Source organism: Silurus aristotelis (assembly GCF_946808225.1).
Source record: "Silurus aristotelis genome assembly, chromosome: 5".
Taxonomy (NCBI): domain Eukaryota; kingdom Metazoa; phylum Chordata; class Actinopteri; order Siluriformes; family Siluridae; genus Silurus; species Silurus aristotelis.
Genome location: NC_139578.1, coordinates 4,471,369 through 4,543,457, shown reverse-complemented (window position 1 = coordinate 4,543,457; position 72,089 = coordinate 4,471,369). Strand labels below are relative to the sequence as shown.

Genomic DNA, 72,089 nt, shown 5'->3' with positions numbered 1-72,089 from the left:
CTCTTCTCTTCTCTTCTCTTCTCTTCTCTTCTCTTCTCTTCTCTTCTCTTCTCTTCTCTTCTCTTCTCCAATATGAGGCTGAAAGGATGTTTCAGTAAGAAGCACCAATCTGTCAGTAACACTGGTGACTCTGGATGCTGTGGGCTGGAGCTTCATGAACCTTTATCATGTTGGCAGATTATAATGCTGACATTTACCCTGAGATAAGAGCATTCACCATGTTCACTGTTGTATTCATGTGTCTGTGGCTTTTACTGGGTGAGTTATGACTTTTAATCATTTTAAAAGTGTTCAATTAATGATTAGTGAGTGTGTGGTGTTAAAAACAGCAGAATGTGGGTGTGACATATGGAGTTATTGTTGCTTATGTTAATGTTAATATCATTATGTTCTCTTCTCTATGACAGGTGACTCCAGGGCAGATTCAATAGAGCCGCTTTTCCCTCATAAAGTTGTAGATGAAGGAGAAAATGTTACTCTGTCCTGCATATATAAACCAAGCATTGCTACAGGGAACTACCTTCACTGGTACAGACAACATCCAAATTCAATACCCAAGTTCCTACTTTATATTTCTCAAACAAAAGATCTAAGTTTAAACAAACCCCCAAGAATGAGTGCTGAAATTGATGATGGTGATAAAAAACAAGTGGATCTGATCATCTCCTCTGCTGCTGTATCAGACTCTGATCTATACTACTGTGCTCTGCAGCCCACAGTGACAGGAAATCCAGCTGCACTGTACAAAAAACTCTACACAGTTTAGTTATTCTGCTAAACTACCTGATTGCTTTTCAATTCATATTTTACAGGATGTGTTTTGCTTGAATTTCAGTCTCTATGTGCTGCCATTTCAATCTAATCTGCACAGGGCCTTCAAAGTCAGTACTGCTGGCCTTTTTACCTTAATCTCTAAAAGAAAAAGCTATGTTTCTTTAACCGCTCAGATTTCAGCTAGCTGGCCCAGAATAGCGTCAGCATTTTTCTGTCCTCTGATTGGTTGGTCAAAGGGAACCTGATACAGCCAAGTTCGACTGGCAAAACAGGTCTGTAGAGCGCTGCACGCATTCATATATTAGAGATAGATTTTTTTATGCCTACGAAGAAAGAGAAATTCATTTGGTCTCAAACATATTTAAAAATCAATTTTCAAGAAAAGCTAGACATTGTGAGGAGACATCCAAAATCAGTCAGCCAACCCCAAAGCTAGCTAGCTTGTCTCAACCCAGGAAAGGGTTTGTTCACCACTTGAGAAGTGAGAAGATTGTATTTTATTTACATTTTAATGGTTTTGTCATGTTATTAGACTGATATATTGTTGTGATATATACACTCACCAGCCACTTTATTAGGTACACCTTAATAGTACCGGGTTGGACCCCCTTTTGCCTTCAGAACTGCCTTAATCCTCCATGGCATAGATTCAAGAAGGTACTGGAAACAATCCTCAGAGATTTTGGTCCATATTGACATGATAGCATCACACAGTTACTGCAGATTTGTCGGCTGCACATCCATGATGCGAATCTCCTGTTCCGCCACATCCCAAAGGTGCTCTATTGAATTGATATATGGTGACTGTGGAGGACTACAGTGAACTTATTGTCCTGGTTAAGAAACCAGTATGAGATGATTCGCGCTTTATGACATGGCGCGTTATCCTGCTGGAAGTAGCCATCAGAAGATGGGTACACTGTGGTCATAAAGGGATGGACATGGTCAGCAACAATACTCAGGTAGGCTGTGGCGTTGACACAATGCTCAATTGGTACTAATGGGCCCAAAGTGTGCCAACAAAATATCCCCCACACCATTACACCACCACCACCAGCCTGAATTGTTGATACAAGACAGGATGGATCCATGATTTCATGTTGTTGATGCCAAATTCTGACCCTACCCTCCGAATGTCGCAGCAAAAATCGAGACTCATTAGATCAGGCAACGTTTTTCCTATCTTTTATTGTCCAATTTTGGTGAGCCTGTGCAAATTGTAGCTTCAGTTTCCTGTTCTTAGCTATCAGGAGTGGCACTCGGTGTGGTCTTCTGCTGCTGTAGCCCATCCGCCTCAAGGTTCGACATGTTGTGCGTTCAGAGATGCTCTTCTGCATACCTCGGTTGTAACAAGTATTAATTTGAGTTAATGTTGCCTTTCTATCAGCTCGAACCAGTCTGGCCTTTTTCCTCTGACCTCTGGCATCAACAAGGCATTTGCACCCACAGAACTGCCGCTCACTGGATATTTTTTCTTTTTCGGACCATTCTCTGTAAACCCCAGAGATGGTTGTGCGTGAAAATCCTAGTCGATCAGCAGTTTCTGAAATACTCAGACCAGCCCGTCTGGCACCAACAACCATGCCCCGTTCAAAGTCACTTAAATCACCTCTCTTTCCCATTCTGACGCTCGGTTTGAACTGCAGCAGATCGTTTCGACCATGTCTACATGCCTAAATGCATTGAGTTGCTGCCATGTGATTGGCTGATTAAAAATCTGCTAACAAACAGTTGGACAGGTGTACCTTATAAAGTGGCTGGTGAGTGTATATCCTATATGAAGTGAATATTTATGTTATGTTTTTCTCCTTGGTGAACACAAGATGGCGCAGTCATGTATCTTATTGTGGGAAAAGTACTAGAGTTCCACACAACCCTGCTCACATTCTCTGATGATGAATCCTCATTTTTACAATAAAACCTCTGTGATATAAACTACAGCTGTTCTTCTATCATACACACTGCACTAATATTATCATAAGAATAAATACTCATTAATACTCATCTGTCATTACTTTAACAAAGTACCTGCTGTGTCGGAAACACTGCTCATCTGTAACAAACACTGCATTGACTTCTCTTCTCTTCTCTTCTCTTCTCTTCTCTTCTCTTCTCTTCTCTTCTCTTCTCTTCTCTTCTCTTCGAGTCCTGTAAATTAGAGACACCACTGAAAAAAAACACGTAAAATATTACAAATGTAATTACTTAAAATGTCTTAGATTTTATATATTACATTTATACAATATATGTGCATTTTATAATGTAATTAATTTATTATATATATATATATATATATATATATATATATATATATATATATATATATATATATATGTGTATATACATACATTTAATTATTACGTTCATTTCAGTTTGTGTTTGCTCAAAAGTGCTCAGGACAGTTTCCACATGTGATGCTGAATATAAATCCAGGACGTCAGTAACATTGGTGACTCTGTCATGTGATGCTGTGGGGTGGAGCTTTATTAAACTTTATGAGATTATAGATTCAGAAAACTGAAAGACCTCAGAATATTTTCATTCAGCTAAAACCATTCATCATGTTCGGTGTTATATTCATGTGCTTATGGCTTTCACTTGGTGAGTTAAAATTTTGTATTTTATTAATATTACATTTTGAAAGTGAATGTGATTATTAGTCTCTGTAGTGAATGTGGGTTTGATTATGTAATTCTGGTTTTGTGTAAAGGTTTAAAACATTATGTTCTCTTCTCTATGACAGGTGACTCCATGGCAGATTCAATAGAGTCACTTTTCACTCATAAAGCTGTAGATGAAGGTGATAATGTTACTCTGTCCTGCAGATACACAACCAGCTCTTCAGGAAACCTTTTCTGGTACAGACAACATCTAAAATCTAAACCTGAGATCCTTCTTAATGTTATGCAAAATGGGGATCTAATTTCCACAACACCAAGAATGGATGCTAAAGTTGATGATAAGAACAAACAAGTGGATCTGATCATCTCCTCTGCTGCTGTATCAGACTCTGATCTATACTACTGTGCTCTGGCGCCCACAGTGACAGGAAATCCAGCTGCTCTGTACAAAAACCTCTACACAGTTTCTGCTATAAGGAAAGTAGTCATTTACATGTTATCAGGAAGGAGACATTTCATTTTCTTGTAATTGATAAGTTTATTCTTTTGGAACTTGTCTTCATCTAACAGCCTGAAGGTCTCTGAAAAGTAGAAATGTGACAAGAAATTTATTTATAAATATCGAATATGTTTTTACTGACTTTTGGTTATACGTTTTACTGTATTTCGCTTTCATTGTTCTTTGAGTAGCCTTAAATGACAATAAGTATTTTAAAGCCACCAACTTCCTGAATGTTCCTTTCCATCCTTCTACCAGACTCTTCACTCCACCACTATAGCAGACAGTATCAGAACATCTGGCACACCACTGCCAGAATTTTTTATGGCTTCTTCCTCCAGACAGCTTCCCAAATCCTCCACCACCACATCATTTATATACATTATGAACACTACATTCATCATCCCAGAAGATAAACATTTCTTACATTTCAGGTATGTTTTAATATTAAATTAATTTGCCTTAATATCCATCTTTATATTGTAATCCATTTGGAAATCAGCAATCATCTTTTTATCATCTTTTTCATCATCCACCCTGTTGACACGAGTCCAATACCTCCCATACTGAGTAGACCGAGGGTTGGTCCAAGAACTCCAGAGGCGGTTTAGGCACGCCTGGGAAATGAAGTTCCCCGCGGAGCTGTGGTCGACTAAGGCGGAGACAGAGCGTAAGAAGGGGTTGTCAGGGATACGGTGAGCTTGAATAGATACGAAATGTCGGAGGGAAAGTCAACAGTACTCACCATCCGTCGAGGAGGACGTGCTGGGCATTGGGCGATTTTGTGTCCAAGGTCTCCACAATATAGGCAAGCTCTAGACGCCAGCCGGCGTTCTCGCTCCTGGGGAGATAATCTGTGGGAGCCTAGTTGCATGGGTTTGGGCTCTGGGGCCATTGATGCAGAGACTTGGGTGGTTTCTGCCTCTGGAGTGTGGCAGGCAGTCAAGCGTTGGGAGATGCGGATTGATCTTTGTATGAATGGCTCCAATCCCAGGGTGTCGTCATATGGCGCCATCGCCATTTGAAGCTCCTGATTCAAACCTCTCCGATACGTCCCAAACAGTGCTGCCTCATTCCAACCGCTAGGGGCCGCCAGCGTACGGAAACGGAGGCTGTAATCTACAACACTGTCTGCCCCCTGGTGGAGTTCAAGGAGCTGGTCGGCCGTGGAAGTTACACCAGTGCTCGTACAGAAGACTTCTGTGAAGCGAGTTGTGAATGCGGCAAATGACGTAATAGCCGGGCTCTCCGCGCTCCAGAGCGCTCTTGCCCAAGCCAATGCACGTCCAGCGAGCAGAGAGATCAGAAATGCGACCCGGGCTCGCTCAGAGGGAAATAGCTGGGGTTGCATTTCAATGTATAGAGATACCTGAAACAGGAAGCCACGACACTCGGCCGTGTTTCCGGAAAACACGGCCGGAAGAGCCATTGGGCTACCGAGCAGTGGTGCAGCTTGGCTGGAGGCGGCCGACACGAAAGCATCCCAGAGAGCGTCGGTGAGCTCCCTCACGGGATAATCAGATTCCTTAGGCTGGGAATCCATAGCAAGGTAACGCTGTTTTAGTTTTCTTTATTCCCAGTCTGTATTGGTCTGTTGTTCGGTCAGGCTGGAAGAACGAGCAGAAGCCGAAGCTCAACAGAACAGAGGTGCGTTCAAGGAGGAAGGGAACGTACAGAAACCAAACCAGCTATAAACATGGGATCACAGGATACACCAGCAAAGGGTAGTTCATATGATAAATCCACAGGGTAGCTCCTCAACGAGATAAATCCATAGAGTGAATCTTCAACGAGATCGTCCATAAGCATGGTAGTCATAAGGTCCAGTGATGTTCTCCAGACTAATTGGTAGAACAAACAAAGAGTGAGTGGAAGTGTGTGCTTATGTAATGTGTGAGCTGATGAGTGTCAGGTGTGTGTGATTAGTAGGATAGGGACCTGCTAGGAGGAATGTGGTGTTCAAGTGAAGGTGGGGCTGGTGGATCCCTGACAATATGTTATAGCTGAGATCCCAAATAAATCACTAAAATACACAACTAAAATATTTCATAGTGTAATTGTTAGTTTATGTTTAATAGGCAAAAAAAAATTTCACCTGTTTTCAATTTGTGTTTGATCTGTCAGTAACACTGGTGCTATTTAATACTGTGAGGTGGAGCTTCATGAACATTTATGATGTTCATATATTAGAGTACAGAAAGACAGAAAGAATATTTTCATTCAGCTAAAACCATTCATCATGTTCACTGTTATATTCATGTGTCTGTGGCTTTCACTAGGTGAGTTACACACTGACTTTTTGTTACTCAGAAATGTTAATAGTGATTTATCGGTGAATGTGTAAATCAGACTTTTGACAGGTTTTGGCTTTATTATGTAAAAGTTTAAAAGCTTATTTTGTTCTCTTCTCTTCTCTATGACAGGTGACTCCATGGCAGATTCAATAGAGCCACTTTTCACTCATAAAGCAGTAGATGAAGGTAATAATGTTACTCTGTCCTGCAAATACAAAACAACTGATTCAAACCCCGGCGTTTTCGTTAGCTCAAGTGGTCTCATCTCCAAGAAAAATACATTGAATAAAACCTTATTATATCTTTACATTCTCTTTTATTATGTTTTTATAATTTCTCATTCAAAAACACGTAACAAAAACAACTGGGGTGGCATTTTGGGGGCTGGAACGGATTAATGGCATTTCAATTAATTTCAATGGGGAAATCTGCTTTGAAATACGAGCAAGGTTACGGAACGAATTAAACTCGTATGATAAGGTACCACTGTACTGTGCTCTGAGGTCTACAGTGACAGGAAATCCAACTGCACTGTACAAAAACCTCTACACATTTTAGTTATTCTGCTAAACAACCTGGTTGCTTTTCAACCCTTATTTTACTCAGACGACACTCTATAAATCTGTATAGAATGTGTAATTTTATTAAAAGCAAAGTCAGTCAGCAAATCCAATTACATTTGCTGTACACAGTTTTTACTGTATAAAGGCGCAAGGTCTTATAGTTCTGCGAGCACTCCTACTGACACTCGATTACAGACACAAACATCCAGAGACTCTACTGAACTTACTATCAGAGGTCTAAAGCTCTCAGATTCTGCTCTCTATCACTGCGCTCTAAGAGTAGGAGCACAGTAATACAGAGTCTCTGAAAGCCTTTACAAAAACCTAACAATGGAATAGGAAGCTTCTAAAGCCACAACAGATTAAAGGTGTTCATTTTATCAAATTTCAGTTAACCACAGACACAAACAACATTTGTAGCAACAGATGCAGCTGGAAGAAAGATAAAAGAATAATAAAGGAGTAACTCTACAATTTTCATCACAACAGTCTACAAATATATTTACATCTTAAATGCTCCAAAATATATTTAATGACATTTCCAGATCTATTGTGTCCGGTGTTACTGCTCTAAACTGTGTGGAATTAAATTTATTTAGACTAGTAATTATTCCAGCACTGCTCGACTGGTCCCATCATCTCTCAGGGTAAGTGGTAGATGTACATCAAGACTCTTTTCTGTTCTGGCAAAGAAGTTGTGGAATGAACTTTTCCTAGATGTTCAAACAGCTGAGTCACTGTGTGTCTTCAAATGACAGGTGAAGACCTACAGTACCTCTTCAGTGACAGGAAATCCAGCTGCACTGTACAAAAACCCTGACACAGTTTTGTTAAAGTATATTAAAGCAAGTTCTGACAAATATTTGGAGAGGTTTAAATACCCTTTTTAGGTATTCTCTCTCTCTCATGTTTATAAAGAGAATATATTGTAGGTACATGCTGCATGTTAAGAAACAACATTAATTCTTTAGTAAATACTCTACATTAGTCATTTAAGTGGAAATGCCTGTCCCAGGATCTCCAGAGTGTGAGGTGTAAATACACACTGGATGAGATATCAGTCCTTTGCAAAACTTAATGCACAAACCCTTTCACACTCTCATTCACACTTCAATTTATAATAGCAAATTTTCTATAGTCATGTTTTTTAGAAACCCACACAGACACGGGGTGAAAACACAGAACTGCACACAAACTGACAGTTACTTCAGCAACAAACACACACACACACACACACACACACACACACAAACACACACACACCATCATTAACCTGGAGAGATTCCTGCTGAAGTGCACCTCATCCTCAAATCCCTCTTTCTCATGAAAACATCCCTGAGAGCTGCCTATCATGTAATGCTGACTGAGAAATCAGAGCTAGAATTGTGTTCAGGGCTGAAGTGTGATTTCTTTTCACTGTGAATGTCACACTTTCATCACATTGTTGCATGTGTGGTAAGTTGGAGGAAATATTATCAATATTAGACTGTGGTTTTAAGCTGCTCCTAGTAGATGGATTCCTGACTTTAAATTGCTCCTGGGTTTGAATACGTTAGCAATGTGTTTATGACTTGTAGGTGGAAGTAAATATTTATTATTAGTTGTTTGTATGTTTGCTTTTTTGCGTTGTTTTCGTTTATAATTTAGAGATTTATTCAGAAAGTTTATGATGTGTGTTAAGTTTCTGAACAAATCTCTAAAATAACTGAATTATCTACATTTTACATTTAGTTTAATTATTTGATAAAAAAAATAAATAAAGAAGGAGTCACATGCTACACTTATCACCCACATCTGTTTCCTATTTCACCTAATTAGTGTTGTCTGGATGTTCTCATCTGCTTGTTTTTATCCTTCCTGGACAGTCATTGTTTTCCTTAAGTTTGTGGATTTCATGTCTATGTTTTATGTAAATAACTGTTTGTTGTGTTTTCTCAAATGATTCGATTTTCTCCATGAAGCAAAATTTCATGTGTTTGTTATGATCTTTATTTAGGATATTATGGTTATTATTATATGATATTATATGATATTAACCTATTATGGTTTATATATTGTTGATGGAAAAATAATTTTACATCAGCACTTCCTGGGTGTGGTCTTCTAGAGACGTGTTTCCTCATGTGTAAAGTTCAGCACATACAGCACTATTATACAGAATCCTCACAGAGCTGTGTTCAGAAATGACTCAACTCTACACCTTACTGTACATAGTGAGATACACAACACTGATTCTCACTGTAGTTACAGGTACTTCACTTTCACATTCAATTCTCTTTTTAATGTATTGTATTATTTTCATGTTTGCATTAATATTTTTTATTTTTATTTCTATGAATGTACACAAATATATAAAAAATACACAATTCTCAAATGTGATTATTATTTATTTTTCACAGTGGGCAGTTTTGCAGATAAAATTTGGCCAGTGGACAAAAATGCCAATGTTTTTGGAAAAGAAACAGACACATGAGCTCATGTGAACATGATGAAACAGTTCATATGAGTCAAGCAACATTAACATATTGTTTTACTGGTACAAACAATCTCCTCACAGCGCACAACAGTTTTTACTCATTGTAGATTAGATTCAGACTCAACCAGAGACTCTACTGAACTTACTATCAGAGGTCTAAAGCTCTCAGATTCTGCTCTCTATCACTGCGCTCTTAGAGACGTAGCACAGTAATACAGAGTCAGTGAAAGACTGTACAAAAACCTAACAATGGTTTATATGAAGTGAATAAAACCACAGATTAAAGATAATCCTTTTACCAGTGTATCAGTCAATCACAGATAAGAACAAATGTTGTTGTATAATGCAGCTGGAAGAAACAGAAAATAAAAAGCACACTTCAAAAAAAGTTCACTTCAAAACACACTAAATTGTTCATGATTCAAAAGTATTATATTGTATTTTGAATTAGAATAAATCTTTCCTGTCAGTTTTCTTCATGAATCCTCATAATTGTTATGCATCAGTTGATCAATCACTAAAGCATGTTACACATGTTCACACAAATGCATGTTACTTTATGGATTTTAGTTAATGCAGTCTATTTTGTATGTAGTCTTTTTGTTGATTATTAATAAATCCCAGTGTAGAGTCTGGTGGTGTGCCAGAGGCGAGAGTTGACTTTATGTAATGGCTATTTTTCAGGGTAAATAATTAGGGTTAGAAATAAATGTTAATATGATAGAATTTGTATCACAAACTGAAATACAATTAAAAAAATAAAAATAAAATAGAGACATCACTTGTACCAAAATTCACCGTAGACGAATGCAAGGAGTCGATTCTCAAATGATTCATTTAGATAAAGGAGCAATAGGAGTATTTTAAACTCCATTTTTTTTTTTTTTTTTTTTTTTTTTGTCTTCTGTATTTTTCGGGGTTAAAAAAAATCAATATAATAAATAAAAAAGGTTGCAAAATCGATTCGATCCAAATAAGTCATAAAATTAGTTTTCATGGTACAGTTTCCCACTTTCACACTCTTTTATTGTAAATAAAAAATGGCTTTATGAGATTTGTAAATTAGTGCATACTGGTAGTATTTACATTTTACACAGTGTCGCAAATTGTTTGGAGTCGGGGTTGTATTCTATCAAGGTCTCAAATGCTTCATTAATATCAAGCAACATGATTAATGAGGCACAGCCCTGATCAGAGACCAATACCAGTTTATTTACCACTTTAACCAGCGCCGTCTCTGTGCTTTGATGCAGTGTAAATCCTGACTGATACATTTCATGATTATTATTCTTATGTAGTCATGAGCAAAACTACTGTGATTATTTATTATGTTAAATGTAATTAGACACCTCTAAGTTCCTGTAAAACTGATACGAAATGATATTTAATAAATTCACTGAACACAAATGATATTCAGGTTCAGACATTGATGATTTGACAATAATTGTTGTAGATTTATGAGTGTAGGATACAGATTTATGTTGTTTAGATTTAAGAAATAAAAGTACAGAGAAAGTCAAACATGATTGTAGCCATTTTATTGCATCATTACATACTCGGTGCTGTATGTTAACTGCAATACGATTCTAAATTTAAATCAAGGCAAACATTCTGGACACGTTCAGCACTTGTAGAGAATGTTGATCCTCTTAATGTCGATAGTGGAAAGCTCTTGTCTCTGTCCAATCATCACAGAAGGATTAGGAATAGGGGTGATGGTGTCCAGACCATTCATGGAGAAAGCTGTGTTTCCATAGTGCATCACAGAGGAGTAGTCGTACGGCGTGTTGAGGTTGTTGGTGTTCTTCAAATCAAAATTAGACTTTGTTGTTGGGTCGATGTTTTGTAAAAATGAATATATTCACCCATTCATTAATACATTTTCAGTAGCCACATGCAGTGATTCAGACCTAGTAGCAGTTTAGAGTGGCTACAGTATAGTCCGACTACTGGCCTGTGATTGCAGAGAAACATATAAAATGTATTATAAAATAACCCTTGCTCAAAAGAGATACATTTACACATTTAAATTGAGAAATTTCCCCACTGTGGGATGAATAAAGGTATATCTTATCTTCAAATGTAGATATATTATTAGATTTTTATATGTTGATATTTTTATGTTATACCTGCTTTGTGAAGATATCAATTGCTAAAAGCTCCTGTCAGGGATCCCCCTGCCACGCCTCCCTCGGCCGCTGTCAGGGATTCACCCTGCCACGCCCCCCTCGGTAGCTGTCACGCTGCCTCGTTATCCCCATCGCCATGATTACCGACAGCTGTGGCTCGTTATGGACTAGACTATATAAACTCACGTTCTCGAGTCACAGGCTGTTGGTTCTTGAACGTCATGCTGGTGATTTCCTGTGGCTGCTTTCCCTGCTGGTTCTTTCACTGAACTCCATTCCCGTGAGGACTGTTCGATGTCGTAGAAGTTTACTTTCGTTTTTCGGACTCTAGTTTTGTTGAGGATTTCTCGTCCCGAGCGGATACTTTTGGTTTGTGGACATTTGCCTGATTTGCATTTTGTGTTTGGGAAAATAAAGGGACGATGATTGAGTTATTTCCGCTTCCGCGTCATGGTCGTCAGCCTGACAGCTCCTCACAAATGAAAGTGATACATTAAATTGAAGAAGGCTACAGTAAAATCCCAATCCAGTGAGAAAAACGAGGGATGTCTTTGGAGCCCAGACTTCATGCAGTTATGACTGCAAAGGATTTGGATTCTTGTAATTAAAATGGCAATTGAATTTATAATTATTGTAGTTTGACCACACATCTGTTTGTGGAGTAAATATTTATTAGTAAACCTGAATGTGTTACAGTCTTTCTTCTGGGGAAACACCAGATGGTGCTGTCAGGTATCTTATTGTAGGCCAAATTCTCATGCAACCCTGTTCACATCCTCCAGAATGCTGTTGTCTTTGATCATGAATTGCTTTATATTCTTTGGAGTATTGTATCCTGCATGGACAAGCACATGATGCATTAAATAAATATAAATACAATAAATAAATAATAATTATTTTGTAACGGAGGTGTTTAAATCTTAACACTACAAATTTTACTGGCATAGAGAATTTTCATGTTTAAATGACAACCAACAATTATGGAATAAGACACAATACTTATTTCCCTTCTGGGGTACAGAACCAGTGCTTCCTGGTGACAATGAAACATTATCAGCGGTGTGAGCTGCAGGAAGGTGGAGCTCCACAGGCTCCTACACTAAACAGAGTCACTGAACAACTGTACAAAAACATAAATCAAAGAAAATGACAGATTTTCTTCACCACCTTTTTATCAGTTAAATCCTACCTGTCTTAAATGGAGAGCAATCCAGGTTAATGCTAGTAAATAATGGCGTGCCACAAGGTTCAGTTCTAGGACCCCTTCTTTTCACAATATACATGCTTCCATCTGGAAATATTATTAGAAGGCATGGAATTAGCTTCCATTGTTATGCTGATGATACCCAGCTATATATCTCATCAAAACCAGGCGATACAGCTCAATTAGCTTGGATAACTGAGTGTGTTAAAGAAATAAGAGATTGGATGACTTATAACTTTCTTCTATTAAATTCTTATAAGATGGAGATTTTGCTAATCGGCCCAAAAACCAGTACAAAGAAGCTCCAGCATTTCAACCTGCATTCAGACGGATGTTCTGTAACTACTAGTTCAACGGTTAAAGACCTGGGAGTTACTTTAGACAGCAACTTGTCTTTCAAAATCTTATCAACCAAGTTACAAAAACAGCCTTCTTTCACCTTAGAAATATTTCTAAGCTAAGAAACATGTCTATATCTGATGCAGAGAAACTCGTCCATGCGTTCATGACCTCCAGACTGGACTATTGTAATGCATTACTAGGTGGATGTCCTGCAAAATGAATAAAAAAGCTTTAGTTAGTTTAGAATGCGGCAGCCAGAGTTCTCACAAGGTCAAGAAAATATAATATAACCCAAATTTTATCGTCCCTACACTGGCTACCTGTTAAGTTTCGAATCGACTACAAACTACTACTAGCTCCGATGTATCTATCCAGTCTTCTAACACGCTACAATCGGTCACGCTCCCTGGGATCTCAAAACTCTGGACTTCTAGTAGTTCCTAGAATAGCAAAGTCAACTAAAGGTGGTAGAGCATTTTCATATTTCAATTCAATTCAATTCATTTTTATTTGTATAGCGCTTTTAACAATGAACATTGTCTCAAAGCAGCTTTACACAGATAATGCGGTGATTAAAAATGAATATGTTCTATATGAGTAAGTTTGTCCCTGATGAGCAAGCCGGTGGCGACTGGCGACTGTGGCAAGGAAAAACTCCCCGAGATGGCATAAGGAAGAAACCTTGAGAGGAACCAGACTCAAGAGGGAACCCATCCTCATCTGGGTTACACCGAATGTCCATTTGTGGCGGGTATACAATGTTGCGGGGTGCAGTGATGATGATCAAAAGCGAAGTGTATTTCTGAGTCAGTGTAGGAGACTGTTGACATCAGTGTAGGAGACTGTTGACATCCAATCCAGGCAGGCCTGGATGAAGTGGGAAGATCCACGGGGGGGAGAGGGGCAGGAACAGTGGTCACTGGAGCCTCAGGAGCATGTTTAACTCGACCGAGAGAGAGAGAGAGAGAGAGAGAGAGAGAGAGAGAGAGAGAGAGAGAGAGAGAGAGAGAGGTGAAGAGGGTGATATTAAGCTACTAAACTCTGAAACAGTCTTCCTGACAGTGTTCGTGGCTCAGACACACTCTCCCAGTTTAAGTGCAGATCTTTTTCCAGTATCTTTTTAGCAAAGCATACACATAACATACGTCTCACATCATAACCTTGTGCTGCAGAACATCTGATCACATGCACATTATCAACTTGTTAATATCATAAACAGCAGCTACGCTAATTTCTCTCCACTGCTTCTCTTTCTCTATCCATTCCGAGGCATCCTAAGGTTTGGCCAGCTCCAGTCACGCGCCACCTCATGAAGATTATGGACCTTTAAAGAAGTAGATGCCGAACTCGCAAACATCACGGACCATCTAGGGAAGTACCATTGGCAATTGGATCCCACTACATGTGTGGAGTTTTGACATTGGACCTCCTGGAGTATTTAAAGGCTCTGGCATGGAGAAGCTGGTGTTGGATCTGTGATGATCACAAATGTTGAGCTATTTTATGAGTTGCTCAGTAGCTCCTAGTTTTATACCCATAAAGACTGTATAAGACTGTAGAAAGAACATTACTTATCACACACACTCCAGTACTTATGTTAGATCTCACTCTCCAGTGTTCTGTATTGTTGAAAGATTTATGATCAAACTCTTGATGTCACCCAAATGAGGATGGGTTCCCCTTTTGAGTCTGGTTCCTCTCAAGGTTTCTTCCTCATAACATCTAAGGGAGTTTTTCCTTGCCACAGTCGCCACGTTGCTCATCAGGGATAAATGCACACCATTCACCTTAACTCTTGATTTCTGTAAAGCTGCTTTGAGACAATGTCTGTTGTGAAAAGCGCTATAGAAATAAACTTGACTTGACTTGACTCTAAGTTCCTGTTAAACTGATACCAAATGATATTCAATAAATTCACTGAACACAAATTATATTCAGGTTCAGACATTGATGATTTGACAATAATTGTTGTAGATTTATGAGTGTAGGATACAGATTTCTGTTGTTTAGATTTAAGAAATCAAGGTAAATAGTAACCCAAACATGATTGTAGCCATTTTATTGCATTATTACATACTTGGTTACCACAGTAAGTGATGTCATTACTGTGTACTGTATGTTTAACTGCTATACGATACTAAAGTAAATTTAAATCAAAGCAAACATTCTGGACACCTTCAGCACTTGTAGAGAACATTGATCCTCTTAATGTCGATAGTGGAAAGCTCTTGTCTCTGTCCAATCATCACAGAAGGATTAGGAATAGGGGTGATGGTGTCCAGACCATTCATGGAGAAAGCTGTGTTTCCATAGTGCATCACAGAGGAGTAGTCGTACGGCGTGTTGAGGTTGTTGGTGTTCTTCAAATCAAAATTAGACTTTGTTGTTGGGTCGATGTTTTGCCAGTTGATGGTAACATATTTATCACGGTCGCTTCGAACGTGCTCGTGGTAGAAACCGAGTGCGTGGTTCAGCTCATGCTCGATGACGCCATGGTAAACACAGCCAAACCTGCTGAGAGAGACGACCTGAGAACCGCCTGTTTTGCCCACATCAGAGTAGCAGCTGAGAGGAAAGAGAGCAGATGTGAAGAACTGACTATGACACTAATGTCAACATACAAACGAGAATTTATAAAGTATAAAGAACGTCAGTCATAAAAAGCATGTATAGGGAATGTTAAACAAGTTAATGGAGCTCACCCATCATTGTTCTTGATTTTGATGTAGTCAGTTTCATTTGTTCTGGGAACAAAACGAATGCAGGTTTTGTTGTGGAAACTCGCCATGGCATTGGCAATTACAGTTGTATCAGAAGAAGCTGTGAAGAAAATGGCCAATACATTAATAAGAAATAAGTCAAGATGTGATGTAACTGAGTAATGTCAATTAAACGATATATTACTTACAGAAATCTGAGCTCAATGTGTAAGGAACCTTCACCAAGCCATTTGAAGACTTTTTCCAAAAACAGTTGTTGTTGTAGAGGCAGACCAGAGCGTTCCTGCTTCTTTTTGCGAGTATGTCTCCCTCCAGCAGCAGTTCACTGGATCCTTCATACAGAGAATCAAAAAGGGATAACCTGCTGATGATTTAGAATCAAATACAGTTCTTTGACGATAAATTTTTGCCCACTGTCACTGATGCGCACAACATTGAATAAAAAAAAAAAATATCTTAGAGCAGGTTGTATTCACAAATGTACATAGCAGTAATGATACTGGTCAAATGTGGTTGAGATCAACAAATTATCAGACCTTTGTTGATGTTGAGAATCCTAGTTGTAATGTCCTCCCCGTCAGGTTGGGTAAGATAGAGCGCTTGCGAGAAGCCTAGCAGCAGGGCTAGAATGGAGAGAGAAGCTCTGGACTCCATGATGCTTCAGTGTGTAGAGATGATCTGGATGCTCCTTCACCGTTGCTGGATGACTGCATACTGCCATACCTGACGTTTTATACACAAGGACACATAGCAAAACAACATGGTGTAGATTTTTAGGAATTAAGGGAAGGCATAAGAGTTCATTGTCTAGTGTGTGGAACTAAAGGGTGGACCCTCTGAAGGACTTACTTTAATACTGTACTGAAGCTGTGCTGGATTCAGGAGATTGTTTAGAGATTCTGTACTAATGGACGGAGTGTAGCTCTCAATGTTTGATTATTGGTCTATGTTTCAGTGTCAATACCAAGAGAGTGACTTGTGTATATTTAGGATTTACTGTTTACGTCAAGATAAACAACCTGGAAATCTTACAACATGTTTTTGGACTAATTCTCCATTCTAACAAGGAGAGAAATGTATCCTCTATTGATAAGGAGGAAACGCAATTTAAATGCATCTGTTGTCTTTTACTATACAGAAGCAGGACCTGCACATTATATTTATTTAAATATCCATTTAATTGATCAGGTAGATTCAGTTGGAGTTGATGCTTTAGCTATAATGGAATCTGTAGAGTTACTGGCCATATTCAGCTCTTCTGTCTTGTGAACTATTCATGATGTGAAGCTTTACCCTTTTCCTTCCTCAACTCATTTATTTTCCCTTAACAAATATAGTAACACATCTCTTTTTTCTTACAGATGCTTCTCTGATGTTGGCAGAACAGTTCTGGTGGTCAGTCTCAGCAGATGTGGTTGTGGTTACTATGTTATTGTACCATGGTAAGATTGGATATTGATTCCGGAAAAAAAAAAAGGAGGATTTTCAGGCTGTTTATCATGAGTTGAACATTAAGCCCTTTAAATATACAAACCACTCCCTAAAAAGAGCAACAACTTTAGCTGACTTTAGCTCTGCTGGCCTATACACTATCAGAACCACTGACATTTACAACCTAAATTCTAATATTCGTTCCATAAAATTTTCTTTTATTCCCAACAGTTTATTCTTTTCATTCCTGTTTCTCTTGGCTGCACTGCTTCCAGTACGTGTATGTGGATGTTAGATTCTTTGTCCAATCAGATTTCAGCCTTTATGTGCTGCCATGCGAATCTAATCTGCCCAGGGCCTTCACAATCAGTACTGCTGGCCTTTTTACCTTAGTCTCTATTATTAATAAATCTATTTCATTAACCAATCAGATTTCAAATTCACTCTACAGGGCCAGCTATATGGCCCAGAATAGCATCAGCATTTTTCCATCTTCTGATTAGTTTGTGTAGTGTCTTAAACGTATAGTATCTTAAATGTGTAATATCTAAAAGCCTTAACTCATACAATTCTACAAATGGTGAAAGTCCTGAAACGGCCAAAGTTAATTACTGAACCATCTGGCCAGATGTTTTCCTTTAAGCCAAATGTATGAAAGGCCCATAGTGCTTATCTTATGAGCCGTGACTGAGAAAATGAAACGGATGGTCGTCTTTAAATCAGTATAAGCCGAAGTATAGAATATGATCCAGGATGCACATCCTCTTGGGAAAAGACCTCTGACCCGTTCTCACTGTATGTTAAGATGAATGGTCTGGGAAAGTTAGCGCTGGTACATTTGAGATATATTAAATCTGGACAAAGACAGGTTTCTCTTTAAGATAAACATTATTGCACAGTAGGCTCATATACATCTGTTATGCATTAAGAGGCGGACCCAGAGAATGATCAGAATATATAATGAGTGTGCAGCCATGGATCGGGAGTCAGACTTTGAATCAGAGCGTGCTGACTCCAGGCTTGACCGGAAGGCCTGTAAAGATGCTATATTTCTGTGCTGAATAAAAATCATTATTTACACGAAATAACTGCGTCTACGGAGATTCCTTCCAACCGACAGCTACACTCCATCAAGACGACGAAATACACAACATTTGTCAGAGCGAAACTGTTACAGCCAAATTCCACTGGTAAAACACATCTGTAGTGCTCTGCACACATTAATACATCTGAGTGAGACTTTTCTTTGCCTTCAGAGGAAGAGAAATTAATTTAGTCTCGGACATACTTAAAAATCAATTTTTAAGAAAAGCTAGATATCATGAGGAGAGGTCGACCAACCCCAAAGCTAGCTAGCTTATCTCAGCCCGGGAAAGGGTTTGTTGACTGCTTCCAGACCAGTGCCTATAAGTGGTACCACTGGACTACAGCCTCTGAGGAGCGGTGCAAATTATGAGTATGCATCTCTGGTGAGTAGGGGCTGCGGTTGTAGTGTAGAGGTGTGGAGCTTGCTTTAGGAAAAATGGTATTCACCATCAATATGCGAAATGCCTCTCTCTCTGTAATGGCATGCGTTGTTATAATTGTGTTTTTGTGTAGTATTGATGGTTTCTATACTTGCGACGTGATAGTCGTGGTATTAAGAGGTGGATTAAGTAGGGTAAGTAACAATGATTATTCAATTCATCTGGATACTCAGAACTTATGGATACAAAATCAAACTATGTATATTCTCTATATCAAGATCAATATGGATTATAATTGCAGAGTTGGGATTTTTTTGCTTTGAAGGCATTTTATATGTTGTGGCTCAAGATATTATTTGTTTTTAATGGTTGTTCAAAGACAGGACTGCTATAGTATGTCACATCAATTTGGACAACATTGACCCAGCAATTTATTATTATTTAAACTTAAAGAGCAAGCAGCTGACATCGGCATCTTGAGGATAAACTCACTCTCCAACTGCTGAACTTGTTCTTAATGTTTGGCTTGATAAATCTTTCTGTAACATTGTATTACTACTACTATTTTTTCCCATCACTTCATGGTTTGACGGATCATTTTTATTCCCCTGTAGTCACTGCAGTTCTGCACATCTCCCTTAATCTTAAAAATTGAAAAAATACCAGCACACTCATTCTCCATTGCTCAGGCATCCTCTCAACATCCAAAATTTTGTTGAACAATTTGGTTAAAAACCTCACTGCAATCTCTTCTAAACATTTTCATGTTTCTACTGGTATGTCATCTGGTCCAACCGACTTTCTTCTCTTCATCCTCTTACTAGCTTCTTTTACTTTCTCCTTAGTAATCCTATCCACTTCCTGCTTCACCATCTCCACAAATTTCCAACCTTCTCTCTCTCTAATTTTCCTCATTTATCTGCTCAAAATACTCCCTCCATCTTCTCAACACACTCTCCTCACTAGTCAACACATTTCCATCTCCACCCTTTATTGCAACTTGCAGCACATCCTTCCCAGCTCGGTCCCTCTGCCTGGTCAATCTGTATAAATCCTTTTCTCCTTTTTCGTGTCCAACTTCTCATACAGCTGCTCATAAGCCTTTTTTTTTGGCTTGTGCTCCTGCCTACTTTTCTCATCTCTCTGTCGATCCTAATTCTGTTCTGCCAACCTCTTTCTCCTTATGCTTTCCTGCACTTCCTCATTCCACCACCACGTCTCTTTGTCTTCCTTTCTATTTCCAGATGTCACACCAAGTACCTTTGTAGCTGTCTCCCTTATCACTTCTGCAGTACTTGCCCCATCATCCAGCACCTCTTCACCACCACTAAGCCCCTGATCTCTTCCCTGAAACTCACACTACAGTCTTCCTCCTTTAGGTTCCACCATCTTATTCTTTTTTCAGTCCTCACGTCTTCTTCCCATCCAACACTATTTTCCAGACCACCAACCGATGCTGTCTAGCTAAACTGTCCCCTGACAGTCTCCAATCTCTTCCAGGATCTATCTCCTACATAGAATATAGTCCACCTGTGTGCATTTTCCTAAACTCTTATACATCACCCTATGTTCCTCCTTCCTATTTAAATAAGTATTTACTACTGCCATTTTCATCCTTTTAGCAAAATTTACCATTGAAGACTGAACCAATCACCATTCTTTCACTCGTAGGTTCATTGTCCACCACTTCATCTAACTCACTCCAGAATTTTTCCATTTCCTCCATTTCACATCCAACTTGTGTTGAAAAGGCACTGATGACATTTATCATCACCCCTTCTACTTTCCTTCTACTTCACGTTCATCACCCTATCAGAAACTCTCTTCACCTCCACTACACTTTTACTGCACTCTTCCTTCAGGATCACCCCTGTTCCTTTTCTTTTTCCATCCACACAATGGTAGAACAGTTTAAACCCACCTATAATGTTCCTGGCCTTACTCCCTTTCCACTTGTCTCCTGAACACACAACATATCTACCTTTCTCCTGTCCATCATATTAGCTCATAATTGTCTCCCTTTAACTGTCATATTACCAGAATTTCACCTGCTCACCTCCACTCTCCTCCACTTCTCCTTTTCAGGATTCTGCCCTATACTAGACTTCATTTCCTATCAGTCATTGTACCTCCATGTTCCAAGTCACATACTACACTTATCACCCACATCTGTTTCCTGTTTCACCTAATTAGTGTTGTCTGGATGTTCTCATCTGCTTGCTTTTATCCTTTTTGGAATGTCATTGTTTTCCATAAGTTCATGGATTTCTTGTCTATGTTTCATATTAATATTTTTTTTTTTTATAACTATATTCTCCACAAAGCAAAATTACTTTTGTATATTTAAATTTAAAATTGAAAAATAATTTACCAGAAGCACTTCCTGGGTGTGGCCTTCTAGAGACGTGTTCCCTCATGTGTAGTTCAAGTTCAGCACATACAGCACTATTATACAGAATCCTCACAGAGCTGTGTTCAGAAATGACTCAACTCTACACCTTACTGTACATAGTGAGATACACACCACTGATTCTCACTGTAGTTACAGGTCATTATTTCTTTGCAATTAACTAATTAATATATTAATGAATTCTCATTTTGAAACAATTAATAATCTAATTTATAATTTGTTTTTTTTTTCATAAAAATACTTTACACATTGATTTCTTTATTATCTTCTTTACAGCAGGAGGTTTTGCAGATATAATTGGGCCGACAGACACAAATGGGTACATCGATGGAAAAGAAACAGACACTGTTACTCTGAAATGTCGGTATAAATCAAGCAGCGAATACATTTTGCTTTACTGGTACAAACAATATCCTAACAAGACACCACAGTTTTTACTGTATAAAGGCTCAAGAGCAAGTTCACATCTAAAAAGCACTCCAGCGGATCGTCGATTAGAGGCAGGAACAACCAGAGACATCACTATACTCACTATAAGAGGCCTAAAGCTCTCAGATTCTGCTCTTTATCACTGTTCTCTCAGAGACACAGCACAGTAATACAAAGACACTGAAAAGCTGTACAATAACATAACAATGGTGTAGAGGAAGATAAAGATGGTCCCTTTACCAAGCTGTTATCAGGTAGCCACAGAAACATGTGTGGTTGCACACACAGCTTGAGGCTTTGCACAAGATCAGGAGTTGAATAGAAGTCATGCTCTGTACATTCCTGTTTGGTGAATTTACAAAGACTCCTTATTCCCAGCAGAGAACTGAAGCAAACTAAAGGATAGTATTTGGACTGGATAAATAAAAAAACAGGAACCAACCAGAGAAACAAACAAAATCTTGTCTTTTTTTTTGTCCACAAGATGGTGCAGTGAGCTGACAAATGATGCACCAAGTACAAGAACCCTGCTTACACCCAACTCAGAAATACTGATTTCTTTAATAAAGAGCACTACTGTGTACAAAAAAATAGATTCAAACTGTTCTGCAGTTATTGATAAATAGTAATTTTAGTACTCAGTCAAGCACCTACATCTGAAAATGTCTCCTAAGAGCCTGTTTAGAGGTTTCACATCAATAGCAGTGAATTTTCAATTATAAACCTTTACATTGTTCATTGGTAATTATTCTTTTTCACACTATATTGATAAATAAATATTGATTTGTGTAAATTCATAATACAATCACCAACATGTAAGTTATATTTTGATAAAATGTAGTCTGATCATCTGTTTTGTGGGTGAAATGTTGAATTTTTTATTTGTACATGCATAATGTAGCTGTGAAATAAAATGCTGAAAAATAATTTATTTATTTTTTTACATTTATTATTTTTTTTTTTTATATTTATTTTTTTTAAATATCAGTTAAAATGAGTTCAGCACTCTGATCCATATATGAACTAAAACTTTAATGTATAGTGTTTAAGGATTGACATGATCTATTTTTATTACATATTTTATTTTCCTGTCAGTTGGACTCACAGATTCTTCATGTGAGATTAAATGCAATGCCATTCTGTCAGCAACATCATTACCACTGTCATGTGATGCTGTGGGGTGGAGCCTCATGAACCTTTAAGATGTTAATGTCATAGAGCACAGAAAGATCTACAGAAATATATTTTAATTCAGTTAAAACAATTCATCATGTTCACTGTTATATTTATGTGTTTGTGGCTTTCAGTAGGTGAGTTATATACAAATCTTTGTTAATTTGGTGATTAATTGGTCACTAATTTCTTTTATTGAATAAAATCTGAATGTTATAAAACTTTGACTTGTTTGTTTAAAGGTTAAAAATGATTGTTCTCTTCTCTATGACAGGTGACTCCATGGCAGATTCAATAGAGCCACTTTTCCCTCATAAAGCAGTAGATGAAGGTGGTGATGTGACTCTGTCCTGCAAATACAAAAAGACTACTTCTGTCAGAAACCTGCAATGGTACAAACAATATCCAAAATCCAGACCTGAGTTCCTTCTTCACATCCTTCCAAGTGGAGATACAAGTTCCCTTCCACCACGTCTAAATGCTACAGTTAAAAATGAGCAAGTGGATCTGATCATCTCCTCTGCTGCTGTATCAGACTCTGCTCTATACTACTGTGCTCTGCAGCCCACAGTGACAGGAAATCCAGCTGCACTGTACAAAAACCTCTACATGGTTTTGTTGCTGAGCGAGTGAACAGTCAGGTTCTGATCTGTACTCAAGCACAGGGTTGTTCATTGAAAGATACAGTGCTGCAGAAAGGGGGCAGCAAAAAGCTACTATTCTCTGAGGGAACTTGTCCCTTTCAATTAGAATATACACATATACTCAAAACTGTTGTCTATTTGCAAACTTTCAGAGGTGGCAAACGTACACACATCCTTCACCTAAGTAGAAGCACAGGACTCATGTTTTAAAAGACTCTGGTAAAAGTTCTGCCTACACTTTTTCACTCAAGTAAAAGTAAAGAGGTTTGGGTTCTTGCATGTACTTAAGTAAAAACAACTACCTGTTTTAGTGTCATGCTGGTAACTGGACCTCACATAATATAAATCTAATAATAATACAAAATCTCAACTTTTGTTGCCTAATGAATGCATCCAGGCTGAACATCCACCATATAGAACACAGGCAGAGAAAAGAAGATGATGATCAGGTGATCAGGAATGTCTCTGTTCTCAGTCATGTTAACATCACTGACTCCCTCTGTCTCATCCATGTTAACCCCAAACTTCTTGTTGCCTTCTGACTGCTCATTGTTTGCTTTAAAAACTAGTCTACATCTGTGGTGTGAGAGCCAGGAAATGATACACCAGTGGTAGATAAAAAAAAGGTGCACAATGACAAGAAACAGGTTAATGGGCTGGAAACGGCGGGTAAAGAGACGAAAAAATATTGACATTTCACCAGATAAATTTAAACTAAATTAACGAGCCTGTTTTAAAAATCTAAGTAAATGTAACATTTATCTTTATTTATAAATGTATGATTTATTAATTGGGGATTTGCTTTAATATATTAAACAAAAACTTATTACATTTTATAATTTGGAGTCATTTTTTGTTCATGTTTAATTAGAAGCATGTTGTTACAGTAAGTTCTAGTGAGCATCAAGTCATTTCTATCACTTAATTATATTACAGTGTGTCCCATTTGCTACATTATAGCTTTAGTTATTACTAATTAGACCATTTGCACCATGATTTCTGAAGAGGAATTCACACAGAGTGTAAATGTTACAGTGACAATTGGGAGTGAAGGATGTTTTCCTGAACAATCTGACAATAACTGAGTTACAGATTTCAGTGGGAACTTAGTGTAAGTATATATACAGTAAAGGCAGTTATAAAGGATCAAAATCATGTGGAAACAGAATCATATTCCAAACTTACCTGCACCTGTTTAATTATTGTAATCACATATAATAAAACATGTTTAGAGTTTATTGGTTACAAACTAAAAGCAAATAAAATACTAAAGTTCAACCATTTGTGATCTCTTCAATCCAAACTTTACTGTATTTTATCTCTATATAGTATATACTGTATTTCTAACAATTAATTAATGTACACTGTTGACTTCATTTTTTTTTTTTATTGGTGCCTTTCAAATTATACAACAGCAGCAATAAATAAATTACAAAATAATTAACAAAATAAAATTACATAGTGATGTATTTATTTTTTACTTAGTAGAAATGTACATTAGCTATAGTTAATTTTGCTAGTTTTCACATTGATAGACGCAAAATGTATTAAAAAAAAAAAACAGAACCTTATAAAACAGATTCTTTAGTATCAGGTGATATAAGTTTTGGGATTAATTAAAATATCAAAGCTATTGTGTCAGGTGTTACTGATGCACACTATGTGGAACTGATTTGTCTTTTAGTGGTCAGTTGTTTTTTTTTATCTCATTCCATGTGATCAATTTTCTTTCCTTCCTTCATTAATTTTGTTAAATCATTTTCTCATTCATGTGTTTATGATGTATGTAGATACAAATGCATGTTACTCTGCTGGTTGTAAATTTTTAAACACTGAACAGATGGAAAGTTGATTTTGGAATTTAAACATCACTACAAAATGGCCGACACTCTAAATAGTGCACTATGTAGGGGATAAGGTGCAGTTTCAGACACAGCATGTGTCACCTTTAATCACCAGCACTCTGATGACCTGCACCTGTACTCAATTACAGTTAAAGTATTTGACCTTTTTATCACCACCACCTCACATTTGTCTTTATTGCATTTTGAGACTAAACCTTTGTATCTTACAATTTTTTTTTTTTCTTGTCAATTTTATGTTTTGTAATTTCCTGAGCACTGATTGTTTATTAATACAGATTTTTGCTGAATATATTATTATCTTGTGTCTGTCCCTGTAGCCTAAAAAGGATTTTGTTATGGGTCTGTGCTGTTTTCTGGTGTTTGCTCAGTCTTTAGCTCTCTGCTGTTATATATAGTTGGTCACCTCTATATGAAAAAATGGGACCACTGAAGAGCATGAACCTGACCAGAGGAGGCAGAGACTGAGGATTAAAAGCAGCAATGTGAACATTGCTAGTTTTGCTGTCTGCTAGCTTTGCTGTAATGCTAGCTCACTTGGTTTGAAAACAGGTAAGACTGTGTGCACCTATAGATTCCACCATGTAGGTCCCATCACTGTTAAGACACCCTAAGTTAGAGGGCAGGTGCCACACCTTGTATTTTTAAGAGTGTAGCTTAGTGTAGTCTGCTAGATTATTGTTGTTTGTTAGTTAGGTTAGCTTTCAAAATACAGCCTAGAGCAGTCCTTTTTCCTGAGTTCATTTCTTTGGCACTATCAATGTTCTCTTGCCTGTGTAAATCTAGTCGTCTTTTCACCCTTGAACTTTGTGGCATTCTGTTTAACCACCTTTACACTTGACCATTTAAAGCATTAACCACTAACGTCTGGTTCTTATACTTTTATCCAAACAACCCACAACAACTAAATTGTTCCTGCACTCCCCCAGGCTTAGCCAGAGTGGGAACTTAACCAGCATCAAGGATACAAATGAAATACTCTGACCATGATCAATAAATAAGATGCCGCCTATCTCTCCAACCAAATTACAGGAAAAGACGTGTAAGTAAACTTTCTTTTACTGTTCTAAATAACCATTCAATACGTTTTAAATGTGTTTTTATTTATTTTTATCTTTGTTTTCCCAGGAACCTGATCAGGCCAGGACGACAAGCAATGTAATAATTTTTTATATATAATTAACTATAAATATACAATTTCTATAAAATGTTTCCAGTGTGTAGGTGAAGCAAGATTATGATTAACCACTACATAGACTACACTGCTCTGTACAAAACTTTAGGTCTGATTTGTAAAATTCAGCATAATGGTTCAGTCCACTGTTTACTTATAAAGCACTAAATGGTTTGGCTCCCATGTATCTCTCCAGTCTTTTAACACGCTACAATCCGTCACGCTCCCTGAGATCTCAAAACTCTGGGCTTCTAGTAGTTCCTAGAATAGCAAAGTCCACTAAAGGCAGTAGAGCATTTTCACATTTAGCTCCTAAACTCTGGAATAGTCTTCCTGACAGTGTTCGGGGTTCAGATACACTCTCCCAGTTTAAGTGTAGATTAAAAACATATCTTTTTAGCAAAGCCTACACAACACACATCACACACTTCACATCACAACCTTGTGCTCCAGAATATATGATTACATTCCCATTATCAACTTGTGCTGTTAATATCATGAACAGCAGCTACGCTAATTCCTCTCCACTGCTTCTCTTTCTCTCCCCATCCTGAGGTTTGGCCAGCTCCGGTCACGTCCCACCTCGTGAAGATTATGGACCTATGGATGATCATGGAGAAGTAGATGCCAAGTGTTTAAAGGCCCTGGCATGGAGAAGCTGATGCTGGATCTATGATGATCACAAATTGTTCTGTATTGTTGAAAGATTTATGACCAAACTCTTGATGTCACCCATATGAGGATGGGTTCCCCTTTGAGTCTGGTTCCTCTCAAGGTTTCTTCCTCATATCATCCAAGGGAGTTTTTCCTTGCCACTGTCGCCACGGCTTGCTCATCAGGGACAAACGCACACCATTCACCTTCACTGTTGTTTTCTGTAAAGCTGCTTTGAGACAATGTCTGTTGTGAAAAGCGCTATACAAATAAACTTGACTTGACTGTTCCAGACTTTACTCAGTCTGATTTAAAAGCTGTAGATATTTAATTGGGTTTTTCCCCCATTACCTTAATTTCTAAAACAAATAAATCAACACATTCTGCTAAGTCACTACATATACATAAAGACTTATGATCTGTAAAGCTGGGATTTGTACCATATTGAGTAATGATTCTTTGCTGTCTGCATCATGCAGGCCATGTTAGCTTCCTGGTGAAGAGCAAGTGGTGCTGAACAAAGACCAGGAAGATGGTGTAGGATCTCGACTGTAAGGTCAATCGGGACGCTTCTCACTGTCGTAAGCAGGTAAGTGCTTCTGCTCCCTGAAGGCCAGAAGAAAGTATAAAGTAGAGCTGCTTCTTGCAATCCATTTGGATCCTCACCCAGAAGAGTACTTGGATCTACTAATACATAGACATAGACACAGAAATTGGAGCGGTTTGCGCAAGTTCACACAAACATTGCTGTTTAAATACACAGACTATACAGACTCTCCTCACTTTACAGACTTTTGCGAATAGGAACAAACCTGGAACAAAGTAATTTGTTCGGCGTGGACAAAAATTCAAAACAAAGAGACTAGCGCTAGCTAGTTGTCGACCGTACCGAGTCTACATGATGCTCACTGGACTACGGCGAATGAATTGTTTTTTTATTAGTTTTTATTACTTATACCAAATATTGTATACAGTGTTTTGATTTGTTTTTGTATATTTTATTGTTTTTAAGTGTTTACAGCTCTAACATCATATATAGAGATATGCGTAGTCAATATCAAACACAGTAACAACTTGAACAAATTCATGGTACAAATGGTCATTTGGAAAGTAACTCGTTCGTAAAGTGGGGAGCATCTGTACATGTATTTTGCATTTTATTCTATAGTTTTTTTTTCTTTTTTATTTAACACCAAATATATAATAATTGTTGTAATGTGTGTGTGAGAAACAGACTAAAAAAAATAATTATTCTCTACTTTATCCCTCCTTTTTTTTTTAGTTTTGCCTGCAGTTAGGAGACCAGTGGCCTTTTCCCCAAAAACTTGTCTTGTGCAGGCACCAGCAGGTCCCCCAAGTTCAAAAGATGGTTGTGGATCCTTGTAAGTACACAAAACAAAAATAAGACCTTATTTGGAAATTGTCAATCGTCTAATGTTGTACTGCTACTTCCACAAACCCACTCTGGATCCCTTAATATCAACCACCAATAGAAATCACTTCCAAACTCCAAAATTATAACCCGTGACTTCAAAGCACCATGTTCCTTTTATATTTTCTGTAGTTTTTGATATTGTGAACCACAGTAAATTCTCAGGGGTCTTGAAAATGACTGCAAAGATGGCAAAGATCTCCTACCTACAAGGTCAGTTATATTGGGTGACTTTGAGGTGATGCACATCTTTTCCACCATTTCCACTGGTGTCTTAAAAGACTCAGTACTTGGTTCTCTATTTACAATTGATTTCTCTGAAGTCATGCCTTCACATAGGATTTTGTAGAACTGATATGGGAAATAAAAATCCTATTGAGTGCATGTTTATGATATTTTACAAATGTTATGCATGTATGACATTACAGAAATATTGAGTTGGCAATATTAGTACTACTGATGGTGACTTGAGATATTGGAAATAAAATTGTTTATTTAATCTTGTTATTAGCATACTTACCCTGTCCCTTTCTTCACTTAAGATCTACATGATTCCTCCTGATGCCCTACCTTTTGATTGAGTTCTCCTCACTGCACTGAGGCACCACGGAACCTGGGTCCAGCACCAAAAGAATTCAAGCCAAGCCCTGGTCGACATCTACCTGTCTGCTGCCTTCGAGATCTCCACCCAGAATGCTTTGTATATGCTGGCATGAACAACCCCAGGCGAAGGCAGACTGCTATCCTGAAGAGGCACTTCAGGATCCTGGTTGATATGGTACAAAGCACATTTACCTACCACGAGGATCATGTTTCAGAACCGCTTCCCACATACCAAGGAGGATTTGAGAGGTTCAATAGACTTTTCGCTTTCAAATATATGCTACACTCATGGTCTCAATAACACAAACTGCTCTTTTCCAATATCTGGTATGTTTACTGGGAGTGTCCAAGGTTCTTCCACCCTGATTGCCTGCACCTTAGAAGAAATTAACTGGTATAACTCTGAGAATGAGCTTGGACTGTAATAAGTGTCAACAATGGATTAGGACAGAAGTTTTGCAAGTGCCAATGGGCTTGTTTTGAGTTTTGTACCTCAAGATTTTTTTCTCACACCAGATCAAATTTTTTCCTTGCCACAGTCACCACTCGACTGCTTAATAGGGGTAAACTTAGACACTAAACTTATACATGCCAATAAGAACATTATTTCTGTAAAACAATTTTTGGACAATGTGTTTTTGTTTTAGGTGCTAGAGCTGAACACCTGAGCAAACTCATAGAAAACAACAAAAACAATCCCAGGTTCCTTTTTACTACAGTAGATAAATTATCTACAAATCAGGCATCTGAAAAATGTGTTCCATCACAGTTTAGTAGTGAAGACTTTATGAATTTCTTCACTGAAAAAATAGATAACATTAGAAAAACAATTGTGGCAGTTCAACCTCTGAGACCATCTCCTGACACAGTGTTACCTTCAACTCCGCTGTTTTACATGTATAGGACAGGAAGCGCTGTATGATGTTATCACAGCTAAATCGACATGTCAGTTAGATCCCATTCCAACAAATCTACTAAAGGAAGTGTTATATACAGCTGGTGAGCCTCTTCTGAATATTTTTAACTCCTCACTATCTTTAGGTCATGTCCCTAAATCCCTCAAGCTAGCAGTTAAGCCCCTCATTAAAAAACCTAATCTGGATCCAAACACGCTATCGAATTACAGACCAATTTCAAATCTGCCATTTATGTCTAAGATTTTAGAAAAGATTGTCGCTGCCCAGTTATGTTCCCACTTGCAAGAGAACAATTTCTTTAAAGAGTTTGTCAGGTTTTAGGCACCATTATAGCACAGAAACTGCCCTAGGTAAAATCACTAATGACCTGTTTTTAGCTTCAGACCAAGGCTTCATCTCCCTGCTAGTTTTACTAGATCTTAGTGCTGCGTTCGACACTATAGATCATGATCTTCTCCTCGATCGCTTACAGAATTACATCGGCATTCAGGGACAGGCATTGAGCTGATTTAAATCCCACCTGTCCAATCGTTACCATTTCGTAGATTTAAATAGAGAGCTATTCAGGCTAATGCTAGTAAACTATGGCGTGCCACAAGGTTCAGTTCTAGGACCTCTGCTCTTCACAATATACATGCTTCCCTTAGAAAATATTATTAGAAGGCATGGAATTAGCTTCCATTATGCTGATAATACCCAACTATATATCTCATCTAAACCAGGCGATACAGCTCAATTAACTCGGATAACTGAGTGTGTTAAGGAAATAAGAGATTAGATGACCCATAACTTTCTACTTTTAAATTCTGATAAGACAGATTTTGCTCATCGGCCCAGTACAATACAGAAGCTCCAGCATCTCTACCTGCACTTAGACAGAGGTTCTGTGCTCCACTAGTTCAACAGTAAAAGACCTGGGACAAATTTTTAGACAGCAACTGATCTTTTAAAACTCATATCAACCAAGTTACAAAAACAGCCTTCTTTCGCCTTAGAAATATTTCTAAGCTAAGAAATATGTTGTCTATATGCAGAGAAGCTCGTCCATGCGTTTGACCTCCAGAATAGATACTGTAATGCATTACTCGGTGGATGTCCTGCATCATTAATAAACAAGCTTCAGTTAGTTCAGAATGCAGCAGCAAGAGTTCTCACAAGGTCAAGAAAATATGATCACATAACCCGAATCTTATCGTCCCTACATTGGCTTCCTGTTAAGTTTCGAGTAGACTACAAACTACTGCTACTCACTTATAAAGCACTAAATGGTTTGGCTCCCATGTATCTCTCCAGTCTTTTAACACGCTACAATCCGTCACGCTCCCTGAAATCTTAAAACTCTGGGCTTCTAGTAGTTCCTAAGTCCACTAAAGGCAGTAGATCATTTTCACATTTATCTCCCAAACTGTGGAACAGTCTTCCTGACAGTGTTCGGGGTTCAGACACACTCTCCCAGTTTAAGTGCAGATTAAAAACATATCTTTTTAGCAAAGCCTACACATAACGTACGTCTCACATCATAACCTTGTGCTCCAGAACATCTGATCACATGCACATTATTAACTTGTGCTGTTATTATCATGAACAGCAGTTACTCTAATTGCTCTCCACTGCTTCTCTTTCTCTTTCTCCAGTCACATCCCACCTCGTGAAGCTTATGGACTTTAAAGAAGTTTTGACATTGGACCTCCTGGAGTGTTTAAAGCCTCTGGCATGGAGAAGCTGTTGCTGGATCTGTAATGATCACAAATGTTGAGCTCAGTAGCTCCTACTTTTATACCAAAGACTGTAGAAAGAACATTTACTTATAATCTTATACTCCAGTACTCATCTTAGTTCTCACTCTCCAGTGTTGTGTATTGTTGAAAGTTATGATCAAACTCTTGATGTCACCTAAATGAGGATGGGTTCCCCTTTTGAGTCTGGTTCCTCTCAAGGTTTCTTCCTCATAACATCGAAGGGAGTTTTTCCTTGCCACAGTCGCCAGGACTTGCTCGTCAGGGATAAATGCACACCATTCACCTTGACTGTTTATTTCTGTAAAGCTGCTTTGAGACAATGTCTGTTGTGAAAAGCGCTATATAAATAAACTTGGCTTGGCTTGACTTGACTACCAAACTTTCATCAGCACATCACCTGCCCCTCCAGGGGCGAAAGGACACTGGATCACTGTTATACACCATTCAAAAACAGCTATAAGGCACAATCACGTCCACTGTTTTAAAAAATCGGACCATCGGTTATGAAGTCATTTGAAAGACTGGGACATCACTGGACTCTTGCTGGACCCCCTGCACTTACAGAGCAAAGAGGTCTGTGGATGATGCGGTGAACATGAGACTGCATTTCTTTCTGCAACATCTGGACAAATCAGGGACTTGGGTGAAAATTCTGTTTGTGGACCCTTTCAGTTCGGCCTTCAATCTGATCATCCCAACACTCCTCCAGACCAAACTAACCCAGCTCAAATTGATGTCAAACAGCTGTACTATCAGCACTGGTGTGATAAGCTTCTGAAGTTTTGCAGACAACACTAGTCATTGGCCTCATCGAAGACGGTGATTAATATGCATATAGAAGCGAGGTTCAGCAGCTGGCTGCCTGGTTTAGTCATAACATGGGGCTTAAAACACCACCATCTCTCAGGGCCTGAAGTGTGACAATCACATCGACTTCGTTTTTAAAAAGGCCTAACAGATGATACACTTCCTTTGCCAGCTGATGAAGTCCAACCTGCCACAGAAGATGCTCACAGCTCTTCTCGGCCATCATCGAGTCTGACCTGTGCACATCCATAACTGTCTGGTTTGGCTCAGCTACACAATCAGACATCAGAAGAGGACAGAGGATGGTTCAAATGACTGAAAGGATTTTGTGTTTTCCTGCCCACTCTACAGGTACTGTACACATCCAGAATGTAAAAAAGGCTCAAAAAATCACGTTGGATCTCTCATCCATGCCATATACTTGTTGAACTTTTGCCTTCTGGCTGATGCAATAGACTACCAAGACAGCCAGGCACAAGAAAAGTTTCTTCTCCCAGGCATCTACCTCTTTAACAATTAAATGCTTCTCCCATTGTGCAATAAAATAAAAATGTGCAATACCACTTGTGTACCTTCTGTGAAATATTATACATTTATTGTTTTTTATAAAAATGTTTTATATTTTTTTCTTTCGGCTTCTCCCATCAGCGGTCGCCACTGTGGATCATCCTTCTCCATACCCCCCTGTCCACTACATCTGCCTCTTTCAACCCAACTACCTGTATGTCTTCCCTCACCACATCTATAATCCTCCTCCTTGGTCTTCCTCTTTTCCTCCTTCCTGGTGGCTCTATATAACATTCCCCTACCGACATACCCCATGTCCCTCCTCTGCACATATCCAAACCATCTCAATCGCACCTTCCTCACCTTGTCTCCAAAACATCCTACATGCGCTGTCCCTCTAATAAACTTAGTTCTAATCCTGTCCGTCCTCGTCAATCCCAACAAACACCTCAACATCTTCATTCATTCATTCATTCATTCATTTATTTATAAAAGCACATTTAAAAACAACCCAGGGTTGACCAAAGTGCTGTACAAATTAGAATGAACAGGTACAGGTATACATTACAAACATTACAAAGAAAGCAATAAATGAATAGATTAAGAGCTTAGAAGATGTGTTTTAAGATTTGATTTGAAAGAAGAGAGTGATGATGCCGACCGGATCGATGCTGGAAGGTTATTCCAAAGTTTAGGGCCTACTATTGCAAAAGCTCGGTCTCCAAGATGCTTTAATCTCGTTCTACGAAAAAAGAGCATTTCGAGAGTGCCTGATCTGAGGTTCCTAGAGGGGTTATGATGGTATAAAATCTCAGAAAGGTATATAGGCGCTAAACCATGTAGTGCTTTAAAAACAAAAACTAGAATTTTAAATTCTATACGCAATTTTACAGGTAGCCAATGCAAAGAAGTAAAATCGGATTGATATGATCAAACTTTCGTTTTCCTCTTAAAAGTCTGGCTGCAGCGTTCTGTACTGTTTGAAGACGTCCGATCAGAGATTGATTTGCTCCATAATAGAGCGAATTACAATAATCGGGACGTGAAGTAATAAAAGCATGGATAAGTAGTTCAAAGTTCTTAAAAGATAGAGCAGGTTTGACTTTTGACAAACGTCGTAGGTGAAAAAAACATGATTTGTTGACAGCATTAAGCTGTTTATCAAACTTGAGCCCTGAGTCAAACAGAACACCAAGATTTTTTGCATATGGAGTAACATAAGAGCTTAAGATGCCGAGGTCTAAATTGCTAAAATCATAAAAATCACTTGGACATCTTCAGCTCTGCTACCTCCAGCTCCACCTCCTGTCAGTTTGTTTAGTCAGTTATTATTTATATTACTTTGTTTATTTATCATTAAACATATTCCTTGTAAGTGCAAACATACTTGGCAATACGGCTCTTTCTGATTCTGCTATATGCTGCCTCTGAGTGAAATTGTACATAAACATGGTATTAGCTTCCATTGCTATGCTGATGATACACAGTTGTATGTTTCAGCAAAGCCAGATGTGGGAGATCAGCTTAACAATGTTGAGTGTGTAAAGGACATTAGACAGTGGATGTTTGATAAATTCCTTCTGCTTTACTCTGATAATACAAAAGTACTTTTACTAGGACCACATGCAGGTAGAAGTAAACTTTCGGATTACGTAGCATCTCTGGACGGTGTTTCTGTTTCAGTGTGTACAGCAGTTGAAGTCCTTTGTGTGATTAATGACTCCAGTCTTTCCTTTGAGGTTCATGTGCAAAACATTACCAGGATTGCCTTCTTTCACCTTAAAAATATTGCTGAAATAAGAAATTTAATGTCACATGATCCAGAGATCCCTCATGTCCGTTACCTTCTGGCTTTTCCTTTTAATTATGCCGGCCTGGACAATCTTGGAGTTGCTAACTCTTAATCACACTGTACAATCTCTAACTTTTATATAACAAAAAAAAATACTTCATCTGATTTAGATCGCCTTCTATCACAATTTAATTCATATACAGAATCTTAACTATATAAATATCTTTCTAATTTTATCTTTTTGCTGCATTTGTGGTGAGTTACTCTGATGAGTTATTAGCAATATTAGACTGTGGTTTAAAGCTGCTCCTAGTAGATGTATTTGTCTTAAAAATTCACACTAAACTGTCAAGAATAAATACTCATTAATACTCATAACTCATACTTTTATTAGAGCTGAGCATCAAGAGGTTTAACAGTCCTTAAGAAGAAAATACAACATATAAATCTCGATTAATGTCCTTAATCTTAATAAACATTGTTATTTTATAATTCTAGTATTAGGTGATACAGTATATCTATTATAGCTGAACCCCCTAATTTGGAGACATCACTAAAATACAGAACTGTTTTACTGTTAGTTTAAAAAGTAAAAGTTTATATTTTATTTGTCAAAAATGATTGTATTTACATAATTACACCTGCCTACACTTTGTGTTTGCTGTCAGTAACACTGTTGATTTTGACATCTGATGCTGTGGGGTGGAGCTTCATGAACCTTTAAGATGTTCATATATTCAGACCTCAGAATATTTTCTTTTAGCTAAAACCTTCATCATGTTCACTGTTATATTCATGTGTCTCTGGCTTTCACTAGGTGAGTTATACACTGACATTTTATTTCACAAAAAAATTTAATGGAGATTTATATACTGTATTTTTCAGATTCATTATGTAAAAGCTTAAAACATTAAGTTCTCTTCTCTATGACAGGTGACTCCATTGCAGAGTCAATAGAGCCACTTTTCACTCATAAAGCTGTAGATGAAGGTGAAAATGTTACTCTGTCCTGCAACTATAAAACAAGTAATACAGGCACCATCCTGCACTGGTACAGACAAAAAACAAAATCTAAACCTGTGTTCCTTCTTTACATCAATCTGTTTGGAGGAAAAACTAACCCCATGCCACCATGTCTGGATGCTGAAGTTGCTAAAACTAATAAACAAGTGGATCTGATCATCTCCTCTGCTGCTGTATCAGACTCTGCTCTATACTACTGTGCTCTGCAGCCCACAGTGACAGGAAATCCAGCTGCACTGTACAAAAAACTCCACACAGTTTATTCTCCTAAAATACTTGATTGCAGTTCAATCATGGCTGACCTTGGTGTAGTCACTTCTATGAATTCAACCCCCTGCTTTAAAACACATTCACTTTTTTCCTCCAGAAAGAAATTTGACTGACTTCAAAAATATGTATTTTGTAATATTATATTGTGTTCGAACAGTTAAATGTGAACACAGTTTGCAGTGGTATTTCAACAAGACATATTGTGGTTACATGAACCTGTAAGACACTAACACTTCTTAGAGAACATGCAAATCCTACACAGCTGTATAAGAAACACCGCAATGTTTATGTGCTCAGTATTGGTATGAATTCCTCATCTTCTGTGTTGGAGCTTTTGAATATGAACATCATTTTAAAATCTTTAAATGGGAAATAGCGAGTATATAAACAATAGGCTTAAAATAGCAATTATGAAATGGTTTATATAATAAATCTATGCAGGTACCACACCAATGTTGTACTTCTATTAGTGTATGTTGATGGGTTGCCAAATTAATAGAAAAAGTATTATCTGCTTCCCTTCAACAAACTCTTCTCAGTATAACAAAAATTACGGTATTTATGGAGGATAAAAGCTAGAAAGACTCAGTTCACTGTCACTGATACTGTAAAGTGATGATCTGTACAATGTTATACTACAACAGCAGCACTTCCTGGGTGTGGTCTTCTAGAGACGTGTTCCCTCATGTGTAAAGTTCAGCACATACAGCACTATTATACAGAATCCTCACAGAGCTGTGTTCAGAAATGACTCAACTCTACACCTTACTGTACATAGTGAGATACACAACACTGATTCTCACTGTAGCTACAGGTACTTCACTTTCACATTTAATTCCCTTTTTATTGTATTGTATCATGTTTGCACTAATCTAGTTTTTTCTTAATTTCTGTGAATGTACCAAATATCTAAAAAATACACAATTCACAAACGTGATTATTATTTATTTTTCACAGTGGGCAGTTTTGCAGATAAAATTGGGCCAGTGGACAAAAATGGCAATGTTGTTGGAAAAGAAACAGACACTGTTACTCTTAAATGTTCATATGAGTCAAGCAGCAGTAACATATGGTTTTACTGGTACAAACAATCTCCTCACAGCGCACCACAGTTTTTACTCATTGTAGGTGACACTGCCACTGACACTCGATTACATTCAGACTCAACCAGAGACTCTACTGAACTTACTATCAGAGGTCTAAAGCTCTCAGATTCTGCTCTCTATCACTGCGCTCTTAGAGACGTAGCACAGTAATACAAAGTTAATAAGAGCCTGTACAAAAACCTAACAATGGTTTATATGAAGTGAATAAAACCACAGATTAAAGATAATCCTTTGACGAATTTAACAGTAAACCACAGGCAAGTTGTGGTATAATGCAGGTGGAAGAAAGAGAAAATAAAAAATAAAAAGGGTTTGAATATAAAAAGCACACTTTAATCACACCAAATGTTTTTTATGATTAAAATATTTTATTGACTCTAGCAAAGGCATTGTGTCAGCTGTTTATGGACTGTACCATACTGAATTAGAATAAATCTCTCCTGAACAATAATGGCTCACTGACATCTTTCATAGTATTACCAAGAGCAGCAGCTGGTTTGTTTCGCACCTCATTAAGATACTTACGAAAATATTTATCATTATTAATACACAAGGTTTTATGCAAAAATATTTTTCTAATTATATAATTTTCACGCTTTGTGTTTGTTTATTATGTGCTCAGGACAGATTCCCCGTGTGATTCTGAATGTAAAGTCAGTATGTTTCAGTAAGAATCAACAATCGGTCAGTAACATTGGTGACTGTCATGTGATGCTGCGGGGTGGAGCTTCATAAACCTGTACGATGTTATGATGAACATATCAGAGAACATCAGAATATTTTCATTCTGTTAAAAACATTCATCATGTTCACTGTTATATTCATGTGTCTGTGGCTTTCACTAGGTGAGTTATACATTAATATTTTTGTTATTCCATAAATGTTAAGTATTGAATTAGTGATATATGAGTGTGTGGTGATTAGAAAAAGCAGAATGTAAGATTATTTATCTATTATTTGTGCACACATTAAAAGTTAAATGCATTATGTTCTCTTCTATAACAGGTGACTCAATGGGAGATTCAATAAACCCAAGATTCACTCATAAAGTTGTAAATGAAGGTGATGATGTTACTCTGTCCTGCAGCTACAGCACAAGTGCTACATACAGCTACCTGCACTGGTACAGACAACATCCTAAATCTAACCCTGAGTTCCTTCTTTATATTTATGATACAACTGGAGGAAAAAGTGATTCAATTCCACCACATCTGGATGTTAAAGATTTAATAAAACTAATAAACAAGTGGATCTGATCATCTCCTCTGCTGCTGTATCAGACTCTGATCTATACTACTGTGCTCTGGTGCCCACAGTGACAGGAAATCCAGCTGCACTGTACAAAAACCTCCAAACTGTAATTTTATATATTTTATATTTTTAGATCATTAGTAATAATTACTCTATTGAATTATCTAATAAATGAGCCAGTGGCTTAAATAAACCTTAAGAGGAACCCATCCTCATCTTGGTGACAACAAATATCCATTCATTATAGTTCCAGCTTTGTTGACATTTTCAACTGTTCACTTATGGAGACTTGATTCAGCTCATTCAACTGTTCATGAGAATTGCAACCCAAAATCACTGTAGCAGACTGTTTATATTAATTACAGTCCAAATCCATCTTCATGGTTCCTGAGTTTAATCTTCAGTTCTTGAGTGTAAACAACCCTAGAATAAAGATCAGTTATAAACATGTCTCCTGTCTGCACCATGTTACTTTTGTCTGTAGTTCTATGTATCACTAAACTTTAAGAATAAACAGATTCAATACTCAATAATCGGATTAAATACTAACATACAAAAATGTCTATTTATATTGACTGCTTTTGATGATAAAACGTGTGCAGCATTTATGAGTCTATTGTGCTGCATTTCCACAAACAAAATACTATCACACTGTGCTGATATCACATGAACAATGAAACAATCAATAAACACATTTTCCTATAGTGGATGAACTTAAATAAAAATTTTATAAATTTAAATGTACTATTTATTATTTATTAATATCTTCAAAGCTGCTTTGGGACAATGTGCATTGTTAAAAATGCTATATGAATATAAATGAATTAAATTGGAAAAATCAACTAAAAATAAACATTTAAGTAAAAATAATGATCTCTGCTGTGATTGTGATAAAATACATGAAATGATGGAATAAAGATGTAATAATTCTATTATCAGAGATGCAACAAAAATCCAAAATAAAGGGTACATTTAAATTATGGTTTTATTTTAAACACTTATTTATAATTAATTATTTGGCACTTGATCCAGCACACTGATGTTACCTACTTTATTTACATCGAAAGAAAGAAAGAAAGAAAGAAAGAAAGAAAGAAAGAAAGAAAGAAAGAAAGAAAGAAAGAAAGAAAGAAAGAAAGAACATCAGCACATACAGCACTATTATACAGAATCCTTACAGAGCTGTGTTCAGAAATGACTCAACTCTACACCTTAGTGAGATACACACCACTGATTCTCACTGTAGCTACAGGTCATTACTATTCATCTGTTTATTACCTTTATTATGTAGAACCCCTGTTTTTATTCATTCAATAGTTTCTTAATTCATATCTCAGTTTTTGGTTTGCAAAAGCTACTTTACTTTTTTTTATTTTAGTAATTATATTGTCATTTTTTACAGCAGGCACTTCTACAGATAAAATTGGGCCAGCAGATAAAGATGTCAACATCATCAGGAAAGAAACAGACACTGTTACTCTGACATGTTCATATGAGACATATGATCATCGATTGGAGTCAGAAACGTCCAGAGACTCTACTAAACTTATTATCAGAGGTCTAAAGCTCTCAGATTCTGCTCTCTATCACTGCGCTCTTCAAGTTGTAACAGCTGCACAGTAATGCAAAGACACTAAAAAGACAAAGACACCTTTTTTGTAAAAAGGCCTTTACAAAAACCTAAGACTGGAATATAGGAAGCTTCTAAAACCACAGCAGATCTAAGGTGTTCGTTTTATCAAGTTGTCAGTTAACCACAGACACAAACAACATTTGGTGTAACAGATGCAGCTGGAGGAAAGATAAAATAATAATGAGGGATTAACCCCGATATTTTCATCACAGTAGTTTACAAATAAGTCTACATTTTAAGGTGTTCCAAAATATATTTAATGACATTTCCAGATCTTTCGTTCATTTGTTCATGTGTTTATACATGTACAGTACAGACCAAAAGTTTGGACACACCTTCTCATTCAAAGAGTTTTCTTTATTTTCATGACTATGAAAATTGTAGATTCACACTGAAGGCATCAAAACTATGAATGAACACATGTGTAATTATATATGGAATTATATACATAACAAAAAAGTGTGAAACAACTGAAAAATGTCATATTGTAGGTTCTTCAAAGTAGCCACCTTTTGCTTTGATTACTGCTTTGCACACTCTTGGCATTCTCTTGATGAGCTTTAAGAGGTAGTCACCTGAAATGGTCTTCCAACAGTCTTGAAGGAGTTCCCCGAGAGATGCTTGGCACCTGTTGGCCCTTTTGCCTTCACTCTGCGGTCCAGCTCACCCCTAAACCATCTCGATTGGGTTCAGGTCCGGTGACTGTGGAGGCCAGGTCATCTGGCGCAGCACCCCATCACTTTCCTTCTTGGTCAAATAGCCCTTGATGCCTTCAGTGTGACTTTACAATTTTCATAGTCATGAAAATAAAGAAAGCTCTTTGAATGAGAAGGTGTGTCCAAACTTTTGGTCTGTACTGTACCTGTATATACTGTTTGTACATTTGAACAAACATGAATTTTGTTCATACAGATAAAAAATGAAATTGATAAGTTAAAAAAGTCTTAGTGAATCTACATTGTCTGTGATTCTAAATAAGTGTATAAATGTGTCCTGTGATAGACTGCTCTCCCATCCAGAGTGTATTCCTGTTTCATTTGCAGTGTTATTGGGCTCCAAATCCACCCCAACTCTGACCAGTATAAAGCTGTTACTGAAGATAAAGGGATGAATGTATACGGACAATTATAGACGTGGGACTCTGATAAAACCATTAGTGAAATAAATAAATAGATGTTGGCTGCAGCTGCAGGACACTAAGCATTTGTTTATATTGTTTATAAGGTAAAGGGGGTTGTATGTGATTAAACAGATTGGTGCAGAGAAATGGGAAGTTTTGGAACTAGGAGTTGGTGACCTTCAGCAATTGTATGGAACTAGTTTGGAACCCCTTTGCCATTAGTTATTATGGATGAGTGGAGTGATGCACAACGAGCATTCGCTGTAAAAGCCTTTTATAAGAATGGTGATAGTGTGAGTGCTGTGCAAAGAGAATTTTGGTGTCATTACCAGTTACTATGATTGTGTCCTGTATGCTCATGTGATTATAACATGGTTGCATAATAAAAAAAAAACAACAACAACAAAGTGATGATGCGTGTTGTTGAATGTCGCAGTGAGGCCTCCTTTATGATGCCAGCTCCAACAGCATCAATATTCTCTGGTGTGTGGGTCATTCGACACCACCTGGGAACTAGTTTTTAAGCTGAACCTGTTTCTTTAAAATGATCAGACATCCTACCTGGATTTGCGCCACACTCCATCACAATTCTTATAAAAGGTTTTACAGTGAACGCTCATTGTGCACAACTCCACTGCTCCATTATAACTAAAGGCAAAGGGTGCTAACCAAAGTCCCACTGGTTCCAAGCGATTGCTGACACCCCAGGTTCTCCAAAATGTCACGTTCCCTGCACTAGTATTAGAGTGATTCTGCTCTCTTGTGGTAGAATACACAGTAAGAGAGTCAGTAAAAAAAACACCTCCCAGAGAAAGAGATCCCAGACTTCATGCATTTATGATTGCATAGGATTTGGATTCTTACTATGTATTAAATGTGGCAATTGAATTTATAATAATTGTAGCTTCACCACACCTGTATGTAAAGTACAATAGTGTGTTACAGTCTTTCTCCTAGGAAACACAAGATGGCGCTGTCAGTTATCTTATTGTGGGCCAAATTTTAGAGTTTCAACTGTTCAGATCCTCCAGAGATGCTGCTGTCTTTAATCATGAATTGCTTAATATTGACTGTAATATTGTTTATTTCCTGCATGGACAAGCACATGTTGGGTGCATTAAATGAAATAAATCTCTTCTAATGGCGGTGTTTAATATTAAACACTACAAATTGTTCATGTATCAAATGGCTTATGTATCATTAGGGATAAATGTACAGGGACTAATTACTGATGCTTAAGTTTATATGCACAATGTATTTAATCTGTAAGGATGGAATCATGTCTATTTTTTTAAAAGAACTATACAAATAAAATTGAAGATCTTTATACAAGCAGAATTTAACAGAATAAGATCATCTTTAGCCTTTATAAAGGACTTTCAAGGTTACAAGACTACAAGCCTCTTAATAGGTGGCACAAAAACCTTCACCAGTATCAGGATTTCAGAGACCATAATCCCTTGTGAGTTACATTTTTGCATTCAGCTTACAACTTATCCCAGAAAGAAAGTGCATGTTTATTTATTTATTTTTTTTGCAGTTTCAATTTTAAATGGTAAAATATTTTTCTCTTCTGGGGGACAGAACCAGTGCTTCCTGGTGACAATGAAACATTATCAGCAGTGTGAGCTGCAGGAAGGTGGAGCTCCACAGGCTCCTACACTAAACTGCACTCATTCCCTCTTTATCTTTCAGCAGCTTCCATCTCCATCATGCTGCTCTTTCTACTGTTACTACTGATGCTTTTTCTAGGTATGTTCATCTCAGTATTAGTTCTAATATGTGTTCATATTTCATTCCTTCTTTTTATTTACTTTCGTTTTTTTCCCTCAGGCAGCACATCAATGCAAAAGCGTCTTATAGCAGAAAAGCATGTTTCGGAAGGTGATGATGTCATTCTGCCCTGCAATTTCACTACTACTACAGGAGATTATGTACAGTGGTATCGACAGTATCCCGAATCCAGACCAGTGTTCCTCAACTCCACCTTTATATCTGCTACTGAAAAACAACCTGGAAACGCTGATAAAAAACCTGAGGATCTGAAGATCTCCTCTGCTGCAGTATCAGACTCTGCAGTGTACTACTGCGCCCTGAGGCCCACAGTGACAGGAAACTTAGCAACACTGTACAAAAACCTCATTCCAGGCAAAGGAAGTGCTTAAAGTGTGCTCTAAACTCAAACACTGCATCTCTGTATCGGCAAAAATAACACTTTGATTTGTCATCAATACATGTACATTAATTTAAAAATTAAATTGGCTGGAAATTGATGTGTAAAAAGTAGAACAATAGGGAGTCTATGCACCTTTGGTGTTTGGAACCCTATTATAGTTTAAGGACCCTGCTTTCATCCCCCAATGATACAGACTTCTTTTGGTTATGAATACTAAATAATTTGCACAACTCTAATATATATCTGACTCCAGCATGTACAAGCACTGAATAAATTGACTTTTATTCACCTACTGCTTTCACTTTGTGCTCAAGTTCCCATGTGAGGCTGAATATAAAGCCAGAATGCTTCAGTACGAATCAACAATCGGTCAGTAACAGTGTGACTGTGGGGTGTCATGTGATGCTGTGGGGTGGAGCTTCATGAACCTTTATGATGTTAGCATGAAGTACAGAAAGAATATTTTCATTCAGCTAAGAGCATTCATTCATCATGATTACTGGTTTATTAATGTTTCTGTGGCTTTCACTAGGTGAGTTACACACTGACTTTTTCTTATTTCAGAAATATTCATAGTGATCCATTAGTGTGTGTTGATAAAAGTATTTAAATCAAACACATCATTTTAAATAAATGTGTAAACTTTAAATGTAATATATTCTCTTCTCTATGACAGGTGACTCCATGGCAAATTCAATAAAGCCACAATTTAGTCATGAAGTTGTAGATGAAGGGGATAAAGTCACTCTGTCGTGCAGCTATGAAATACTCACTGGTACAACTGGAAACTACCTGCACTGGTACAGACAATATCCAAAATCTAAACCAAAGTTCCTTCTTTATATTTCTCAAAGAGGAGATTTAAGTCCAAACAATCCCCCAAGAATGACTGCTGAAGTTGATGATGGTGATAATAAACAAGTGGATCTGATCATCTCCTCTGCTGCTGTATCAGACTCTGATCTATACTACTGTGCTCTGGTGCCCACAGTGACAGGAAATCCAGCTGCTCTGTACAAAAACCTTCACAGTTTTGTTATATTGAAGGCAGTTCTGCCAATGATTTTGAAAATTTAGATGCCTTTTTAGGGAGTCTCATGGTAATAAAGACTTAATATTGTTGACACAAGTTGCATTTTCAGCAAACATCATATCTTCACTAAACACTTTACAATGGTCAGTTTTGTGTTGGATATTAAAGCGTGTCCTGAGATCTCCTGAGAAGTGTGAGGTGAGAATACTCTTTGAATTGGACGTCGGTCCTCACCAGAACACCATGAACAAACCCTTTCACACACTAATTTACACTTACAGACAATTAATCCCAGCAAATTTAGATTTTTTCGTCATGTTTTTTTAGAAACCCACAAAGACACAGGGTGGAAGCGCAAAACTGCACACAAACTGACAGTAACTTCACCTCAGCATCAAACTAGGAACCCTGGAGCTGTGATGCAGCAACACTACTCACTGTGTCACTGTGCTGCTACTAAACACATCATCATATCAGCACTAAAGACAAAACTCACCTCAATCCTCATAGCAGAATTCCACAAAGTCAGTGGACTCATGAGTTTCTCTGTTTTGGTCAGAATTGGAGATTTCTGTGTATAATGTACTCACAGACATTAACTTTTAGATATAACTATATTCCATTAAATTAATTTGTGAATGCTTTGATTTACTTTATAATCTTGTCTAGACTGTGTGTCTGCAGTGTAAAATGTATGATGGGTAAAGAGCAGGTGGTAAAAACAGTAACTCTGTTGGAAGATTTCTAAATCCTTGTTAGCTGAGGCAGAGTGCAGACTACAAGAATTAATCTTAGAATCACTCCCTCTTTCATACTACATGACTTTAAGGTGATGTTTTTTCTCCTTGGTGGACACAAGATGGCTCAATCACTCATCTTATTTATAAGCTCCACACAACCCTGCTCACATTCTCTGATGATGAATCCTCATTTTCACAATAAAACCTCTGTGATATAAACTACAGCTGTTCTTCTATCATACACACTGCACTAATATTATCCTCACTCCTGCCCTGATTACTCTTAGTAGCTCAACTCATTTATAGAGACACCATTCTGATAAAACTACACAACTGTCCACTTCACACTAAACTGTCATAAGAATAAATACTCATTAATAAAAGAAAGTAAGAGAAAGTAAAAGGAAGTACAAAATATAAATATAAAATGAATTTCCTTTTTCTCAATAAACCTTATTATTTCATAATTTTAACATTAGGTGATACAGAATATCTGTTATAGCTGAACCCCCCCCAATTTAGAGACATCACTAAAATACACAACTGAAATATTTAATAGTGTAATTGTTAGATTATATTTTAATTGGCTAAAATGATTGTATTTAAATAATCAGACCTGCCTACACTTTGTGTTTGCTGTCAGTAACACTGTTGATTTTGACATCTGATGCTGTGGGGTGGAGCTTCATGAACCTTTAAGATGTTCATATATTCAGACCTCAGAATATTTTATTTTAAATAAAGCCTTCATCATGTTCACTGTTATATTCATGTGTCTGTGGCTTTCACTAGGTGAGTTACACACTGACTTTTTATCACTCAGAAATATTAATAGTGATTTATCAGTCTGTGTGTGAGTCAGACTTTTATACTGTAGTTTTTAGTTTGATTATGTCAAATCTTAAAACGTATCTTCTCTATGACAGGTGAGTCCATGGCAGATTCAATAGAGCCACATTTTACCAATAAAGCTGTATATGAAGGTGAAAATGTTACTCTGTCCTGCAAGTATGAAACAAGTGATTCAAACCCCAACCTGCACTGGTACAGACAACATCCAAAATCTAAACCTGAGTTCCTTCTTTATATCGATCTATTTGGAAGTAAAACTAACCCCATGCCTCCACGTCTGGATGCTGAAGTGGATAAAACTAATAAACAAGTGGATCTGATCATCTCCTCTGCTGCTGTATCAGACTCTGATCTATACTACTGTGCTCTGGTGCCCACAGTGACAGGAAATCCAGCTGCACTGTACAAAAACCTCTACACAGTTTTATTACATTGAAGGCAAAATAAACTACTAAAGTTCAATCATGTGCAGATCTTCAATACTAGTAGTACTGGATTTCCTCTTTTATAGTAAAGACTGTAATGAAAGTATTTACCAGTTAAGTAATGCACATGTAATTTAATGTGATTTGATATAATTTTTTTATGGGTATCTTTTGGATTATAAAAGAGCAGCAACAGTTTAAAAAAAAACAGATATTATTCCCTCGTGGTAAAAAATCATCTCTCCATTCATCAATCCATTTTAGTAGCCACATACAGTGATTCAGACCTAGCAGTAACTTAGCGTAACTATAGTCTAACTAATGTCATGTGTTTGCATGGATACATATAAAATGTTCAAAAGGGAAACATTTCTTAATTTTAAATTTAGATATATTATTAGATAACATATTTATATGTTGATGTATTTTTGTAAAACTGCTTTGTGACAATGTCAATTGCTAAAATCTCTTTACAAATAAAAAGTGACTTGAATTAAGCTACAGTAAAAACTTAATCAGTGAGAAACGAGGGTCTGGTGGTGCCTTTGTATTCCAGACTTCATGCATCAATGACTGCAAAGGATTCAGATTCTTGTGTTAAAAGTGCAAATTGAATTTATAATGATTGTAGTTTGACCACACCCCTGTATGTGCTCTTAATATTTATCAGTTAAACTACAGGTGCATTTTAATAAATTAGAATATCATTAAAAATGTGATTTATTTTAGTAATTCAATACAAAAAGTGAAACTCATATATTATATAGATTCATCACACACAGACTGATTTATTAAGTGTTTATTTCTTTACATTTTGATAATTCTGGCTCACAATTAACAAAAACCCACCAATTCTCAAAAAAATAGAATACTTCATAAGACCAATCAAAAAAAATTTTATTGGTCATTTTGGCAAATTTTTAGTGAATTGTTGGCCTTCTTTTGCATTGAATTTCTGAAATAAATCAACTTTTTAATGATATTCACATTTATTGAGAGGGACCTGTAAGTGAGTCTTTCTTCTAGGAAAACAACAGATGGCGATGTCAGTTATCTTATTATAGGCCATATACTAGCGCTTCATACAGCCCTCTTCACATCCTCTAGAGATACTGATGAATTTTATCATGAATTTCTTAATATTGCCTGTAATATTGTTTGTCTCCTGCATGAAAAAGCACATGATGGTGCAGTAAATGAAATGGGATGAGATTCTGTTGTAATGGAGGTTTAACCCTAAACACTTCTAACTTTACTTGTATATATATATATATATATATATATATATTTATTATTTATTTGTTTTTGTTTTTTCCCCTGCTACACTTGATGATGCCTGGTGGTGCTGAGGCCCATAATGTAGACACATTACTGAATCAAAATACATTGAAATAATCATTCTTAATAACTATATATTTGTTTTAAATGTGCTCAGGACAGGTTTTCTATGTGAGGCTGAATGTAAAGTCTGGATGCATCAGAAATCTGACAGTGACACATGTGACACCATCATGTGATGCTGTGGGGTGGAGCTTCATGAACCTTTATTATATTGACATACAGTTAATACAGTGAACATAACCTACAAGTACAGAAAGAATATTTTCATTCAGCTAAAACCATTCATCATGTTCACTGTTATATTCATGTGTCTGTGGCTTTCACTAGGTGAGTTATACACTGACTTTGTAATTCAAAATAATTTGTAATAAAAAGATAAATGTGAATCTGTTCTGATTTTTACAACAATACATTATGTTCTATTCTCTATGACAGGTGACTCCATGGCAAATTCAGTAGAGCCACTTTTCACTCATAAAGTTGTAGATGAAGGTGATGATGTTATTCTGTCCTGCAACTACAAATCAACCAGTACTTCAGCATACAGCACCTACTTACACTGGTACAGACAATATCCAAAATCTAGACCTGACTTCCTTCTTTATATTACACAAAGTGGAGATCTAAGTCAGAACAAACCTCCAAGAATGTCTGCTACAGTTAATGGAGATCAAGTGGATCTGATCATCTCCTCTGCTGCTGTATCAGACTCTGCTCTATACTACTGTGCTCTGCAGCCCACAGTGACAGGAAATCCAGCTGCTCTGTACAAAAACTCACAGTTTTAGCAGAGATAAGCCTAAAGCAGAGATACAAGCCTAAACCATGAAACTACACAAACCATTACTGAACAAATAATCTCATGTTTCCACTGTTGATTTTTTTTCTTGACAGCTTTTACAGTTTTTCTGTCATCATCTGCTGATGTGATCTTTGCCCAAACTTTTCAATGTCTGATTGTTATTACTTTTTCAAGTTATCATGAAAATGCCCAAACCTATTACAATGGCTTTGATAATTGTCCTCTTCTCTCCACTTCTAAATGACTCCAACAATAGACGGCTCTCTGAGTTCATGTTGGTTTACCTTTATAAGAACAAATGCAGTGTTCACAGCAGAAACCCATAATTCAAACTAAGCACATTTATAACATTTAGAGCTTTTAATTGTTACAGCTTAAATATCCACGAATTCACTGAAAACTCATAAACTTTAAGGATTTGGACTTGGTTTGGACTGTAATTAATGTCAACAGTCTGCTACAATGTCTTAGGACCACAGTTTGCATGAACAGTCTGCATTTAAGTGGCCATCAACTGAACTTTACACCTCAACAATGATGAAACTATAATAAATGGTAATTCAGAGCCAAACAGATGAGGATGGGTTTCCTTTTGAGTCTGTTTCCTTTCAAGTTTTCTTCCTCATACCATCTCAGGGAGTTTTCTCCTTGACACTGACTTACTTGTTATAGATAAAGTTATATCAAACGTCATAACCCTTTTGTCTCTGTGAAGCTGCTTTGGGACAATGTTCATTGTTTAATGCGCTGTACAAATAAAACTGAATTGAACTAAATTTATTGTTTAAACAATCAATCGAGCAGGATTCACCTAAACAAACAGCAAACTCTAGACATTTACAAAATCCTTAACATTTTAAGTGGTAGTTGTGTTCAAACTAAAGGTACAATGATGTTGATTTACAAATCAGGAAATAAACAATAAAATTCTGAAGATCAAAATCATGTGAAAACTGAATCATTTTCCAAACTAACCTGCACCTGTTAATTATTTAAGTTATATTTAAATTAAGATATATTTATATATACAGTTTGTATATACAGTATTATACAGTGGTATCTTAACTAGTGAAGTGAATAACACTGAATATCTCTTAATCATGGCACCTGTTGGTGGGATATATTTGGAAGCAGGTAAACAATTTGTCCTCAAAGGAAAAATGTGTAAGCGTAAGGATCTGAGCGTGTCTGACAAGGACCAAATTGTGATTGCTAGACATCTGCATCAGAGCATTTCTAAAACTGCAGCTCTTGTGGGGTGTTCCTGTTCTGCAGTGGTCAGTATCTATCAAGATTGGTCCAAGGAAGGAACAGCTATTTAATGCACGTGGAGAGCGAATGCTGGCCAATGTGATCCGATCCAACAGATGAGCTACTTTAGCTCGAATTGCTGAAGAAGTTAATGCTGGTTCTGATATAACGGAGTCAGAAAACCAGTGCATTACAGTTTTGTTGCGTATACGACTGTGTAGCGACAGACCAATAAGGATACCCATGCTGACTTCTGTCCAGCTCAGAAAGTACCAACAATGGATATGTGAGCATCAGAACTGGACCACGGAGCAAGGGAAGAAAGTGGCCTGGTCTGATGAATCACATTTTCTTTTACATCATGTGGATGGCCGGGTGTGTGTGCAATAGCTTTCCCTGGGGAACACATGGCACCAGGATGCACTATGAGAAGACGGAGGACGGTGTGATGCTTTTGACGATGTTATGCTGGGAAACCTTGGGTCCAGCCATCCACAATATCAGGCAGCTGATCATAATTTTATGCCTGATAGGTATAATTATTCATTCATTCATTAATTTTCTCCCGTTTATCCGTAATTCGGGTCGCGGGGGCAGCAGTCTAAGCAGGCCCCCGCCTTCGACTGCTGCCCGATCCTCACAGCATGACTTAACTCTACACCTTACTGTACATAGTGAGATACACAACACTGATTCTCACTGTAGTTACAGGTACTTCATATTCACCAGTTAATAATATTGTTATTTTAATTAATATTCATGTAATTAAGCAGTAATATAGTTGCTGTGCAAACATTAATTATAATACTTTAAATATTTATTTATTAATTTTCTTGCCATTTTTGCAGATACAATTGGGCCGAAAGACATCAACATTGTCAGACATAAAACAGAAACTGTTACTCTGAAATGTTTCTATGATTCAGGCAGTGAACACATTCGGCTTTACTGGTATAAACAATATCCCAACTGTGCACCACCGTTTTTACAGTTTAAAGGCTCAAGATCAGCAATAAACCAATATAATCCAACTGGATTAGAGTCAACAACAACCAGAGACTCTACTAAACTTTCTATTGGAGGTCTAAAGCTTTTAGATTCTGCTCTCTATCGCTGCGCTCTTAAATACGTAGCATAACACAGAGTCAAGCAAAAGCTGTACAAAACATAATAATGATACACAGTACATTTTTAAACCACAGCGGATCAGAGCTACTCACTTTAGCAACGTATTATTTACCCACAGACACAAACAGTAGTTGTGGTAACATATGCAGCTAAAAGAAATAAATGAATAGAGGGATCAGGTGTTACTGCTGTGTACTCTTTAGAATTACTTTCAGTTTCATATTTTGGCCTGTGTTTCACTTCTCCATGGAGCTCAGTGGTTAAGGCTTTAGGTTATTAAATGGAAGGTTGGGGGTTCAAGCCCCGTTATCGTCAAGCTGCCACTCCTGGGCCCTTGAGCAAGGCCCTTAATCCTCTGTGCTCCAGGGACGCTGTGTTGTGGTTGACCCTGCGCACGGACCCCAGGTTCTGAAAAACTGGGATATGTGAAAAGAAGAATTTCACTGTGAAATGTATATGTGACAAATAAAGTCTATTTTCTCACTCTATAAATATGTACAGTGGTATTCCGCTTATCGACCTGCTAGGATATCGACCTTTTCGCTTAGCGAACAGTTTTTCGACCGAAATTTGCGCCTGCTGAACGACCAAATGCCCGCTTGTCGACCTTTGTTTTACCCCGACCCATGTGGAGTGAGGGAAAGGATCTTCCCAGTCTCGTCTCAGCCTTCATGGAGAGAGCATCTATCGTAAATGAAACTTCGGTTTGTGAACAATATAGTGTTATTTAGCGGTTAATATAACAATTTAGTGCTTGTATATTGTACATTCGCTCTTCGACCTTTTCGCATTTCGACCGGCTTTAAGGAACGGATTAAGGTCGATAAACGGGGTACCACTGTATATATAATTTTTTTTAAAAATTAATAAAAAAAATGGTAAATCTTTTTTATTCCACACAAACTTTATGTGGATGCCATACATTTGTTCTGAAACCTAAACATGATGATCTGGTTAGTCACCATCCTAAATAATGAAAAAAAGAAATGTTTATGTTGTTGTAATGTGTGGATGCATTTGAAGGCTGGAACATGTCAGAAAACCTGTTTATGGAACCGGGGCAACAAAAAAATGATGAAAAATTAAGTGTTACTAAAAAAAGACAGCTGGAGGAACATTGAGCAATTAATTATTTCATTGGCATCAGGTCAGTAACATGTTTTAATAAAAAAAATAGTTTCTTATTGTTCTTCAAAATTTATGTTTTAATATATAAGCAAATTCTCTTTAAGAATTGGCCCTTGCAGTTCCAATACTTTCAAAGCGGTGGTTATGTGGTTGTATGGAGAAAGTTTCAGAAGATCGAAATCATGTGGGTAATTTTCCATCTCCACCTGCATCTGTTCATTCATTTTAGACACATATTACTTGATAGATTCATGATATTCAACCAATATTCCATTCTGAAAAAGTATCCCAAAAATAAAATTAATCAGTCCCATATTTTTGTGATTTTTATGTTGAAACAGAGCACAGCCTCTAACTCCGAAAGATATGTGTAAGAGTATAGAAGTGTACGTCTGACTTCACAATGCAGTGTGTTGATCATGGACAGTGGACTAAATGTGTGTTGTATTGGAGACTCAGTTCACTGTCACTGATACTGTAAAGTGATGATCTGTATAAAGTTATACTACAACAGCAGCACTTCCTGGGTGTGGCCTTCTAGAGACGTGTTCCTTCATGTGTAAAGTTCAGCACATACAGCACTATTATACAGAATCCTCACAGAGCTGTGTTCAGAAATGACTCAACTCTACACCTTACTGTACATAGTGAGATACACACCACTGATTCTCACTGTAGCTACAGGTCATTCATATTCCTCTGTAAATTCAGTTTTCTTTTTCATATTTATGTTTGAAGTTTTATACTATTTATTTCTTTTTATTAGAAATGATTTGTTATAGTGTGCTTACAAACCTACTTGATAAATTTACTTCTTAATTATTTTCTTTACAGCAGGCAGTTTGGCAGATAAAATTGGCCCAACAGATGAAGATGCCAATGGGAAGGAAACAGAAAGTGTTACTCTGAAATGTTCATATGAGACAAGTAATGAATACATTTGGCTTTACTGGTACAAACAATATCCTAACAGCACACCACAGTTTTTACTGTATAAAGGTGCAAGATCACGATCTAGTCAGGGTAGCACTCCTGATGATCATCGATTAGAGTCCAAAACTACCAGAGACTCTACTGAACTTACTATCAGAGGTCTAAAGCTCTCAGATTCTGCTCTCTATCACTGCGCTCTAAGAGTAGGAGCACAGTAATACAGAGTCAGTGAAAGGCTGCACAAAAACCCATCAAAGATTTTTTCTTTACCTACTTGTTATCAGTAAACCACAGACACAAACAGCATTTGTGGTAACAGATGCAGCTGAATGGAACAAAAAAAATAAAATAAAAAGTGATTAAAGATGGCAAATACACATCAATCACATTACATTCACAAATATACAGTTAGAGCATTTATCAGATTCCCTTATCCAGAGAGATGAACAAAAGTGTATTGAAGGCTCTATGAATAAATAAATCGAGACTGGTTCACTAGGTTTCAAACTGAGGATACCATCAGGGTAAAAAGTCTGTAGGGAGGAATTTTAGCACACTTTCTTTTTAATACATAATGACATAAAACAAACAGGGTAAATAAGTGCTAGTCTGCTGGAATTTACTTTTAAGCCCCATTTTAATACTGATTATTTATGAATTATTTTAATATACTCCCTCAAACTAAAAATAACTCAAATGTAATTTTTATACACTAAACTACACTATTTCCTTTATACAAGATAAATTAATAAAAAGTACCATTAAAGTGATTTTTGTTAATTCAAATGTGCTTGTTTTTGTGATGTGAGTGTGAATTAAGCAAATCTCTCAACATAGATTAAAAATACAATGAGAATTTCTCCATGAAGTCAAAGTTGCATAAAACCTACAATTTAACTTTAAATGTTCACAGTCACTGATACTGTGAAGTGATGATCTGTACACAGTTACACTACAACAGCAGCACTTCCTGGGTGGGGTCTTCTAGAGACGTGTTCCCTCATGTGTAAAGTTCAGCACATACAGCACTATTATACAGAATCCTCACAGAGCTGTGTTCAGAAATGACTCAACTCTACACCTTACTGTACATAGTGAGATACACAACACTGATTCTCACTGTAGTTACAGGTACTTCATATTCATTTTTTTATTAGTTTTATTATAGAACACCAAATGCATTTTCAATATTAGTTTATTGTTTGTTTTGGTTTTGTTTACAAAAGAGATTCATTTTATGTCACTTTTATTCATTCATATTTTCTTCTTTACAGCAGGCAGTTTTGCAGATAAAATTGGGCCGACAGATGAAGATGCCAACATTATAAGAAATGAAACAGAAACTGTTACTCTGAAATGTTCATATGAATCAAGCAGTGAAAACATTCGTCTTTACTGGTACAAACAATATCCTAACAATGAGCCACAGTTTTTATTGTATAAAGGCGCAAGGTCACTAAGTTCTGCGAGCACTCCTACTGACACTCGATTACAGACACAAACATCCAGAGACTCTACTGAACTTACTATCAGAGGTCTAAAGCTCTCAGATTCTGCTCTCTATCACTGCGCTCTAAGAGTAGGAGCACAGTAATACAGAGTCTCTGAAAGCCTTTACAAAAACCTAACAATGGAATAGGAAGCTTCTAAAACCACAACAGATTAAAGGTGTTTATTTTATCAAATTTCAGTTAACCACAGACACAAACAACATTTATAGCAACAGATGCAGCTGGAAGAAGATAAAATAATAATTAGGGATTAACACATTTTCATCACAGCAGTGTACAAATATATCTACATTTTAAATACTCCAAAATATATTTAATGACACTTCCAGATCTGTATTGTATAAATTCAGGAATGTTTTCCCTTTTTTTCCTGTAACGAACTGTAATCAATTTCCATCCATTCATTGTTCATCATTCATTGTTCATTGGTTCATGTGTTTATTATGTACTTGTATATACAGTACCAGTTAAAAGTTTGGACACACATTCTCTGTGGGAGTCATGCAGTTTAAATGTGCCCTCAGTGTTGATTAAATCACCAACAGTGTCACAGCAAAGCAGCTCCACACCATCACACACCCTCCTTCATGCTTCACAGTGGAAACCACACATGCAGAAACAAACACATACATAAACAGATAAATAAATGAATACAAATAATAATTAATTTCTAAAAAATATATATATATAAATAATTAAATGTTAAAGGAAGTTTTAAATTCCATAATTATTCATTTAATTTTCAATGTAATAAGAGGATGTAAAACAAGCATCAGTAGGTGTTGTTTATGACATCATTATCTGATTGTTGTAAAACTGTGGTGTTTAACAGTTTGCAAAAAATAGAATAGAAGGATGAAGTCAGACAAGTAATTATTTCAGCACTGCTCGACTGGTCCAACCATCTCTCAGGGTAAGTTGTAGATATACATCAAGACTCTTTTTTGCACTCAGTCACTGTCTGTCTTCAAATGACAAGTGAAGATTGACGGCACCTCTTCCTGTAAGACTTTAACTAGAACTTGTTGATGCTGTTTGTTTTATATCTTCGTGTTAAGTTTGATATAATTCCTCCCAACAGAGGTTTATGCTGATGGTATCCTTAGTTTGTAATTACTTCTCGGTCTTAGTTTCAGGATTTGATGTGCATTTGGTTTTAGATATCAACAATCATCATCATCTTACATATGGGTATATGGGTATATCAATCGAGAATTTTCCCTATTGTGAATAAACATAGGGACAAATTTATGAATTACATATGTATATTTTCATGAATTAATTTATTTAAAGCTGCTATGGGACAATGTCCACAGTTATAAGTGCTATATACATAAAAGAAAAAGGGAAATATTTAAAATAAATGTTTAAGCTAAATAATGATCTCTACTAGTGATTGTGATGGTATAAAGATGTAATACTAAATAAACAATAATAAAAGTCAAATTTTTGTTTTAAATTAATATAGTTTCATTATAAACACTAATTATGCTTTTATGTATGCTTTCGCTCATGTCATGACTCAGCTGTAGTCAAACCTGGGTGCTTTGAATATTATTTCTCTGTGAAGGGCGATTCTCTGGAAGATAAGCCCCCAGGGTGGAGTAGTCGGTTTTTGTTAGTGAGGTAGCTTCTTAAAGTCCATCCTTGGGAAAGGGCTATTGGGTTGTGTGTAATCTCACTGGCAACCTCTTTTTCTAAATCTTGTCTTATTTTCTAAAATAAGTCTGACCTGCTGCCACCACACAAACGAAAATTAAAGTTACACTAAAGCTATGTCATATGGGACACTCCCACTTTGTTTGACCAATAAATAAATGAGGAGAAATGAGAGCAGCACCTTTCCAAGTAGGATAAATACCTTTAATTTAAAGAAGCCCACAAGTCAGTCAAAAATCCATATATTTTATTGAAGCAAAAGAGAGCAAGGGTACACATGAACTAGGCAGCAAATCATAAAATTAACATAAAGGGATGGTCCAGGCCCTCCAGCAGTTGGAGGTCGGACCTGGAATCTTCCCCACCTAACCAATGGAAACTAAAATAAATCAAAATAAAGTGCTGCCAGAATTTTTTTTTATTAGAATCAAAGCTGCTGGATGTGGTTTCACATTTAGAAAGGCTGTGATCCTAATCTTCCTCTAGTTTCAGGAAGTGCTACAGAATAACTGGACAGATCATTTCTGCATCCTCCACTGAATGTTCGAAATCCAAAAAGGAACCGCTTGCACATGAATAGAACGGCTTTGCTCCTGGTATGTCTCCAGTCTCAGAAATACCTAAAACAAATAAAAGTGAGTCACTCCACACCAAGAACATTATCAGATTCGAATGTATATATGAGAATGCAAATTACATAAATGAGAAATATTGATAAAGTGATTATCATTGTCACTGCCGGTTGTTAGCTTCTTGTGCACATACATTATGTGTGTGTGCACAAAAAAAAAAAAATATCAAGGTGATACTCAATACCTTTGGTGGTTAAGAGAGAAAGTGATTAAAAATACCCACTTAGTTTATATTCCTGTGCTTGTGTTAGGCTGGAAGAACAAGCAGAGGCTGAAGTTCAACAGAACAGAGGTGCGTTTAATGAGGAAGGGATTGTAGAGAAACACCAGCTATAAACATGGGAACACAGGATAAACCAGCAAAGAGTAGTTCATATGATAAATTTAGAGGGTAGATCCTCAACGAGATAGTCCATAAGAATGGTAGTCATAAGGTTAAGTGATGTTCTCCAGACTAATCGGTAGAACAGACGGGGAGTGCTTGGAAGTGTGTGCTTATGTAGTGTGTGAGGTGATGAGTGTCAGGTGTGTGTGATTAGTAGGACGGGGAGCTGCTAGGAGGAATGTGTGGTTCAAGTGAAGGTGGCTGGTGGATCCCTGACAGTACCCCCTCCCCCAGGGGCAGCTCTCGACGCCCAGACCCGACGCCTGGGCCAGGCCGGCCCCGGGCACAGGACAATGTGGATAGGGCGCATGAAACTCCTCAATGAGCACCGGGTCAAGGACGTCCTGTCTGGCCACCCACGACCGCTCCTTAGGGCCGTAGCCAGTCCACCAGGTACTCCAGACTGCCACCCTGATGACGCGAGTCCAATACCTCCCGTACTGAGTAGACCGAGGGTTGGTCCAAGCACTCCGGAGGCGGTTTAGGCACGCCTGGGAAATGAAGTTCCCCGCGGCGCTGCGGTCGACTAAGGCGGAGACAGAGCGTGAGAAGGGGTTGTCAGGGATACGGTAAGCTTGAAAAGATACGAAATGTCGGAGGGAAAGTCAACAGTACTCACCATCCGTCAAGGAGGACGTGCTGGGCATTGGGCGATTCTGTGTCCAAGGTCTCCACAATATAGGCAAGCTCTAGACGCCAGCCGGCGTTCTCGCTCCTAGGGAGACAATCTGTGGGAGCGAGTTGTGAATGCGGCAAATGACGTGATAGCCGGGCTCTCCGCGCTCCAGAGCGCTCTTGCCCAAGCCAATGCACGTCCAGCGAGCAGAGAGATCAGAAATGCGACCCGGGCTCGCTCAGAGGGAAATAGCTGGGGTTGCATTTCAATGTATAGAGATACCTGAAACAGGAAGCCGCAACACTCGGCCGTGTTTCCGAAAAAAACGGCCGGAAGAGCCATTGGGCTACTGAGCAGTGGTGCAGCTTGGCTGGAGGTGGCCGACACGAAAGCATCCCAGAGAGCGTTGGTGAGCTCCCTCACGGGATAATCAGATTCCTTAGGCTGGGAATCCATAGCAAGGTAACGCTGTTTTAGTTTTCTTTATTCCCAGTCTGTATTGGTCTGTTGTTCGGTCAGGCTGGAAGAACGAGCAGAAGCCGAAGTTCAACAGAACAGAGGTGCGTTTAAGGAGGAAGGGAACGTACAGAAACCAAACCAGCTATAAACATGGGATCACAGGATACACCAGCAAAGAGTAGTTCATATGATAAATCCACAGGGTAGTTCCTTAACGAGATAAATCCATAGAGTGAATCTTCAACGAGATCGTCCATAAGCATGGTAGTCATAAGGTCCAGTGATGTTCTCCAGACTAATTGGTAGAACAAACACAGAGTGAGTCCCTGACAATATGTTATAGCTGAGATCCCAAATAAATCACTAAAATACACAACTAAAATATTTCATAGTGTAATTGTTAGTTTATGTTTAATAGGCAAAAAAAATATATAATTTCTGTTTATAATATAACAGAAAAACCTGTTTTCAATTTGTGTTTGATCTGTCAGTAACACTGGTGCTATTTGATACTGTGAGGTGGAGCTTCATGAACCTTTATGATGTTCATATATTAGAGTACAAAAAGACAGAAAGAATATTTTCATTCAGCTAAAACAATTCATTATGTTCACTGTTATATTCATGTGTCTGTGGCTTTCACTAGGTGAGTTACACACTGACTTTTTGTTACTCAGAAATGTTAATAGTGATTTTTCGGTGAATGTGTAAATCAGACTTTTGACAGGTTTTGGCTTTATTATGTAAAAGTTTAAAAGCTTATTTTGTTCTCTTCTCTTCTCTATGACAGGTGACTCCATGGCAGATTCAATAGAGCCACTTTTCACTCATAAAGCTGTAGATGAAGGTAATAATGTTACTCTGTCCTGCAAATACAAAACAACTGATTCAAACCCCGGCGTTTTCGTTAGCTCAAGTGGTCTCAACTCCAAGAAAAATACACTGAATAAAACCTTATTATATCTTTACATTCTCTTTTATTATGTTTTTATAATTTCTCATTCAAAAACACGTAACAAAAACAACTGGGGTGGCATTTTGGGGGCTGGAACGGATTAATGGCATTTCAATTATTTTCAATGGGGAAATCTGCTTTGAAATACGAGCAAGGTTACAGAACGAATTAAACTCGTATGATAAGGTACCACTGTACTGTGCTCTGAGGTCTACAGTGACAGGAAATCCAACTGCACTGTACAAAAACCTCTACTCATTTTAGTTATTCTGCTAAACAACCTGGTTGCTTTTCAACCCTTATTTTACTCAGACGACACTCTATAAATCTGTATAGAATGTGTAATTTTATTAAAAGCAAAGTCAGTCAGCAAATCCAATTACATTTTTAAGATGATTTTTTTTGTGTTTAATATTTACACCATATTGAAAGAATTGAACATGATTTTATATTACTGCTGTGTTAACTTACTGTCATGTTTTGTGAATGACAAAATAACTTCTTATTTCCAGCAGCCCATATTTTAGGGTAAACTGGGAGAATGTGGCCAAGTGGATAAAAAAAAATTCTGTAATTATATGAATTTAACCCCCTGCTTTAAAACGCGTTCAGTTTTTTCCCTTAGATTGTGACTTGACAGGATTTAAATATACTTGTTATTATATTCTATTGTGTTCCAACAGTTAAATGTGAACACAGTTTGTGGTTGTATTTCAACAAGACATATTGTATTTACATGAACCTGTAAGACACTAATACTCCTTATAGCACATGTAAATCTCACACAGCTGTATGACAAACTCACAATGTCTTTGTGCTCAAATTACTATTAACTCCTTACTTTCTATGTGGGAGCCTCGGAATCTAGACATAATTTTAACATCTCTGAATGGGAATTTAAAAGTATATTAAAATAAACTTAAAATAGCAAATTGCAGGTAAATTGAACTGAACTCATCAAATCAAAGGTGAACTTTTAGTTGTGTATGTTGATGGGTGTGTGGGCAAATTAATAAATATTATTATATTATAAATATTATCATCCTCCTTTCATCATAATAATGTTAGTATAACAGAAATTATTTATGGAGGATAAAAGTTAGAAAGTGTCACTACTGTTGCTGATGATCTGTACAGTGTTTTACAACAACAGCAACACTTCCTGGGTGTGGTCTTCTAGAGACGTGTTCCCTCAAGTGAGTGACATGATCTTTCTAGTTCATCACATACAGCACTATTACACAGAATCCTCACAGAGCTGTGTTCAGAAATGACTCAACTCTACAACTTACTGTACATAGTGAGATACACACCACTGGTTCTTACTGTAGTTACAGGTAATTAACACTCATTTGTTAATTAGTTGTATTATAGAACACCAAATGTATTTTCAAACATTAATTTATTAGTTGTTTTGGTTTTGTTTACAAAAGAGATTCATTTTATGTCACTTTTATTCATTCATATTTTCTTCTTTACAGCAGGCAGTTTTGCAGATAAAATTGGGCCGACAGATGAAGATGCCAATATTATAGGAAATGAAACAGACACTGTTACGCTGAAATGTTCATATGAATCAAGCAGTGAAAACATTCGTCTTTACTGGTACAAACAATATCCTAACAATGAGCCACAGTTTTTACTGTATAAAGGCGCAAGGTCTTATAGTTCTGCGAGCACTCCTACTGACACTCGATTACAGACACAAACATCCAGAGACTCTACTGAACTTACTATCAGAGGTCTAAAGCTCTCAGATTCTGCTCTCTATCACTGCGCTCTAAGAGTAGGAGCACAGTAATACAGAGTCACTGAAAGCCTTTACAAAAACCTAACAATGGAATAGGAAGCTTCTAAAACCACAACAGATTAAAGGTGTTCATTTTATCAAATTTCAGTTAACCACAGACACAAACAACATTTGTAGCAACAGATGCAGCTGGAAGAAAGATAAAAGAATAATAAAGGAGTAACTCTACAATTTTCATCACAACAGTCTACAAATATATTTACATCTTAAATGCTCCAAAATATATTTAATGACATTTCCAGATCTATTGTGTCCGGTGTTACTGCTCTAAACTGTGTGGAATTAAATTTATTTAGACTAGTAATTATTCCAGCACTGCTCGACTGGTCCCATCATCTCTCAGGGTAAGTGGTAGATGTACATCAAGACTCTTTTCTGTTCTGGCAAAGAAGTTGTGGAATGAACTTTTCCTAGATGTTCAAACAGCTGAGTCACTGTGTGTCTTCAAATGACAGGTGAAGACCTACAGTACCTCTTCAGTGACAGGAAATCCAGCTGCACTGTACAAAAACCCTGACACAGTTTTGTTAAAGTATATTAAAGCAAGTTCTGACAAATATTTGGAGAGGTTTAAATACCCTTTTTAGGTATTCTCTCTCTCTCTCATGTTTATAAAGAGAATATATTGTAGGTACATGCTGCATGTTAAGAAACAACATTAATTCTTTAGTAAATACTCTACATTAGTCATTTCAGTGGAAATGCCTGTCCCAGGATCTCCAGAGTGTGAGGTGTGAATACACCCTGAATGAGATATCAGTCCTTTGCAAAACTTAATGCACAAACCCTTTCACACTCTCATTCACACTTCAATTTATAATAGCAAATTTTCTATAGTCATGTTTTTTAGAAACCCACACAGACACGGGGTGAAAACACAGAACTGCACACAAACTGACAGTTACTTCAGCACACACACACACACACACACACACACACACACACACACACACACACACACACACACACCATCATTAACCTGGAGAGATTCCTGCTGAAGTGCACCTCATCCTCAAATCCCTCTTTCTCATGAAAACATCCCTGAGAGCTGCCTATCATGTAATGCTGACTGAGAAATCAGAGCTAGAATTGTGTTCAGGGCTGAAGTGTGATTTCTTTTCACTGTGAATGTCACACTTTCATCACATTGTTGCATGTGTGGTAAGTTGGAGGAAATATTATCAATATTAGACTGTGGTGTTAAGCTGCTCCTAGTAGATGGATTCCTGACTTTAAATTGCTCCTGGGTTTGAATACGTTAGCAATGTGTTTATGACTTGTAGGTGGAAGTAAATATTTATTATTAGTTGTTTGTATGTTTGCTTTTTTGCGTTGTTTTTTCGTTTATAATTTAGAGATTTATTTAGAAAGTTTATGATGTGTGTTAAGTTTCTGAACAAATCTCTAAAATAACTGAATTATCTACATTTTACATTTAGTTTAATTATTTGATAAAAAAAATAAATAAAGAAGGAGTCACATGCTACACTTATCACCCACATCTGTTTCCTATTTCACCTAATTAGTGTTGTCTGGATGTTCTCATCTGCTTGTTTTTATCCTTCCTGGACAGTCATTGTTTTCCTTAAGTTTGTGGATTTCATGTCTATGTTTTATGTAAATAACTGTTTGTTGTGTTTTCTCAAATGATTCGATTTTCTCCATGAAGCAAAATTTCATGTGTTTGTTATGATCTTTATTTAGGATATTATGGTTGTTATTATTATATGATATTATATGATATTAACCTATTATGGTTCATATATTGTTGATGGAAAAATAATTTTACATCAGCACTTCCTGGGTGTGGCTTTCTAGAGACGTGTTTCCTCATGTGTAAAGTTCAGCACATACAGCACTATTATACAGAATCCTCACAGAGCTGTGTTCAGAAATGACTCAACTCTACACCTTACTGTACATAGTGAGATACACAACACTGATTCTCACTGTAGTTACAGGTACTTCACTTTCACATTCAATTCTCTTTTTAATGTATTGTATTATTTTCATGTTTGCATTAATATTTTTTATTTTTATTTCTATGAATGTACACAAATATATAAAAAATACACAATTCTCAAATGTGATTATTATTTATTTTTCACAGTGGGCAGTTTTGCAGATAAAATTTGGCCAGTGGACAAAAATGCCAATGTTTTTGGAAAAGAAACAGACACATGAGCTCATGTGAACATGATGAAACAGTTCATATGAGTCAAGCAACATTAACATATTGTTTTACTGGTACAAACAATCTCCTCACAGCGCACCACAGTTTTTACTCATTGTAGGTGACACTGCCACTGACACTCGATTACATTCAGACTCAACCAGAGACTCTACTGAACTTACTATCAGAGGTCTAAAGATCTCACATTCTGCTCTCTATCACTGCGCTCTTAGAGACGTAGCACAGTAATACAGAGTCAGTGAAAGCCTGTACAAAAACCTAACAATGGTTTATATGAAGTGAATAAAACCACAGATTAAAGATAATCCTTTTACCAGTGTATCAGTCAATCACAGATAAGAACAAATGTTGTTGTATAATGCAGCTGGAAGAAACAGAAAATAAAAAGCACACTTCAAAAAAAGTTCACTTCAAACACACTAAATTATTCATGATTCAAAAGTATTATATTGTATTTTGAATTAGAATAAATCTTTCCTGTCAGTTTTCTTTATGAATCCTCATAATTGTTATGCATCAGTTGATCAATCACTAAAGTAACATATTTATCATGAATGCACACACAAATGCATGTTACTTTATGGATTTTAGTTAATGCAGTCTATTTTGTATGTAGTCTTTTTGTTGATTATTAATAAATCCCAGTGTAGAGTCTGGCGGTGTGCCAGAGGCGAGAGTTGACTTTATGTAATGGCTATTTTTCAGGGTAAATAATTAGGGTTAGAAATAAATGTTAATATGATAGAATTTGTATCACAAACTGAAATACAATTAAAAAAATAAAAATAAAATAGAGACATCACTTGTACCAAAATCCACAAAAATTGAGTCGATTCTCAAATGATTCATTTAGATAAAGGAGCAATAGGAGTATTTTAAACTCCTTTTTTTTTTTTTTTTTTTTTTTTTTTTTTTGTCTTCTGTATTTTTCGGGGTAAAAAAAAATCAATATAATAAATAAAAAAGGTTGCAAAATCGATTCGATCCAAATAAGTCATAAAATTAGTTTTCATGGTACAGTTTCCCACTTTCACACTCTTTTATTGTGAATAAAATATGGCTTTATGAGATTTGTAAATTAGTGCATACTGGTAGTATTTACATTTTACACAGTGTCGCAAATTGTTTGAAGTCGGGGTTGTATTCTATCAAGGTCTCAAATGCTTCATTAATATCAAGCAACATGATTAATGAGGCACAGCCCTGATCAGAGACCAATACCAGTTTATTTACCACTTTAACCAGCGCCGTCTCTGTGCTTTGATGTAGTGTAAATCCTGACTGATAAATTTCATGATTATTATTCTTATGTAGTCATGAGAAAAACTACTGTGCCCATATATTATGTTAAATGTAATTAGACACCTCTAAGTTCCTGTAAAACTGATACCAAATGATATTTAATAAATTCACTGAAGACAAATGATATTCAGGGTTAGACATTGATGATTTGGCAATAATTGTTGTAGATTTATGAGTGTGGGAAACAGATTTATGTTGTTTAGATTTAAGAAATTAAAGTACATAGTAAGCCAAACATGATTGTAGCCATTTTATTGCATCATTACATACTTGGTTACCACAGCGAGTGATGTCATCACTGTGTGCTGTATGTTAACTGCAATACGATTTTAAATTTAAATCAAGGCAAACATTCTGGACACGTTCAGCACTTGTAGAGAATGTTGATCCTCTTAATGTCAATACTGGAAAGCTCTTGTCTCTGTCCAATCATCACAGCAGGATCAGGAGTAGGGGTGATGGTGTCCAGACCATTGATGGAGAAAGCTGTGTTTCCATAGTGCATCACAGAGGAGTAGTCGTACGTCGTGTTGAGGTTATTGGTGTTCATCAAATCAAAATTAGATGTTGTTGCTGGGTCAATGTTTTTCCAGTTAATGATGACATATTTATCACGGTCGCTTCTAACGTGCTCGTGGTAGAAACCGAGTGCATGGTTCAGCTCATGCTCGACGACGCCGTGGTAAACACAGCTGAACCTGCTGAGAGAGACGACCTGAGAACCGCCTGTTTTGCCCACGTAAGAGTAGCAGCTGAGAGGAAAGAGAGCAGATGTAATGAACTGACTGACACTTATGTCAACATACAAGTAAAGAATTTATAAAGTATAAAGAACGTCAAAGTTATAACAAGCATGAATAGGGAATGTTAAACAAGTTAATGGAGCTCACCCATCATTGCTCTCGATCTTGATGTAGTCAGTTTCACGTGTTCTGGGAACAAAACGAATGCAGGTTTTGTTGTGGAAACTCACCATGGCATTTGCAATTACAGTTGTATCAGAAGAAGCTGTGAAGAAAATGGCCAATGCATTAATAAGAAATAAGTAAAGATGTGATGTACCTCAAGATGTGATGAGCTCAATGTGTAAGGAACCTTCACCAAGCCATTTGAAGACTTTTTCCAAAAACAGTTGTTGTAGAGGCAGACCAGAGCGTTCCTACTTCTTTTTGCGAGTATGTCTCCCTCCAGCAGCAGTTTACTGGATCCTTCATACAGAGAAACAGAAAGAGATAACCTGCTGATGATTTAGAATCAAATACAGTTCTTGCCAATAAATCTTTGGCCACCTGAATTTCTGTCACTGATGCACACAACATTTAATCAAAAAAAATCATAAGAAAACATCTTAGAGCAGGTCTATTCCCAAATTTACATAGCAGTAATGATGCTGATCAAGTGTGGTTGAGATCAGCAAGTTATCAGACCTTTGTTGATGGTGAGAATCCTAGTTGTCATGTCCTCCCCGTCAGGTTGGGTAAGATAGAGCGCTTGTGAGAAGCCAAGAATCAGGGCTATAATGGAGAGAGAAGCTCTGGACTCCATGATGCTTCAGTGTGTAGAGATGATCTGGATGCTCCTTCACCGTTGCTGGATGACTGCATACTGCCATACCTGACGTTTTATACACATGGAAACACATCAAAACAACATGGTGTAGAATTTTAGGAATTAATGGAAGCCATTAGAGTTCATTGTCTAGTGTGTGGAACTAAAGGGTGGACCCTCTGAACAACACTTACTTTAATACGGTACTGAAGCTGTGCTGGATTCAGGAGATTGTTTAGAGATTCTGTACTAATGGACGGAGTGTAGCTCTTAATGTTTGATTATTTGTCTATGTTGTAGTGTCAATACCAAGGAAGTGACTTGTGTATGTTTAGGACTTACTGTTTACGTCAAGATAAACAACCTGGAAATCTTACAACATGTTTTTGGACTAATTCTCCATTCTAACAAGGAGAGAAATGTATCCTCTATTGATAAGGAGGAAACGCAGTTTAAATGCATCTGTTCTCTTTCACTATACAGTAGCAGGATCTGCACATTATATTTATTTAAATATCCAGTTCATTGTTCAGGTAGAGTCAGTTGGAGTTCCTGCTTTGGCTATAATGAAATCTGTAGAATTACTGGCCATATTCAACTCTTCTTGTGAACTATTAATGACGTGAAGCTTTACCCTTTTCCTTCCTCAACTCATTTATTTTCCCTCAACAAATATAGTAACACATCTCTTTTTTCTTACAGATGCCTCTCTGATGTGGGCAGAACAGTTGGTGTTCTGGTGGTCAGTCTGAGCAGATGTGGTTGTGGTTACTATGTTATTGTACCATGGTAAGATTGGATATTGATTCTGGAAAGCAAATAGTAGGATTTTTAGGCTGTTTATTATGAGTTAAACATTAAGCCCTTTAAATATACAAACCACTCCCTAAAAAGAGCAACAACGTCAGCTGATTTTAGTTCAGTGGTGGGCTGTCTGCTGGCCTAAACACTCTCAGAAGCACTGACCTACATTTACAACCTAAATTCTAATATTTGTTCCATTAAATTGTATTAATTTATTCCCAACAGTTTATTCTTTTCATTTAGTAGTGTTTTTCTTGGCTGCACTGTTTCCAGTATGTGTATGTGGATGTTAGATTTTTTGTCCAATCAGATTTCAGCCTCTATGTGCTGCCATGTGAATCTAATCTGCCCAGGGCCTTCACAATCAGTACTGCTGGCCTTTTTACCTTAGTCTCTATTAGTAATAAATCTATTTCATTAACCAATCAGATTTCAAATTTACCTCACAGGATACAGAATACAGAATAACATCAGCATTTTTCCGTCCTCTGATTGGTTGGTCAGAGCGAAACTGTTACAGCCAAGTTCGACTGGCAAAACATGTCTGTAGTGCTCTGCACACAGAAGAGAAATTTATTTGGGCTCGGAAATACTTAAAAATATATTTTCAAGAAAAGCAAGACACCATGAGCGGTACCACTGAGGAGTGGTGCAAATTATGAGTATGCATCTCTGGTGAGTAGGTTGTATTGTATTAATTTTCAAATGTTTTTGTCATATTATTAGAAAGTTTTTAATCTGAGCTGCTCCAGATGATGTAGGTGGCACAGTTGCGGTTGTAGTGAAGAGGTGTGGAGCTTGCTTTAGTAAAATGGTATTCACCCTCAAGAGAGAAAAGTGAGAGAGTGCCTGTGGGAAGACACGTACCGGGAAACGCATGAGCGATAACAAGCGGCCGAGACAGCACCTGACATTCTGAAGGGGGCCGAAGGGGGCGTGGCAGGTGGATTCCTGACAGATAAACATGTACTGTATGTATTTTTATAGCATGCCTTCATCAAACAAATCGCAGCAACGCTGTTGTGTAAAAAAAACCTTTAAAAACACGTGCATGCACATTCTCATTTATTAACGCACATCATGTACATAAAGAAATTTCAAGCACGTTAGTATATTGCCGCCATTTTGATTTTCGTTTATCTCGATCATCGGTTACCTCGATGCTTTTTGGCAACCCCCTAGGACATCGACATAACCGGGTTCCACTGTATTGTGTTTTTGTATAGTATTGATGGTTTCTATAATTGTGACGTGATAGTGGTGGTATTGAGAGGTGAATTAAGTCACACTGATTAATCAATTCATCTGGGTAATCAGAACTTACAGATAAAAATCTAACTATATATATTCGCTATATCAAGATCAATAATAATTTAAATTGCAGAGTTGGGATTTTGAAGGCATTTTATTTGGTTTTAATGGTTGTTCAAAGACAGGACTGCTATAGTATTTCACATCAACTTGGGCAACATTGACCCAGCAATAGATTATCATTTGAACTTAAAGAGCAAGCAGCTGACATCGGCATCTTGAGGATAAACTCACTCTCCAACTGCTAAACTTGTTCCGAATGTTTGGCTTGTTTTGTATCATTGTATTGCTACTACTCTTTCTTCTCTTAACTTCATGGTGTGACTGATCAACTTTATTCCCATGTAGTTACTGCAGTTCTGCACATCTCCCTTAATCTTAAAAATTGGTATCAGCACACTCATTCTCCATTCCTCAGGCATTCTCTCACCATCCAAAATTCTGGTTAAAAACTCCACTTCCATCTCTTCTAAGCATCTCCATGCTTCTACCGGTATGTCATCTGGTCCAACCAACTTTCCACTCTTCATCCTCTTAATAGCTTCTTTTACTTCCTCCTTAGTAATCCCCTCCACTTCCTGCTTACCAACTCAACATCATCCATCCTTCTCTCTCTCTTATTTTCCTCATTTATCAGCTGAAAATTCTCCCTCCATCTTCTCAACACACTCTCCTCACTAGTCAACACATTTCATCTCCACCCTTTATTGGAACTTGCAGCACATCCTCCCAGCTCGGTTCCTCTGCCTGGCCAATCTGTTTAAATCTTTTTCTCCTTCCTTAGTGTCCAACTTCCTATACAGCTCCTCATATACCTTTTCTTTGGCTTTCGCCACATCCCTCTTTACATCTCCTTGTACTCCTGCCTACTTTTCTCATCTCTCTGTCAATCCCAATTCTGTTTTGCCAACCTCTTTCTTCTTATACTCTTCTGCACTTCCTCATTCCACCACCACATCTTTGTCACACCAAGTACCTTTGTAGCTGTCTCTCTTATCATTTCTGCAGTACTTGCCCCATCATCCAGCACCACTTCACCACCACTGAGCCCCTGATCTCTTCCCTGAAACTCACACTACAGTCTTCCTCCTTCAGGTTCCACCATCCTATTCTTTTTTCAGTCCTCACTTCTTCTTCCCCTCCAACACCATTCTACAAACCAGCAACCGATGCTTTCTAGCTACACTGTCCCCTGACAACAGTCTCCAATGTCTTTCAGGTTTCATCTCCTATATAGAATAAAGTCCACCTGTGTGCACCTTCCTCCACACTTATACATCACCTTAAAATCTTAATTTTTTTATGCTTCATTCTTTTAGCAAAATTTACAATTAAAGTCTGCGCCAATCGCCATTTTTTCACTCCTAGGTTCACTCTCAACCACTTCATCTAATTTTTATTCATCTCAAGACCACTTGTGTTGAAAAGGCACTGATGACATTTATCATGACCTTATCTACTTCCAGCTTCACGTTCATCACCCTATCAGAAACTCTCTTCACCTCCACTTCCTTCAGGATCACCCCTACACCATTTTTCTTCCCATCCACATCATGGTAGAACAGTTTAAACTGCCTTCAAATGTCCCTGGCCTTACTTCCTTTCCACTTGGTCTCCTGAACACACAACATATCTACCTTTCTCCTCTCAATCATATCAGCTCATAACTGTCTCCCTTTACCAGTCATAATACCAGCATTTCACCTGCGCACCTCCAAACTCCTCCACTTCTCCTTTTCAGGATTTTGCCCTATACTAGACTACATTTCCAATCAATCATTGCACCTCCATGTTTCAAGTCACATGCTACACTTATCACCCACATCTGTTTCCTGTTTTACCTAATTAGTGTTGTCTGGATGTTCTAATCTTTTCTCAGCTTGCTTTTATCCTTCCTAAAATGTAATTGTTTTCCTTAAGTTTATGGATTTCTTGTCAATGTTTCATATTAACAACTTTTTAGTTTTTATTCTATATTCTCCACAAAGCAATTCTTTCTCTATGTTATGATCCTTATTTAGCAATAATGAAATAAATGCCCTCAAATCATAAGAAGAAAAATACATTTTCACATAAAAAACTTTCATAAAAAAAAAATTCATTGCTTTAATGAGTATCATATTTAAATTTCAAATAGAAAAATAATTTTACAGCAGCACTTCCTGGGTGTGGCCTTCTAGAGACGTGTTCCCTCATGTGTAAAGTTCAGCACATACAGCACTATTATACAGAATCCTCACAGAGCTGTGTTCAGAAATGACTCAACTCTACACCTTACTGTACATAGTGAGATACACAACACTGATTCTCACTGTAGCTACAGGTCATTCATATTCATCTGTAAATTCAGTGTACATTTTTTAGCTTTAGTCTATTATTTTCTTAAGACAATGTTTCAGTGTGCTTAAAAATTACTTAAGATACTTAAACTACTCCCTTATTATTTTATTCTTTACAGCAGGCAGTTTTGCAGATAAAATTGGGCCAACAGATGAAGATGCAAATCGGAAGGAATCAGAAAATGTTACTTTGAAATGTTCATATGAGACAAATAGTCAATACATCCGGCTTTACTGGTACAAACAATATCCTAACAGTGAACCGCAGTTTTTACTGTATAAAGGTGCAAGGTCAGAAAGTTCTGAAAGGAGCGCGTCTAATGATCGTCGATTAGAGTCCGAAACAACCAGAGACTCTACTGAACTTACTATCAGAGGTCTAAAGCTCTCAGATTCTGCTCTCTATCACTGCGCTCTTAGAGACACAGCACAGTAATACAGAGTCAGTGAAAGACTGTACAAAAACCCATCAAATATATTTATTTTACCTGCTTCTTATCAGTAAAACACAGACACAAGAAACATTTGTGGTAACAGATGCAGGTGTATGAATTAGAAAAGAAGAATAAAGAGGAATTAAAGATGCCAAATACACATCATTCACATTACATTCACAAATATACAGTAGATTTACTCTTTCCATGAGGAAATAAAATACAAAAATTAAGAAAGAAATCTGTTCAGTTTTCTTTCTGATTAATTGTAATACTTTTTTCTGCCTTCCTTCATTCATGTGCATGTGTATAAAAATGAATGTAACTTTGCTGGAAGTGAGCAGCTTTTTATTGCCTGAAGACAAATCTGAAGGCAGAAGACCCACAAATGAGCAGAACTGAAGGCAGCTGCAGTAAAGAATCTCAAGGGAGGAAACTCAGTATTTGGTGATGTCCATGGGTTCCAGATTTCAGTCATTTACTGCGAAGGTTTTACATTTAAATATTTAAATAATCCATATGTTTATAATTATATTAGTTTGTATAATTTGTTTTGAGGCTGTGAAAGGGACTGCACAAAAAAAATCTTTGTAAATGTAATATTATATCAAACTCCTTAAATTAAAGCTGAAAGTCTACAGTTCAGTATCATCATTATTGTTCCCTTATTATTCAAATCCACTGTGGTGGTGTACAGAGGGGAAATTATACAAATTGAGTCAGTGTCCAAATATTTATGAAGTCACTTGTATTAATTCATGGCCTTTTACTATTAATGAATTTTATTACTGAAGCTGACTAAATAAACAAAATGAATGAATCCTGTAACACAATAATCTGTCAGGCCGCTTTTACAGTATGAGATGAAGCAGAGTTGTGATGAATATGAATAAATATGAGTGGGCGGAGCTACATGTGGAGACATCAGAGACAATCTCACATACACAACCCTGATATTTATTTCTAAAGCTGGAGGTCTGAATTAAACACTCAGGATCACAATGTTACTCCTCTTCTTACTTTTCTTCACTATTGCTGATATTGGTAAGTTTTATATTACAGATGAAATTATTCATTTTTAATAAACAAAACAGATTCCACTTGAATTTATTATTAAAAAAATTTGCATGATATTATTGTTATTTATTTTATAGTAGAAGCTGCTGATTACAGCATTAAACCAGAAGAAACCACTTTATCTGTAACTGAAGGCAGCAACATCACAATGTCCTGCACATATACTGGATCAGTTTACA

The 72,089-nt window shown here is 37.1% G+C and overlaps 1 protein-coding gene, 1 long non-coding RNA gene and 1 pseudogene across 7 annotated transcripts; 1 reads left to right on the top strand and 2 right to left on the bottom strand.

Annotated features, from left to right (window-relative positions):
• Nucleotides 1-15,079: 15,079 nt before the first annotated feature.
• On the bottom strand, nt 15,080-65,858 carry LOC310726362 (hatching enzyme 1.2-like; the record flags this gene model as incomplete). 2 transcript variants are annotated; one of them, XM_083541881.1, is made up of 4 exons in its annotated part: nt 65,825-65,858; nt 15,811-15,954; nt 15,605-15,722; nt 15,080-15,467 (listed from the first exon to the last, which is right to left on the bottom strand). In XM_083541881.1, exons 1-4 carry the CDS (start codon nt 65,853-65,855, stop codon nt 15,080-15,082), a joined length of 681 nt encoding a protein of 226 aa, XP_083398007.1. In that variant the 5' UTR covers nt 65,856-65,858. The 2 variants fall into 2 exon arrangements, with proteins under 2 accessions (XP_083398007.1, XP_083398006.1); XM_083541880.1 differs by lacking the exon at nt 65,825-65,858 and adding an exon at nt 16,159-16,355.
• LOC310726398 lies at nt 25,445-27,667 on the top strand. 4 transcript variants are annotated; one of them, XR_014533725.1, is made up of 5 exons: nt 25,445-25,589; nt 25,967-26,079; nt 26,166-26,195; nt 27,345-27,458; nt 27,598-27,667. It is a non-coding gene; the product is annotated as an uncharacterized lncRNA (long non-coding RNA). The 4 variants fall into 4 exon arrangements; XR_014533727.1 differs by lacking the exon at nt 27,598-27,667 and having other exon boundaries at nt 27,345-27,591; XR_014533726.1 differs by lacking the exons at nt 26,166-26,195; nt 27,598-27,667 and having other exon boundaries at nt 27,345-27,591.
• Nucleotides 64,762-65,429, bottom strand: LOC310726593 (hatching enzyme 1.2 pseudogene; annotated as a pseudogene). Its single transcript has 2 exons — nt 65,288-65,429; nt 64,762-65,149 (listed from the first exon to the last, which is right to left on the bottom strand). The product of its transcript is annotated as a hatching enzyme 1.2 pseudogene (transcript).
• Nucleotides 65,859-72,089: the final 6,231 nt, after the last annotated feature.